This window comes from Manis javanica, chromosome 13 (assembly GCF_040802235.1).
Source record: "Manis javanica isolate MJ-LG chromosome 13, MJ_LKY, whole genome shotgun sequence".
Lineage (NCBI taxonomy): Eukaryota > Metazoa > Chordata > Mammalia > Pholidota > Manidae > Manis > Manis javanica.
The window spans coordinates 91,258,111-91,317,265 of record NC_133168.1 but is presented as its reverse complement, the minus strand read 5'-3'; the positions used below and the strand labels follow the sequence as shown (position 1 = coordinate 91,317,265).

Sequence of the window (59,155 nt, the reverse complement as noted above, 5' to 3'; positions counted from 1 at the left end):
GGGCCCTCCTGGAGACCCCTTCCCAGCGCTCTCCTGCGGTGCAGTGCTGGGCTGGCAGGTCCCTGATGCCCCTGGCCCAATCTTGGCTGGTAGGTCTTTCCCCACCCCAGGGAGCTTGCTGGGTCCTCCCCTCAACTCCATCCCAGCCCAAGGGGGTTGTCTAGGATTCCATGGGTGCTGGGGAGCCTAGACGGTAGCATCCTGTCCCCACGTGCTTGGCCCGGCCCTGTGGCTAAGGAAGAGGAGGGGTTTCTGGCAACGACAGGACCAGGCTGCCCCCACGGGCACTGGGACTTTAATACACAGTATGACACTCGCAACAACAGGAAGGGAGGCAGGAATGCAGGCTGGAACATTCCATAGTCCAGGGACGGCTGATTGTTTGGAAGCACGTTGTTGTGTTTCTCCAGAATACTCAGTAGTAAGGCCGTCGGGGGTTGTTCTGAGGTGAAAAAACAAAAAAGGGGCAGGGCTGATGCTAAAGGTCTCCAGTGCCTTCCGCCCAGAGCCCAGAACCTTCCAGAGCCGGGCTAGCTGAGCTCACGTCCTCACGCGCGGAGGGCAGGAAGGCTCAAGTGCAGAGGGTGAGGCTGGGGGCTGCTGCGGAGACCCCGTCTAACTGGAGTGGGGAAGGGGGCACAGGTGTCACCAGGGTGTCTACCACCCCCTATAGCGAGTGAACTGGGTACCTTGGTGGGACACAGATGGACCCTCCCCCACACACAGTCACAGCTCAGTTAGGGACACACGCACCAGTGGGTTGGGCCGGAATCGGTAGGCCAGCATCATCCTCTTGCGGAAGGCCTCATACTCGTCGTCCTCCTTGGAGAGCTCGGCCGGCCGGTCAATGCCAAAGCCGGCACCGTCCACTGTGGTGGTGCCTCTGCAAGAGTGATGCGGGTGTGAGCAGGAAGGCCGGGCTGGTGCCAGGGGGAGGGGGTGCAGGGCCTGCGCTTGGGACAGGGAGGCCTTGCCCCCTCCAGCTGGGCTCAGCAGCATGCCAATGCAGCTCCGGGGTGGGGGCTGTGCTGGGTACATCTGTATGGACACGTCTGCACTGTGGGCAGAGGGAAGGGCCCAGGATGGCCCCAACACCAGAGTTCACATCCCTGACTCCCAGCTCAGCAACAGGACCAGACCCAGGGCGGGCCCTCCATCTCCATTTGCGTCCACAGCACCCCCCATTCCAGGTACCGAGGACCACACTCACTTGTTGACCGGGTTCTTGATGCCCTGGCCCTCTGAGCCCAGCCCATCACCCTCCTTCCAGCCCATCTTCATCAACATCTGGTAGCCAATGTTCTCCACCGTCAGCTTGAACTCCTTGTACTCTGAGTAGTCAGGCTCGCGGCCCTCCTGCAGGGCGAGGCAGCGGCTGTCATTCATGAGGGCCACATCTATCTCTGTTCTCAGCTGTGCCCAGAAATCCTTCTTCTCACCTAAGGCCTTACTGGCCGCTGGGACCACCTGTCCACCTGCCTCCCCTGACCAGGTCCAACTCCTTGCAAACAAACCAAGCTGCTCCTTCTCAGGGTCCCCAGGGCCACACAGCACTGAGCACCCTGGTGGCCAAGTCCAAGAGGTCACATGGGCCTCATCCACCATAGGAAAGACTAATGGTTGATCACCAAAGAAAAGCCCTACTCTGTTACACAGAGTGCTAAACAGAGGCTGTGGTCAATGGAATGAGCACCTTGCTGCCGTTATGTAATACTAAACAGTTTCACACACACAAAAATGGCGTGGAGCATGCCGTGTCAGCTGCCTTGCTGTGCCAGTGCGCTGGCAGCACGGGGGGAATGTTAGGTTCTTGTTCCAGAGAGCCCATCCCATGGGGGCTTCTGCCCAAGAAACATTTTGCCTATAAACTACATTTACTGGGCCCTGATGAAAGCAGAATTTCCCTCAAGCTCCAGAAATGTGTCTGAAGCCGCAGCTAAGCTGCTATTTGCTAATTCCCCACACAGACGGCGTCTGTCATAGACAGATGCCTCCTGTGAGTAAGGGGGGCGTGCGGCTGCCACAGGCACCCGCCGTGAGGGGGGCAGCAGGAAGAGGATGCCAAGCAGGCCTCCTGCTGGATGGGCCTGCAGCAGGGGCTGTGCTGAGACCCTGCAGGCTCACCTTCAGGGCCTTGAAGGTCTCCATGAACTTCTCCAGCTCATCCGGCGGCAGGAAGTCCCCAATGAAGTGCTTGCCCCTGCCCATCTGTGTCAGCTGCTCGGCCCACTCTGCCCAGAGAGCAGGAAAGGTGAGGACAGGAAGGAGGAGGGCGGGGAGCGGGCCGGGAGGCCCCACAGCACAGGCAGGAGTCTTGTAGGGAGTCTGGGGCCGTGGGGGAGTAAGGCAGCTGGTTGAAACCCAGAAACAAGCCTTTGCTCCCCCAGGCAGCCCTGCTCAGCAGCATGTTCAAAAGCCAGTGAACACTCAGGAAACTGAGGCCCAGAGAGGCTGAGTTTCTTGCTCAAGACCATACAGGCCAGGAAGGGGCTGAAGACCCTGGTGTGTGAACGGGGCCTCCTGAGCTTCCCGCAGGCACCCCCCTTCCCTGCGACTTGTGCCCTGGCCCACCCCGAGTCTTGTCCATCTCCATGCGCCGTAGCTGGTGCTCCCAGGTGCCCAGCTCGCTGTCCACTTCCTCGTCACTGTCATAGCCATGCTGATGCTGCTGGAGCGCCTTCTCCCACAGCAGCTGCATGTCCTGCATCGCGCGCTTATGCTGCATGATCATGTCATACATCTGCTGCATCTGTGGGCAGCATACGCCAGTGAGCAAGGCTGGGCAGCACGTGTGCAGGCTGACCCCCTTGCCTCCCCCGTGCAGGTCAGGGCCTCACTTCCTGCCTTGCGCCCTCTCTGTGGCAGGCACGTGAGCAGGGCTTGGAGAAGGTGCTGAAGAGGCACCGAGTCCTTCATTAGGATGTACTCTGAGTTTCCTGAATCCCTGTGTTGATCAGGAAGGACCCCTCTCTGCCTTGCCCAGAGCCTGGGACCTGGCCTGGAACCCAGCACATCTGGGCACTATCAGTGTGGGCAGAATGAGGGTGATGTGGGCTCCTGACCCCTGGGCAGGGTTAAGGGTGGTGCGACAGGGCTGCCGGCCTGGCGGCATCTGCACTGAGCTGAACCTGAGGACTCACAGGCAGGCACCCTGAGTTTCACAGGGCAGCAGCAGAGAGGCCAAGGCCCGGGCCACAGAACTCCCTGCTGAGCTGGGCCCACCCCAACACCACTCCCACCAACTGAGCGGCCCTCACACGGGTCAGCGCACCCAGTCTAGCTAGGTCTGTCCTGAACTGGGTGCCAGAGGGAACCGGGAGGGAAACTGGGGTGGAGACTCTTCAGTCAGGAGTGGCCTTGGAGGCACAGGAGGGGAGGAGCTGCAGAGGAGAAGACCTGGACTCGGGGCCCAGGAGCCCTCAGTGGGTGGCACGCTGTTGATAGGGGACCTGCCTCCCCAGGAGCTTTTCCCCTGACTGTGGGGTGCGCCCAGCACAGGGAGGCTCAGAAAGAATATACCATGACCATGGCTGGGGTGGGACAACACCCCACCAGCACCTTTAGAGCCCCTGTGGCCTCACCTCCTGCTGCTCTTTCAGCTGCTTCTTCTGGGCGTCTGACAGCTCTGTGACACCTACCAGACCGACGGGCTTCCCCTTCTCGTAGCCCAGTCCCTTGAGGTCCTGAACTGGAAATAAGATACAGGCTGGTTAGCAGTGGCCCTCGGGCCAGCCCTGCCCTGGCACACCATACAGACTCCCTGTGTTGATACTCCCGAGGCATCCAGCGCACGTGGTAGGGCCGTCCACCACAGCGGCTCATACCCCATGTCACCCGTGTCACTGTGCTCTATCACGTGTGCCCAGTTTCATTTCCGCATATGTAGGAATGAAACCCCCAGGCAGGGAGGCTGCAACCCCCTTGAAGCAGATGTCAACATCACAACTCAGAGGCCCAGGGCCTCACTCAGGGTCACACAGCTGATGGGTAACACGGCAGGGACTTTTGCAAAGCCAGAGAGCTGAGAGCTGAGATGAATGTGCGCATGTGTGTGTTCAGGCATACAGGCTCTTGAAAGGAAGCCCTGCAGCAAACAGATGCCCAGTGTAGACATACAGGGTTCAGACTTTGGCATGAGACTCAGCTGTGTGGCTTAGTTAGCTCCTTCCAGGGAGGCAGCCAACTATCTTCAAAGCTACTGACATTTTATTTACTGTCAGTTTCGGCCCTTGGCTGCAGATGCAACACTAATCCATGTGAAGATGCCGGGACAGCCCCATCTGGGTGGTGGCACCGAGCACCCCTCAGGCAGTGGCTTTTGGGGGAGAATCCAGGAGTGGAGTGCAGAGGCCCCTCTCGGGGGTGGGAGAGTCAGGCCTTCCCACTCACCGAAGCTTGGTCTTTGCCTGCAAGAACCACCCACAGGTGCCCCCAGACCATACCACTGCACCCCAATCCCTCCTTGAAGGTTGGTGGGGGCTCTTAAGGATGTGGGGAAGCCTGTGAAGAGGGCAAGGGAGCCTGCTGTATGCCTGGAGTGTCCCCACAGTCCCTCTCCAATTTGGGCCACTTCACCAGCGAGCAGGCAGTGGGGGCTGCCCACACCCTACGTCAGGACTATGGGGGCCAGTAGGGCTTGAACCTAGAGCCTGTGCTTGTTCACTAGAGCCCAGGAATTGGGGCTTCTTCACCAGCTGGGAGCTGGGGCCAGACCTCAGGGACATGGATCAGAGCAGCAGGCACATCTGAGCACTATTAGCTGGGAACAGGCCCTCGAGGGCAATCCCACCCTGGATGCAGATGCTATTTAGTACCCTGTGAGCACTAGAATCATCCATCAATAGTTTTCCTCCTTGGGCCAGGGGACACTGCATAAGAGACCACCCTCAGAGCTGGATGGGCAAGGCCACCAGGCCTACCAGGTGACCCGGGTGAAGTGCCTTCCCTCTCGGCCTGTCTTTGGAAGGCAAATGTGGGTGTTGTTGGTGCCAGGGCACACATGGACACCTTAATGTGCCTGTGCATCCAGCTCCAGTCCAGCTGGGAGTGAGGGAGGTTGAGAAGGTTTTGTCCTCGAGGCAGGCTGCCATGGGAGGCAGTCACACAGACAGCATGATAACTGAGTCACCAGTTACCATCTATACAATGTGATGATACTCATGTGGGTTTGTGGTAGAAAATGAGAAAAAGAGGCCACACGCTGGCAGTGTGTCAGCGAGGAGACTGTGTCAAGGGGGGAGAAGTCAGAGCTAAATGTGCAAAATTGACTATGGCTATTATTTTGGTTATCATCATGCATTTACAGACCTTTCTGTAACAAGAGCGAATGCAATACTTTCAAGCTTAAGGGAGATAACAGGATCCATTTATATGCTGTCTGCCAGACTCATTTTAGATGCAAAGACACCAATAGGTTGGAAGTGAAAGGACAGAAAAAGATAGTTTGTGCAAATAGTAACAGAGAGCTGGGAGGGCCATAAGTGTATCAGACAAATCTGACATTAATGGAAAAAAGTTACAAGAGACAAGTTAAGGCAAAAAAGGTTACAAAAGGAAGGATATTATATATTAATAAATGTTTGATACAGAAAGATATAACATGTATGTGCACACCTAACGGAGCTGCATAGTGTAGCAAAAATGGACAGAACTGAAGGAAGAAATACAGTTCTACAATAATAGTTGGGGACATCAATACATTTTTAATTAAGGATAAAACATCTAGACAGAAGATCAATAAGGATATGGAGGATTGAACAATACTATAACCAACCAGGCTTAATAGACATCTATAGAACATACAACCCAGCAATTGCAGAATATAGTTTTCTCAAGTGTACGTGTCACATTCTCCAGGATAGATCATTATGTTGGGCTGCAAAACAAGTTTTAGTATATTTTAGAAGACTGAAATCATACCAAGTCTCTTTTCTGATCATAATGGAATGAAACCAGAAACCAGTAACAGAAGGAAAATTGGAAAACTCACAAATATGTGAAAATTAAACAGCACACTCTTAAACAAGCAATTGGTCAAAGAGTAAATCACATGAGATATTAGAAAATACTTAGAGATAAATGAACACAAAAGCACAACATGCCAAAACCTACAGGATGCAGCAAAAGCAGTGCCAAGGGGGAAATTTATAGCTGTAAATGCTTACATTCAAAAAGAAGAAAGGTCTCCAATCAATAACCTAATAATATGCCTTAAAGAAGAAAAAAACTAATAGTAGAAGGAAAGAAACAGGGATTAGAATGGAGATAAATGAAAATAGAAATACAATGGAGAAAAACCCATGATACTGAAAGTTGTTTTTTTTTTTTTACAGATCAACAAAACTGACAAACCTGTAGATAGAGTGCCTGAGAATAAAGGAGAGTAGACTCACTAAAATCAAAAATGAAAAAGGGGCTATTACTAATGACTTTACAGAAATACAAAGGATAAGACAATACTATGGAAACTGTACACACCAACAAATTGGGTAACCAGATAAAGTAGACAAATTCCAAGGAACACAAATACCAAAACTAACTCAAGAAGAAACAGAAAATCTCAACAGACTTACAAAGATATGGAGATTGAATGAATCAGTACTATCTTGATACCAAAGATAAACAAAGACACCACAAGAAAACTACAGACCAACGTTCCTTATAAATGCAGAAGCAGCAATCAGCAACAAAATACTAGCAAACTGAATATAGCCACATATTAAAAGGATTATTCATCATAACCAAGAGGGTTTTACCGCAGGAATGCAAGATGGTTTAAATAGGGTTCTGATACCAATTCTAACTGGTGTGGAGAAGTGAAAGGTGGGGGAGGCCCACCAGCAGGCAACTCTCAGATGCCATCTGGGTATCTTACAAATCAATTCAACTGTAACACTAGTATGAGACAGTGCCAGATTCCATGGGTTAAGGGGTGGGTCACTCTTACAAGACTGCTCCCCCTTTCCCCAACTTCAGATGCCAATTGCCAAGCCCAGGTCATCACCTGTGCCTCTGACTGACTGGCTATGGTTTGAAGGTTCCAAAGACTCCCTCCTTGGATTTAATTATTTGCCTAGAACAGCTCACAGAACGCTGAGAAACATTTTACGTACTAGAGCTCTGGTTTATTATAAACGGATAAGCAGGAACAGCCAGATAGAAGAGGTACACAAAGTAGGGTGTGAGGAAAGGGCCGGAAGCCTCCATGCTCTGCGTGCACCCCTCTCCCTGTATCGCCATGTGTTCACCAACCCGGAGCTCTCCAAACCCCATACTTTTGGGTTTTTATGGAGGCTTCACTGCATACACATAATTGATGGAATCACTGGCCACTGGTGACTCAAACTCCCAGCCTCTTTCACTTCCCTGGAAATCAGGGGGTGGGACTGAAGGCACCAATGCTCTATTCCTGGTTGGTTCCCCTGGCAAACTAGCCCCTGTCTTCAGGTGTTCCAAAATCACCTCATTGACAGAAGCCTGGTTATGGTGGAAAGGGGCCTGTTATAAATAAGACAACCGTTTCACCTTTGCAACTCTGAAGCGATTTCAGGAACTGAGGACAAGAGTACAAATAATACAGCAAAAGGTGTTCCCTGCAATAGGATGATTTATAAGAGCAACATATTTGGTCATTCAGATAACTAAAATTCATTCCTCAGATGTGTTTGGTCTTCACCCACAGTCCCTGAACACTTCACAGCCATAAAGATAAAACGGTGTCTTGTTATTAATGAAGGTGACTTTCGGACCCCACTCAAGGGAGGGAGGTGGGGGCCGGTCACCAGGAGGACCAGCCATGTGATTAAAGGGATGAACTTCCAGTCCCGCCCCACACCTCCGGGGAGGGGAGTGCGGCTGGAGGCTCAGTTGGCCCATGGCCAATGAGTAAGTCAATCATGACTATGCAATGAAGCCTCCATAAAAACCCAAGAGGACAGCTTTTTGGTCCTTTTCTTCCAAGAGCTCCCAGGTTGGTAAATGGGTGGAGACTGGGGAGAGTGGCACACTCTGAGAGAGAGCACAGAAGCTCCATGTCCTTCCCACACACCTTGCCCTACGTATCTCTTCATCTGGCTGTTGATTCTTCTCTTTTATCATGTCCTTTAATACACTGATGGACGTATATGTTTCCCTGAGTTCTGTGAGCCATTCTAACAAATTAACTGAACACTGAGGAGGAGGTTGCTGGAACCTCCAATCTGTGGCAGGTTGGTTGGAAGCCCTGGTGACACAGCCTGGGATCTGCAACGGTCCTCTGAAGCTGTCTCCAGATGTACAGTGTCAGAACTGAGCTGAATTCTAGGGCCCCTGCTGGTGTCTGAGAACTGCTTGTTGTTGTACCCCCACCATATACCTTGGAATTGGGTCTAAGGAACCCTTATCACTCAGGAAATTCTGTGAGTTTTGGGAGCTGTGAGCCAGGAACTGTGGCTGATGACTAAATACACATGAGAAATATGTTTCGGTCATCTAGTGACTAAATATATTTTTCTTATAGATCACAATATCACATGGTTCAGTGTAAGAAAGTCAAGCAGTGTACACACACCATAGTAACAGAATAAAGGAAAAAAACATGATCGTCTCAGTTGATACAGAAAAGGCAATTGACAAAATCTAACACCCTTTTCATAATAACACTCAATCAACTAGGAACAAAAGGGGATGTCCTCAACATAAAAACGCATGGCTGACATCAAACTCAATGAGAAAGACCAAAAGCTTTCCCCCTCTAAGATCAGAAACAAGGCAAGGATACCAGCTTTTACCACTTCTACTCAACATAGTACAGGAAGTCCCAGCCAGAGCAATTAGGCAAGAAAAATAAACAAGAGGCATCCCAACTGGAAAGGAAGAAGTAAAACTATCTCGATTTGCAGGTGACATGATCATAATCATATGCAGAAAAACCTAAAGAAGCTACAAAAAGACTGCCAGAACTAATAAACGAATTCAACAAGGTTGAAGGAGACAACATCAACATACAAAAGTCAGTTGTATTTCTATCCATCAGCAACAAACGATCTGAAAAGGAAATTTAAAAAGTGATTCCACTTACAACAGAATCAAAAGGAACAAATTACTCAGGAATAAATCCATCCAAGGAGGTGTAAGACATGTACAATGAAAACTACAAACCATGTTCAAAGAAATTAAAGACCTAAATAATGGAAAGACATCCCATGTTCACAGACTGGAAGACTTAAAATATCATTAAATATTGTTAACATGTCAATACTACCCAAAGAGATCTACAGACACAATATAATCCCTATAAAAATCCCAACAGTATTTTTTGCAGAAATGGAAAAGCCCATCTGAAACTCCATATGAAAATTCAAGGGACTTGGAATAGCTTGAAAAAGAACAAAGTTTGAAGACTCACAATCCTGATTCCAAAACCTAACTACAAAGCAATCAAAACAGTATGGTCTGGTCTAAGGATACACATACAAACCAGCATAGAAGAGAGAGCCCAGAAATAGTCCTTTACATTTATGGTCAACTGATTTTTGACAAGGGTGCCAAAACCATTCAATGGGGAAAGAACAATCTTTTAAATAAATGGTGCTGAGACAACTGGATATCTACATGCAAAAGAATGAAGTTGGATCCTTACCTTATGCATTATAGAAAAAATTAACTCAAAATAGATCAATGTCCCAAAACTATAAAACTCTTGGAACATGGGGACAAATCTTCATGAACTTGGATTTAGCTATGGTTTCTTAAACATGACACCAAAAACATAGGCAACAAAAGAAAAAATAAACTGAACTTCACTGAAATTTAAAACTCTTATGCATCTAAGGATACTACCAAGGGAATGAAAAGACAACCCATGAAATGAGAGAAACTATTTGCAGATCATATATCTGAATGGGGGTTAAAATCCAGACTATATAAAGATCTCCTACAACTCAACAAACAAAAGACAACCCAATTTAAAAATGGGCAAAGAACTAAAATAGACTTTTCTCCAAACAAGCTGTACAGAGGACCAACATGCATATGAAAAGATGCTCAACATCTTTAGATATTAGGGAAATGTAAATCAAAACTACAATGTGGCTTCACTTTACACCTACTAGAACAGCTATTATAAAGAGGTAAGATATAGAGAAATTGGAGCCTGTGTGCCCTGCATGAGGGAAAGTAAAGTGGTACAACTGCTGTGGAAAACTTTTTGGCAGTTCTTCAAAAAGATAAACAGTTACCATATGACTCAGAGATTCTACTCCTAGTTATCTACTCAAGACTATCAAAATCAGGGATTCAAATAGTATTTATAGGACGCCCATGTTCACAGCAACATTAGCAGTAGCCAGAAGGTGGAAACAACCCAAGTGTATGTACATCAACTGATTAATGGACAATAGTGTGGTCCATCTATACCATGAAGTACTTGGCCATAAAAAGGAATGAAATTCTGACACATGCTACAACACAGATGAACCTTGAAAACATGTTCAGTGAAAGAAGTCAGCCCTACCTGATAGAGGTGAGGGAGAGGCGTCCACATCCTTTTGCACCAGCTCAGCAGGTGGGAGCTCCACCTTGTCCTCTTCAGGCCCCCACCGGCTCTTTCGCTTCCTCTTTACAGTGGCTGTGGCAGCAGGCTTTCCAGTGGCAGGTGGGGCTGGAGGGACCGCAGGTGAGAGGGCAGATGAGGTAGGGCAGACAGCAGTGGAGGGCACAGACCCCAACAGAGTTTCAGAAGGGGATCTGCGCTTCAGGCCAAGGTCGGGTGCCATGGGAATGCCTGGGGGGCCGGCCTTGGCTTTTCGGAACTCCTCCAGCTTTTGGCGGTAGTACTTATACCCTTGGCTGTTGGGTTCATACAGAAAGCTGCAAAGAAGAGTGGGGCGCACATCATTAGCTGGGCCCAAGCCCCCTCCCTGCCCCTGATTCTGAGCAGAAACAGCTTGGGCCTTGTGCACACATGACCAGATCAGCCAGGGTGTTGTCAGGGTCAAGGTCTCCACCATGACCTCTTGCCCTGCCAGCCCTCGGTGGCTGCTGGCGCTGGTGGGCCAAGCTTGAGGAACAGCATGGCATGCCTACAGCAGGTCACAATGCCATTCCTGTGAGCCTTGGACCACTCCAAACCCCCACCCCGTCTTTATCAGTGCCCATCACACCATAACTGATCCCAAGCTTCAGAGGAAAGGGGCAGGCTCCCTCAGACCTTCCCCGGACTTTGCAGGCCTTCTTCCCCTGCTGTAGATGAGCACACTGATGCCTTCAAACCAAGAAATCCTGAGTTAGGAAAACAGCTGGCATCAGAAATAACAGGATCTGCCCCAACCTGAGAGCCTGGCATATCTGTGCTCCTCTCCAGTGCATCTCAAGAGCCAGCAAGGGGAGAGAGCCAAAACAGGAACACTGAACACTGGGAAGGACAGGGACTTAGACTCTAACCCAAGGACAGAAGCCCCAGCCTTGCTGGAAGTGGCAGGTCCCCTCGGTCCCTTTCCCACTCACCACCCTGCCCCAGTCCCAAATGTGGTGCAGGTGAACCTGGGTTCCGAGGCACAAGAAGCTGTGGTTCTTTCTGCGCCTGTCAACATCTCTCAGATTTTGCACTGGTGTCCACACCAGTGGGAAGAATAACAGCCCAGCACCATGAGGCAAAACCCATGCATGGGTTACATGGCCCTCAACGAGAGGCTAGACTTGTACTCACGAACCTGGAGGGATGGCCACAGCACAATGCCATGCTACAAAAGCAATGTGTAGATGCTATCAAGCCCTTTTGTATAAAAGAAAGACAGCAGAAAGGAGTCCCTCAGATTGTTTTCATGTGTCTGTGTGAGAGCTGGGAGAGGGGTGGAAGGAACCCCAGCCCTACTAACATTAGTACCTAGGAGGGGATAGAGGTACAGGGAGATGGTGGCAATTTCTTTGTACTCCTGGGTCATGGTACAAGCATGTACACCTGTCAGAAAACCCAGTGAGGAACATTTGTAATAATTAAAAAAGAATGATCATAAGATTATTAAGCCTTTAGGACATAAATTACTAATAACAGAAGTGAAAGAGGGAGCCATCACTACAGACCCCACAGACATTAAATAGATAAAGGATTACTATGAACAACTCTATGCCCACAAATCTGATAACCCAGATGAAATGGACCAATTCCTTGAAAGACACAATATGCCAAAATGCACAGAAGAAGAAACAGATGATCTGCACAGGCCTGTTTCTACTAAAGGAAGTGAATCAGTAATTGGTAACTTTCCAAAATAGAAAGCATCATCCTCAGAGGAATTCACTGGTGAACTCTACCAAATATTTAAGGATTATATCAATCCTCTACAAAACCTTTCAGAAGATAGATGGAGAGAGAATACCCCCTAACTTGTTGGATTACCATAATAACAAAACCAGACAAAGACATTATAAGGAAAGAAAACTACAGACCAACATCTCTCATGAATGAAGATGCAAAAAAGCTCAGCAAATTTGACCCAGGAATTCCACTCCTAGGAATTTACCCTAAGAATGCAGCAGCCCAGTCTCAAAATGACAGATGCACCCCTATGTTTATTGCAGCACTATTTACAATAGCCAAGAAATGGAAGCAACCCTAAGTGTCCATCAGTAGATGAATGGCTAAAGAACATGTGGTACATATACACAATGGAATATTATCCAGCCATAAGAAGAAAACAAATCCTAGCATTTGCAACAACATGGATGGAGCTAGAGTGTATTATGTTCAGTGAAATAAGACAGGCAGAGAAACACAAGTATCAAATGATTTCACTCATCTGTGGAGTATAAGAACAGAGAAAACACTGAAGGAACAAAACAGCAGCAGAATCACAGAACCCAAGAATGGACTAACAGTTACCAAGGGGAAAGGGACTGGGGAGGGTGAGTGGGAAGGGAGGGAGAAGGGGAAAAATGGGGCATTATGATTAGCACACATTATGTGGGGGGTGGACACGGGAAAGGCACTATATACAGAGAAGACAAGTAATGACTCTATAGCATCTTACTATGCTGATGAACAGTAACTGTAATGGGGTATGCGGGGGGGACTTGATAATGGGGGGAGTCTAGTAACCATAATGTTCAAGTAATTATACATTAATGATATCAAAATAAAAAAATTAAAGTCACATAAATATATCAATAGCTGCAGAAAAAACATTATCCATTCATGATAAAAACTCTCAGCAAACTAAGAATACAAGGGAACTTCCTTAACTTGATAAAGAACATCTAGAAGAAAACCTACAGCAAACATCACACTTATTGGTGGGAAACTTAAAGCCTGAAACAGGAACAAGGCCAGAATATCCCACCTCACCAGTGCTTTTTAACTTAGTACTAGAAGTCCTAGCTAATGTAGTAAGGGGAAAAAAGGAAATAGAAGGTACTCTGACTGAAAAGAAAGAAAACTCTTTCTTCACAAGTTGCCAAGTATTAAAAATAGATGATTGTCTGAGTAGCAAAAATAGATGAAAGAAAAGACCAAAAAACTCCTGGAACTAATAAACAATTATAGCAAGGTTGCAGGATACATGTTTATACATGAAAGTCAACTGCTTTCCTATATACCGGCAATTAATGAGCGGAAATTGAAATTTGAAAACGCAGTACCACTTACATTAGCAGACACATGAAATACTTAGGTGTAAGTCTATAAAATATGGGCAAGATCTGTATGTGGAAACTGCACAACTCTGATGAATGAATTCAAAGAACTAAAAAATGGAGAGATAGTCCATAATCGTGAATAGGAAGACTCAATATTGTCAAGGTCAGTTCCTCCTGATGTGATTTCTAGAGTCAATGCAATCCCAATCAAAATCCCAGCAAGTTATTTTATGAATATGGACAAACTATTTATAGAGCTTATATAGAGATAAAAAAAACAAAATAAACAACACGATATTGAAGAACAAAGTTGGAGACTGACACTACCTTACTCCAAGGTTTGCTGTAAAGCTACAGCAATCAAGGCAGTGTGGTAATGGTGAAAGGAGAAACAGATCACTAGGCCAGAATGAACGGCCCAGAAATAGGCCCACATAAATACAGTCAACTGATCTTTGAAAAAGAAGCAAAGGCAGTCCAATGAAGCAAAGGCAGTCCAATGAAGCAAAGGCAGTCTTTTCAATAACTGGTACTGGAACTTGACATCCACATGTGAAACAAAACATTAAAAAATAATCTAGATGCAGATCTCATATCCATCACAAAAATAACTAAACATGGATCACAGACCTAAATGTAAATCACAAAACTATAAGACTCCTAGAAGATAACTTGGGAGAAAACTTAGATGACCTTAGGTATGGCAATGACTTTTTAGATACAATGCCAAGAGCATGATCCATGAACTAAACTGGTAAGCTGGAGTTTATTAAAATTAAAACTTATGTTCTGTGAAAGACAGTGTCAAGAGGGTGAGATGATAAGCCACAGAGTGAGAGAAAATATTTGCAAAAGACATATCTAACAAAGGACTGTTATCCAAAATCTACAAAGAACTCTTTAAACTCAACAATAAAACAAAAAGCCAAAATTTAAAATGTGCCAACAACCTTAACATACACCTCACCAAGAAGATATATAGATGGCAAATGAGCATCTGAAAAGATGCTCCATATCACATGTCATCAAGGAGATGCAAATTAAAATGAGATGCATCTACTAGAATGACCAAAATCTACAACACTGGCAACAAATGTTGGAGAGGAACTCCCATTCATCACTGGGGGAAATGCAAATAGTACAGCTACCTTGGAATACATTTTGGCAGTTTCCTACAAAACTAAACATACCATATGATCCAGTGACCACACTTGTTGGTATTTACCCAAGAGTTGAAAATTTACGTCCACACAAAAGTCTGCACGTGGATATTTTTAGCAGCTTTCTTCATAATTGCCAAAATTTGGAAGCAACCAAGATGTCCTGCAGTAGGTGAATGGATAAATTGTGGTGTACCTGCACAATGGCATATCATTCAGTGCTAAAAATAAATGAGCTATCAAGAGACATAAAGACATGAAGAAACCTTAAATGCATATTACTAAGTGTAAGAAGCTAATCTAAAAAGCCTACACACTATATAATTCCAGTTAAATGACATTCTGGAAAAGGCAAAACTACGGTCAGTAAAAGATCAGTGGTTGCCAGGGATTAGGAAGGAAGGGATGAATAGGCAGAACAAGGGACTCCAGGGCAGTGAGAATACTTTGCATGATACCATCATAATGGATACATGCTATATGTTTTTCCAAACCCAAAGAATGTGCAACCCAAAATACAAACCTTATTATTTCAACACAAGCATGGACCCTGAGGTAAACTATGGACTGTAAGTGGTTATGATGTGTCCCTGCAGGTTCAGCGATCGTAATAAATGTTCTACACTCCTGGGGGATGTTGATAACAGGAGAGGCTGTGCATGTGTACGGGCAGGGGGCATATGGGAAATCTTTGTACTTCCCCCTCAATTTTGCAGTGAACCTAAAAACTACTTAAAAAAAAACAATATTTAAAACATAAAGAGAGAGACTGAGGCCTCTCATCCCAACTAATCCTGAAAGAGCGACTGGAAAGAAGATGTGACAGACTGTCTACATCTGGGGAAAAGAGAAGACCTCATGGGAAAAGGGTAAAGTAGCAAAGCTGCGATCCATCAGGACCCAAACTGTCCTCCTACCCCAGCTCACCAGTGGGAGGAAGAGAAACATAGAGGGGAGGGGGTAGAAGCCTGGGGTGGCTGAACACAGCCCTGGAGATCTGCTCTGGGAGCATGAACCTACATTACATGGGGCTCTGGAGGTTAGTGGGGTTAGAAAGCAAAGACAGGCGAATACTCAGAGAGACTGAGATTCCAGCTGCTTGTGGAGGGCTGCTCGGGGACAAAAGAAGAGTGGGTACTTTCAAAGACTTCCCAACAGTGTGAGGGCTGCTAAAGGGGCAAGGATTACACAGAGCTCAGGAAGGTGGACAGGTGGACAAACTCGTCCTGGCACACGGAGCCCAGCAGATTGGGAACTTTCAGGAGCTTCAGGCACTCCATCCCCCTGGATGGCGACGTGTGCTGAGGTGCCCGACCAGGATATGCAGGCTGCTGTGCCTTCCTCCCAGCCAGCACCAGCTCACAAAACCTGCTGCTCCTGCCATTGTGCCAGGCTAGGCAGAAGGCGGCCCTGCCTATGGTAGCTAGAGGGGTGTAATGCAGAGACTCCTTCCTGCATGCTCAGCTCCCTGACAGTGGAGGCAGGCACTGCAGATGGGAAGCAGGAAAGAGCTCTTTCCCCCGGCAAGCACTGGTGGTGCTCGCCTGTGACCCCTGCCATCATTCCAGGTGCTGGCCAGCACCAGAGAGTGGAGCTTCTGGGCACTAGAGGGCATTGCCTACACAAAGTTATTGTTCCATAGGAATCATTACAAATGTGAAACAGCAAAAGAACCTGGTACAAACCAAAATTCCACAAACACCAGAAAGAGGGCTAGGTGAAACTGAAATCACCAATTTTCCTGATAAAGATCTCAAAATAAAAATCATAAACATGCCCATGGAGCTACAGAAAAATATTCAAGACCTCAAGGAGGAATTCAAGAAAGAGACAGATACTTTGAAAAATACAGTATCTGAAATGGAACATGCAATGGAAGGATTTAAAAGCAGATTAGATGAGGTAGAGGAAAAGGTAAATGAAATCGAAATTAGAGAACAGGAATACAAAGAAGCTGAGGCACAGAGAGAAAAAAGGATCTCTAGGAATGAAAGAATAATAACTATGTGACCAATCCAAACAGAACAATATTTGCATTATATGGATACCAGAAGAAGAAAGAGAAAAAGGGATAGAAAGTATCTCTGAGGAAATAATTGCTGAAAACTTCCCCAATCTGGGGAAGGAAATAGTCTCTCAGGCCATGTTAGTGAACAGATCTCCTAACACAAGGGACCCAAAAAAGACAACACCAAGACATATAATAATTAAAATGGCAAAGATCAAGGACAAAGACAGCCAGAGAGAGAATTATTAAAAGCAGTCAGAGAGAGAAAAAAGATCACAAAGAAAACCCATCAGGCTATCATCGGACTTCTCAGCAGAAACCTTACAGGCCATAAGGGAGTGGCATGATATAGTTTATGCAATGAAACAGAAGGGCTTCAAACCAAGAATACCCAGAAAGATTACCATTTAAATTTGCAGCAGGACTTAAAACAATTTCCAGATAGGCAAAAGTTAAGGGAATTTACCTCCCACAAACTGTCTCTACAGTGTATTTTGGAGGGACTGTTCTAGATGGAAATGCTCCTAAGGCTAAATAGCTGTCACCAGAGAAAATAAAACCACAGTAAAGGAGTAGAACAATTAATTACTAAGCAAATGCAAAATTAAATCAACTACTCACAAAGTCAGTCAAGGGATAGACAAAGAGTACCTAATTACAAAGAGTAGAGGAGGAAGAAAAAGAAGGGAGGAAAAAAAAAGAACCTTTAGATTGTATTTGTAGAAGCATAATAAGTGAGTTAAGTTAGACTATTAGATAGTAAAGAAACTGCCCTTGAACCTTTGTTACCACAGATCTAAAGCCTGCGATGGCAGTAATTCAGTAAATCTATGGATAATCACCCTAAATGTAAACGGACTGAATCAAAAGACAGAGTTACTGAATGGATAAAAAAAGAATACTCATCTATATGTTGCCTACAAGAGACTCCTCTTCAAACCCAAAGACATACACAGACTAAAAGTGAAGGGATGGAAAAAGATATTTCATGCAAATAATAGGGAGAAAAAGCAGGGGTTGCAGGACTTGTATCAGACAAACTAGACTTCAAAACAAAGAAAGTCACAAGAGACAAAGATGGACATTACATAATGATAAGGGGGTCAGTCCAACAAGAGGATGTAACCATTATAAATATCTATGCACCCAACATTGGAGGACCTACATATGTGAAACAAGTGCTAACAGAATTAAAAGGGGAAATACAATGCAATGCATTCATTTTAGGAGACTTCAACACACCACTCACTCCAAAGGACAGATCTACCAGACAGAAAATAAATGAGGAGACAGAGACACTGAACAACACATTAGAACAGATGGACCTAACAGACATCTACAGAACACTCCACGCAATAGCAGCAGGATACACATTCTTCTCAAGGGCACATGGAACATTTTCCAGAATAAATCACATACTAGGCCACAAAAGAGCCTCAGTAAATTCAGAAGAATTGAAATTGTAACAACCAGCCTCTCAGGCCACCAAGGTATGAAACTAGAAATAAAGCAAAGAAAACAAAAAATCCCACAAACACATGGAGGCTTAACAACATGCTCCTAAATAATCACTGGATAAGTGAACAAATAAAAAGATCAAACAATATATAGAAACAAATGAAAACAACTCAACACTCCAAAAATCTGTCAGACGCAGTGAAGGCAGTTCTAAGAGGAAAGAATATAGCAACACAGGCCTACCTCAAGAAAGAAGAACAATCCCAAATAAACAGTCTATAAACTCACAATTAATGAACTAGAAAAAGAACAAATAAGGCCCAAAGTCAGTAGAAGAAGGGACATAATAAAGATCAGAGCAGAAATAAATAAAATTGAGAAGAATAAAACAACAGAAAGAATCTGTGAAACCAGGAGCTGGTTCTTAGAGAAAATAAACAAAGTAGATAAACCCCTAGTCAGACTTATGAAAAAAAAGAGTCTCCACAAACAGAATCAGAAATGAGAAAGGAAAAATCACTACGGACAGCACAGAAATACAAAGAATTATTAGAGAATACTATGAAAAATTATATGCTAACAAACTGGATAACTTAGAAGAAATGGACAGCTTTCTAGAAAAATACAACCTTCCAAGACTGACCCAGGAAGAAAGAGAAAATGTGAACAGAACAATTACCAGCAATGAAATTGAACTGGTAATAAAAAAAACTACCTAAGAACAAAACCCCTACACTACATGGCTTCACTGCTGAATTTTATCAAACATTTAGTGAAGACCTAATACCCAACCTCCTTAAAATTTTCCAAAAAGTAGTAGAGGGAATACTTCCAAACTCATTTTATGAGGCAGCATCACTCTAATAATACCAAAACCAGGCACAGACACCACAGAAAAAGAAAATTACAGACCAATATCCCTGATGAACATAGGTGCAAAAATACTCAACAAAATATTAGCAAACCAAATTTAAAAATAGATCAAAAAGATCATACATCATGATCAAGTAGGATTTATTGCGGGGAAGCAAGGATTGGTGCAATATTAGAAAATCCATCATCATACACCACATCAACAAAAAGGACAAAAATCACATGATCATCTCCATAGATGCTGAAAAAGCATTTGACAAAATTTAACATCCATTCATGATAAAAACTCTCAGTAAAATGGGTATAGAGGGCAAGTACCTCAACATAATAAAGGCCATATATGACAAACCTACAGCCAATGTCATACTTAACAGCAGAAAGCTGAAAGCTTTTCCTTTAAGACTGGGAACAAGAGAGGGATGCCCACTCTCAACACTTTCATTCAATGTAGTACTAGAGGTTGCAGCCACAACAATCAGATAAAACAAAGAAATAAAAGGCATCCAGATTGGTAAGGAAGAAGTTAAACTGTCACTATTTGTAGATGACATGATAATGCACATTAAAAAAACTAAAGAATACACCCCAAAACTACTAAAATAACTGAATTCAGCAAAGTTGCAGGATATAAAATTAACACACAGAAATCTGTTGCATTCCTGTATACTAACAATGAATTAGAAAAAGAAATCAGGAAAACAATTCCATTCGCAATTTCATAAAAAAGAATAAAATACCTAGGAATAAACCTAACCAAGGAGGTGAAAGACCTATACTCTGAAAACTATAAGACACTCATGAGAGAAATTAAAGACACCAAAATTGGAAATACATACCATGCTCATGGATAGGAAGAATTAATACGGTCAAAATGGCCATCCTGCCTAAAGCAATATACAGGTTCAATGCAATCCCTATCAAAATACCAAAAACTCTTCAATGAACTAGAAGAAATCATTCTAAAATTCATATGGAGCAATAAAAGACCCCAAATAGCCAAAGCAATCCTGAGAGGGAAGAATAAAGCTGGGGGGTTTACACTCCCTGATTTCAAGCTCTACTACAAAGCCACAGTAATCAACACAACTTGGTACTAGCACAAGAACAGACCCATGGATCAATGGTACAGGCTAGAGAGCCCAGATATAAACCCAAGCATATATGGTTAATTAATATATGATAAAGGAGCCATGGACCTAGAATGGGGAAATGACAGCCTCTTCAACAACTGGTGTTTGCAAAATGGACAGCTACATGTAAGAGAATGAAACTGGATCATTGTTTAACCCCATACACAGAAGTAAATTTGAAATGGATCAAAGACCTGAATGTAAGTCATGAAACCATAAAATTCTTAGAAAAAAACATAGGCAAAAATCTCTTGGACATAAACATGAGTGACTTCTTCATGAACATTATCTCACCGGGCAAGGGAAACAAAAGCAAAAATGAACAAAGGGGTCTATATCAAGCTAAAAAGCTTCTGTTCAGCAAAGGACACCATCAGTAGAACAAAAAGGCATCCTAGAGCATGGGAGAATATATTCATAAATGACAGATCCCACAATGGGATATATAAAGAACTCAAACGCCTCAACACCCAAAAAGCAAATAACCTGATTAAAAAATGTGCAGACGATCTGAAGAGACAATTCTTTAAAAAAGAAATTCAGATGGCCAACAGGCACATGAAAAGATCCTCCACATTCCTAATTATCAGGGAAATGCAAATTAAAACCACAATGAGGTATCACCTCACAAGAGTTAGGATGGCCAACATCCAAAAGACAAGGAACAACACATGCTGGTGAGGATGCAGAGAAAGGTAAACCCTCCTACACTGCTGGTGGGAATGTAAATTAGTTCAGTCATTGTGGAAAGCAATATGGAGCTTCCTCAAAAAACTAAAAATAGAAATACCATTTGACCCAGGAATTCCACTCCTAGGAATTTACCCAAAGAAAACAAGATACCAGATTCAAAAAGGCATATGCACCCCTGTTTATCACAGCACTATTTACAATAGCCAAGATATGGAAGCAACCTAAGTGTCCATCAGTAGATGAATGGCTAAAGAAGATGTTACATATACACAATGGAATATTATTCAGCCTTAAGAAGAAAACAAATCCTACCATTTAAAACAACATGGATGGAGCTAGAGGGTATTATGCTCAGTGAGATAAGCCAGGCGGAGAAAAACAACTACCAAATGATTTCCCTCATTAATGGAGGATAACAACAAAGCACAACTGAAGGAACAAAACAGCAGCAGACTCACAGACTCCAAGAAGGGACTAGTGGTTACCAAAGGGGAGGGTAGGTGGGGAGGGAAGGAGAAGGGGATGAAGGGGCATTATAATTGGGACACATGGTGTGTGCAGGGTGATGGGGAAGACAGTGTAGCACACTGAAGACAAGTAGTGAGTCTGTGGCATCTTAGCATGCTGATGGACAGTGACTGCGGTGGGGTGTGTGGAGGGTCTCGATAATATAGGTGAATGTAGTAACCACAATGTTGCGCATGTGAAATGTTTTAAGATTGTATATCAATGATACCTTAATTAATAAATAAGGTTTAGCAAAATCCTTAACTTATGCTTCAACAGACATTGAAAGAATACCTGTACCTTCTACATCTTTTGCCACTTAAACGGTGTGAAATAATCTGAAAAAAAATTTTCTTCTCATTAAAAAAACAAACAAACATTAAGAGACAAAAGAGAGGAACTGTTCAAAGAGGGAAGGGAGAAGTTAGCTGAATTTGATAAAAGGTGTTTGGCAATCAAGGCCAGACATAGATTTAAAGCTATTTGCTTCCTCCAAGAAAATCCAACCTGGGGGGTTTGCCCACTGGGCTGGTGGACAGCTCCTGATGGGCAGGGTTCCCCTGGGCTCGCAGGTCCCTTCCTGACCTCAGTTGCTGGTTCACACTGAGTTTCCTTCCAGGGAAACCATCAGAGAGCTCCCCATGGGTCTGTCCATCCCCATGAGGGGATGAGAGCTGGCACCCCACCAGGGGTCCCAGGCACAGGTACAGAGGATTAATACAATAGAGTCCTGCTCTGGCAGGAGTGATCCAGCCCCAGGGGTGAACCAAAGTGAACACTCTGGTGTCCTTCCAACCACTCTTTTCGTCAGTACATAATTATTTCAACAGATGCGATTCCACTTTCTATAACCTGGTTTTTAAAAATCTCTTAACCCAACAACATAGAGCTTTCCTGTTAGATGCAGCAGAGTGTGGTGGAGCGCAGTGGTGGTGGTGAAGGCACCTCCCCCTATAAGAGGCCTGCAAAGAGTTGCTGTAAAGAACAATATAGCTCACCTGGGCGATGTGTGAATGTTCCAGGTGGCTCATGGTGGCTGCTGTGCTGGCTGCCACCACCTTCACCCATGTACCTTCCAATGGCTGAGATCCCACCAAGGAGGTGTGGTTATGAAGAGTTTAGCCCATGGAGGCTGCACATTCCATTTGTTACTAACTTTTCATGATTAGGGACAGTACTGTATTTAAGATTTCTGGGGATGGCATCTCAGAAATGGGATGACCAGTCAAAAGGAATGGGTATTTCCACCTTCTTTACAAATAAGCACAGTTGTTACAGACTTTCCCAAAACACAGAGCTAGCAGGGTGTGCCCAGCCCACAGGGGGTGATAGGACAGGGAAGGGCAGTGAGATGCAGGCACATGAGCCGTTCCTGTCAGATTTGGGGGAGAGAAGCTGCCTCACACCTGACCTTGTGTGGAGATTAAACAGCATGCCTGGTATGAACTTGCAAGCCTTTTCCAGGCCCAGACACCTGACGTTCAGAAGGCCGACCGCAGCCTGGCCCTGATAGTGAGTGTGAGATGCACTCCCCCAGATCACACTGCTTCTCCACCCGGCGCCCCAGGCTCTGCTGTCGCCCTGGCACCCACTTCCCTCTGGCCTCCATCTCAGCAATGTCCAACAAGCTGGGTGTCCACCAGTGGAGACCCACAGAGGACCCATAGCCAACAGTGACCTCGAAGAAAAGCCTGGCCTTGCAGCTTTAACAGAAATCCACACCTTGTCCACTTTGCTGTGATACATTTTCAGTCAGCTCTACTTATTATGAATGACAATAAGTGTCCTGGTTAGATAAACTTAGGTAAACAGGAGGGAAAAAAGGTGACTTTAGACCATTAAGTCAACTCTGGTGTGGGTGGCACAGGGTGGTGGCTAACATCATGGTATCATCAGGAGATTCCAGGTGGGCCTCGAGCCCCAGCAGCCTCTCCCTGTCCTCATCCACTGCGTCAGCTGAGTTTGGGCCCTTCCTCCATGAGTGTCTCCTGATGGTTCCTCTGCGTCTGTCTGCTCTGACCAGACGTGTCTGACCACCCTCCACTACTGCTGCCTGGCCCTGGAAGCACTGTCAAACTCACCACTCCCTATGCAGACCCTCCAAAGGCTCTCAAGGAAGCCCCGAGCAATCTGGGACCCGGCCCTGCCAGCTCCAAGGCCTATGTGCACCACCAGCACCAGGCACCAATGCTCACCCTGCACTCCTGCCACGCCAGCACAGCGCCTACCTTCTCTGCTGCTTCTGTCCTGCGGCGCGGTCCCTTCAGTTGCCCTCTGCTTTTAGCTCATGCTGGCTCCCAGGCCTTGGACACGATTGGCTGCCCACCCAGAGTCCACTCCTGCTACCTTTTCCTGAGGCACTGACAGCATCTAGAGCCACACAGTCTACCAGCCCAGATGGGGGCTCCTGGACTTTTTCTTACATGTGCCATCAAATCTCACTGACTAGTCACGATTTGTGTTGCTTGTAGCTAAAGTGTCCTCATGACAGCCATCAGCCCCACGCTGGGTTCAGTATCTACTTCACAAGCCTCTGCTGGTTCCTGCACCCACCCCCACCCCCAAATCCCTGCCCTCACTGGCCTCCCCCACAAAGAGGTACTCAACCCACCCAGCAAATGAACAAATGAGTGAGCCAGATCCAGCCTGAAGGGCTGGGGTGTGACCCCCTCTGTGGAACCTGCACACAGGCTATGAGTTCCCGCTGCTCCAAACCGGAAGTACTATATTTCCGCTTCCCCACTGTTTCTCCCATCGTAAAGGCAGGACCCAAAGAATGCACAAAATGACCAACAGTTCTGGGAATTTCTGTCAGAATCCTGGCCTGCCCCAGCCTAGGGCTGCCATCTCCATTACAAAGGAAGTTAGGAGAAGGATAAAGATAGTCTACAGGAGGGCCTGGAGAACCCAAGGCCCTGAAGGCCCCTGGGCACCCACTTCATGGATGATCCGGGCACCAGCATGCACTTGGGAAGTGCGTGCAGGGTGGCAGAGCTGCACTCCAGGGCTCAGGAATGCCTGCACCCAAGCCCAGGCCTTCCAACTTCTGGCTATGGGACTCTAGCTCGTCTTGGTACCACACTGAGCCTGTTTTGCCAGCAAGCATGTATGTGACCAGGGTGAGGGGTCACCTCCCTCATGGGCCCCTCCTACCTGAATGCCTGGTTCTCGCGGTTGTTCTGGAGAGCGATGGTTTCCACCTCGGGACCCCCATCTGCTATGAACCTGGCCAGCTTTTCTGCAAGGTTCTTGGTCTCTTCGTCCTCTGGGGGTGAAACTTTAAGCAGGCTGTCAGTACTGAGCTCAACTCACCACACCCAACAGCCTAATTTCTGCTAAGAACCCCACAGGCAACAAGAGGGGTTTATTTTAGGAACAATGCAAAGAAAAACAGGCAAATGGGAATCAGATTACTGCACTGGGAACAAACACCAGAGTTATTACAACGTATCTCAGCCACCCCGCAAACCCTGGCCCTTCCCACCCATTAGGTCATGGGGGGTTTTGAACACACTGGGACATGGAGGCAGAATGCAAGGGAAGGTCTGGGTCCAGGTCGGAGGGGAGACGGGCACCCCCACCTCAGACTTTCTGCTGGGAGCTGCTCTCCCAGGTCACTCAGTGGGCGGACCTGGCCCTCCTCTCTTGGGGAGGTGGTCAGGGCAAAGGGCCACAGGTGACAGATACAATGAACCAACCTCTGTGGCCCACATTCGGGTTAAACATCAACTCACAACCGAGGTTGGGTTTTTACTTCATTACAGCTGGAGACCAGTCAGCACCTCCCCCACCCCTGACATGCACCCAGCCAGCACCTCACCAACTGTATTCCCTCTGGTCCCCCTCCCCAAGTGTTAGGCATACATTTGTCTCTAGGCAGCAGACACTTGTTAACATTTGTTAAAATGACCATGAACCAACAGCATGTGCTCCTGCCCTCCGCCCTCTTTACATGCACAGAGGTGAGCTCCTGAACATAACCTTGACCTTGGCCTTCAGACTTCCCCACTCCTAACATGACCCCCCCTGCCTAGGAGGGCACAGACTGGAGCGGCTGACACCACCCCAACACCACAGCAGCCTCTGGGAACAGTATTTCCATGTGGGGCATGGTTTGTCTCACTCCCCTCCAACCACTTACCTTTCTGGGAGACTGCCTGCAACTTCTCTGCTCCCTTTCTGATCTCAGCTATCTTCTTTCTGTAGTAGAGGAATTCCCTGCTATTCTTATCGTGTAAAAACCTGGAGGGGAGTGTCACAAAACAGAGGAAGGTGAGCAACGGGGGGCAGGCTGACCCAGACAGCTTCTGAAGCAAGCAGGACAGCAGAGATGCCTTAACAGGGCTCAAAAGTAAGTGTCTGGGCCACAGTGAAGCCCCTTGCAACCTTGGGAGCGAGTCAGAAGGTGCTCGGAAGCTCAGGACAGCATGTGCGGGTAAGCACCCAGCCCCTGCCGGCCTCAGCCACAACCACATGTTTTACAAGCATGTCTGCACAGATGTAGTACTGTGTAGCAAAAACATTAAGCACCAGTGGCCTTCCCCTCCCAGAAGTACTTACGAAAATGCCGGGTTATCCTTGTGGTTCTCCATAGCTACTTTTTCTAACTCGGGGCCTCCTTCTGCCACAAAGCGGGCCAATTTCTCTATGACTTTTCGAGTCTCGGCTCCCTCTGGGGGTGAAACTTTAAGGAGGCTGTCAGTACTGGGATTCAACTCACACACCCCACAGTCAACAGGCACACTCTCTCTATGGACCACAACAGAGGGGTGGGGGAGAAGAGGGTGAGATGTGGGAGGTTGTCAGACGGCCCAAGTGCATGCACAAAGCCCCAGGACAAGGTGGGGGGTGGCCCGAACAGTCCTGGTGAGGTGCACTGGGTGGGAGAGAAATGTGTGAGCATCCCGAAGGCCAAGCTAATCCTCAGGCTAGGAGGGAGCTGGATGAAAACATGGCCAGCCTGTCCCCTTTGCTGGGATGATGCTTTATTATTTTATTTACTAGTGGTTCAGTGTAATAAATCAGTTCCCTTTCTTTCTTCAGAGATGACTCATTCTTTTTAACAACACTATTAAAAACTGATTTGAACACATTGGGTGGATTCCAATTCATGGCAATTAATATCATCACAGCTTAATCGTCCCCTATGGACGGTGGGGCCTCTTCAGGCTGGCCTGAGGCCTTTGGGCACGAACCCAGAGTCTCTGGCAGCCTCCTCACCATCTATTGGAACAGGCTGCTCCAGGACTATCTCAAATGCGTCCTGCCCAGACCTAGGCCAGCCATTTCGCCACGTCCTGGTTTCCATGCGTGAGAAAGGATGTTTCCAGACCACCATGTTGGTGCTAAGGGCGCTCACTGCAATGGGCTTAACCATTACCTCAAGGCCTTTTCAGGAAGCAGAGCTATAAAAATAGTTTGCATTTGTATCAGCCTCCTCTTTGAGCCATGTGGAACTTGCTTTTGTATTTACCAATGGCCCGTTTTTCAGGCCACCTAGCAGCTCATACACAGCTTGTGCCCCTTTTATGAGAATTCCAGGATGTTCACCTATCACTTGTGGCAGAGGGGCTAAGCTCTGAGCCTGCTGCCAGTCTTACTCCCCTTGTTACTTAGGCTGCTAGGAAGCTCAGGGTGGGGGCAGTCAGAATGTGTGGCCTGAGGAGGACCCTCAAGAGATCCCCGTAACACTGTACTTATCTTTCCCCCCAGCCTCACCCTCCTCCTGCAAGCTGGGCGATCACCCTCATCAGGTCGCTATTTACAGACATAGCTGCCTTTCTGAGGCCATATCAACAGCAGCCGTAACAGGCCTTAAGGGCCTCGAGACACCTGCCACCTCTGGTAAAGCAGCACTTTCCCAGCTGAGTACTGCCAGAGTGCCTGAGGAAATGCCACCCTCCCTGGCTCTGTACTGACGGGTGCTCCAGGGTGCAAGGCTGGCCACTGATCTGTTCACATTGCCAAAAGCTGGCACCCTTATTCACAACGGAGTCTATAGGCTTCCACGCATGCCTATTACGATCACTTCAGTCTGTCCTCAGTGTGGTGCGGCTGTGCCAGTGAGCCTATAGCAGAGGTGGCCAGGCCTCCACATGGCTCAGCGGGCACCAAGGCCTCATTCTGAATGTGGACAAGGCTAGACACACTAGCAGTGCCATCCTCTGACCTCCTATAACACAGGGCCTGGACTGACTTTCCAAGGCCAATGACTGCCCTTCTCCTGAGCAGGAGAGTGCACCCTCCAACTTGTGGGCTTGTACTGGTGGGGACAGGTAACCCCCAATGACCAGCAGTGCTCTGGACCTCAAAAGGCTCAGAGGGTGCGCACCCAGGCTGCGGAGTTGTGGAAGTGCCTCCTACCGTGTCCAATGAAGAGAATGCCCCTGCTCTGGCTGGAGACCAGCCCCGCGTGTGGACAATGGTTCCCACAGCTCCCAGGGTGAGAGCCAGTCTGCAGCCCTTCCACCCCCACCTCCCAACACCCTTTCTCCACTATCCCTCATCCCAGAGGACCTCAGCTCAGCCTGGAGGCTGGCGGCACTCCTGTTGACACTGTCCCCACTGACCACGGATCCTGCCCCCAGTGCTGGAAGGGTAGTGATGGAAGTAGGGGGCAGCCTCCACACCTTACCTTTGATCTCCAACCACTGCTCGTAATCCTCCTCCTCCTCCTCATCAGGAGACTGGAAGACACTCGGGCGGCTGGCCACTGGCAGTTGCTTGGCATGCATGTAGTTCTTCACCTGGCCTGGTGGGCTGCTGATGAGGGGGGGCCTCTTCCCAGCTCTGGGGAGCACACGAGGAGGGGCACTGGGCGTACTGGGAGGGGGATCTGGGGACGAAAGGAAGGAGAGCCCCACTCAGGGTGTGTGCTGCATGCTTCCCTGTCTTCTTCCCACCTGACCCACATGCCGTGAGCCCCTGGGGGCTGGGCCCTCAGCTTCCAGCAAGGGGCCTAGCAGGCAGTTAACACTGCGAGAGGACACCATCCCCATCTGACAGATGACACTGAGGCTCAGAGAAGAGCAACTTACCACAGTCACTCAGCCTAGAGAAGACAGGCCAGGTGCCATGGCAGGAGATGTCCCCAACACCTGCACCGACAGTGCAGGGGTATGCCAGCCCGGCCTGTAAGACCCGAATCTCCACACCTGGCCTACAATCACACCCTCTGGCAGTCAGTGGCAAGCTGAAACCAACCTGCTGGAGGCTTTGCAAACACAGTGATTTGGCTGCGACACTGTACGAAGGTCTTACAGAGCCCTTCCTCCCTCTCTGGGGCTAAATCTGGCCTTAGGTTAACTTTCTTAACTGTTTCCTAGAAAACCTAACAGATCAAAGGCCAGTTGTTTCACCAGCAACTTTGTGAGAGTAAAGATGAGCTCTGACTGGTGAGTGCACAACCACAGATAGAGATGAGAATGCTGTGGTGATTTTGGCACCTGCCCTGTCACATGGGGCTTCTGTGAGCCAGATGGCACCCACCCCAGGACAAGGGTCCTGTTCCTCATACCTGATACTACTGCTCTGGTCCGAGCTGAGGTCATACAGCATGCTTAGTCAGGCCCCCGCACCCCTGGCCTAAATCCAGTCTTACTTGTCTCTGCTCCATTGGGGTAAGCATCTTGAGAGTGGGATCTGCACCCCGCCCTGGGCATTTAGTGTGGGGACATGTGGAACAAGCGTGCTCAGAGAACACAGGATGGGAGGCAGGAGCGCGAGGTCAGACGTGCCACATCTGAGATGCTGAGAGGGAGCCCCGAGGGAGAGCACCAGGCTGGGGGAGCCCCCAAAGGAGGAGACAGGAGATGGAGGACTGTGCTCACCTGTGCTGGTCTGTGCCTTCTGCAACTTCAGAAACTGCTGCAAGAAACTGCCGTCGTTCGCAAACTTGTTGGAAATGGAAGAGTTGTGCACATTCGCAAATCTAACCCCGAGACAGAGAATGAAGAGGGTGAGAGGAGGGGTCTCTCCCATGTCAGCCTCATGCCCTGGCGTTCTTGTCTAGCAGAGCCCAAAAACAACCCCCAAAAATGTCCGGAGACTACTGAGTGCACAGAGCAGCCTTCAAAGTAGTAAGATGGAACAATCCGATTCTAGTCAAAGCAATATCACCTATATTAATGTTACCTCTACCCGCACATTGGCCCAATGGCCTCGCCAGCAAAATGGCTCAGAAGCACCTGCCCCTCCTGCACGGCACCTGTCATACCTGCTTTTAACTAATTATCTGGGCCATTACAGGCTCCCATGACTGTCTTCCCAGACAGACTTCAGAGATCTCCAAGGCAGAGCCTGTGTGCGTCTATACCTGTGTGTGACTGCAGCTCTGGGCCTGGCCAGCTCGCCAGCACTTCTGTGGGCATCACACATGCACAGGAAAACGCCCAATGCAATCCCTTGGTGGGAGAATTACAGGAGAATTTTATATTTTTGTCATATTTACTTTTTTCTCTTGGTGAAAAGTCTGTTTTACTTAAAAAGGGAAAAAAATTTTAAATGTCTATTTTTAACAAATCACCACAAAAGCAAACCCAGGGGCCCAAATTTTTAATTCCAGTTCATTTTTCCCTGTCACAAAAGTAACAGAGGCTCATTATGGAGCAGATGGGGACATAGAAAAGCAGAAACACTGAAAGCAAGGGTAAGAAAAAACAAAAATGGCTCCTCATCTCATAGTAGCCATTCTCAACACTTTGGTACCATTCTTTGACTTGCTCCCAAATTATAAATAGAAGAAATAAGGTTGTGATAGTAAGTGCATATCCTAATCTTTCCATTTTCTACTACAACACACCACCCTGCCCCAACCTCAGAAGTTCCTGGTTCACCCTGCTTCCAAGGCCATGCCACATCCCATCATACAAAGATGTTCAATAATTGGTAAAAGCTCAGTGAGCCCACAGGCCTAGTCTTTTTCCTTCAAAGTTGTTTTATCTTTCTGGAAATCTGTTCCAATGAACTAAGAAAGGAAACAACCTAGCTCGTCAACAAGTGGCACTAGTTAGATTACTTCCTTCCATAAGGCAAGTTGAGTGGCCCTGAAAAGGCACAATTTCAGAGATGAAACAATCAAGTATGACCCTAAACGAAAAACAAAAAGCAGGATGATGTCCATTCATAATAAAAACTCTCAACAAAATGGATATAGAGGGCAAGAACCTCAACATAACAAAGGCCATATATGACAAACCCACAGCCAACATCATACCTAACAGTGAGAGGCAGAAAGCCTTTCCTTTAAATCGGGAACAAGATAAGGCTGCCCACTCTCTCTACTTTTATTCAACATAGTTCTGGAAGTCCTTGTCACAGCAATTAGACAACACAAAGAAATAAAGGGCATCCAGATTGGTAAGGAAGAAGTTAAACTCACTGTTTGCAGCAGATGTCACGGTATTGTACATAAAAAACCCTAAAGAATCCACTCCAAAACCTACTAGATCTAGTATCTGAATTCAGCAAAGTTGCGGGATACAAAATGAATATATAGAAATCTGTAACATTCCTATACACTAATGATGAACTAGCACAGGGAGAAATCAGAAAAACAATTCCATTCACAATGGCATCACAAAGAATAAAACATGTAGGAATAAACCTAACCAAGGAAGTGAAAGACCTATACTTTGAGAACTACAAGACACTCATGAGAGAAATTAAGAAGATATCAATAAATGGAAACACATCCCATGCTCATGGATAGGAAGAATTAATATTGTCAAAATGGCCACCTGCCTAAAGCAATCTACAGATTCAATGCAATCCCTATCAAAATACCAAAAGCATTCTTCAATGAACTAAAGCAAATCATTCTCAAATTCATGTGGAACCACAAAAGACCCCAAATAGCAAAAGCAATCCTGAGAAGGAAGAATAAACCTGGGGGATCACGCTCCCCAACTTCAAGCTCTACTACAAAGCCACAGTAATCAAGACAATTTGATACTGGCACAAGAACAGACTCATAGGTCAATGGAACAGACTACAGAGCCCAGATATAAACCCAAGCACATATGGTCAATTAATATATGATAAAGGAGCCATGGACATACAATGGGGAAATGACAGCCTCTTGAACAGCTGGTGTTGGCAAAACTGGAGAGCTACATGCAAGAGATTGAAACTGGATTATTGTTTAACCCCATATACAAAAGTAAACTTGAAATGGATCAAAGACCTGAATGTAAGTCATCAAACCATAAAACTCTTAGAAGACGACATAGGCAAAAATCTCCTGAATATAAATATGAGCAACTTCTTCCTGAATGCATCTCCTCGAGCAAGGGAAGCAAAAACAAAAATGAACACATGGGATTACATCAAACTAAAAAGCTTCTGTATGGCAAAGGACAACATCAACAGAACAAAACGACATCCTACAGTGTGGGAGAATATATTTATAAGCGACATATCCGACAAGGGGTTAACATCCAAAATATATAAAGAACTCACAGGCCTCAACACCCAAAAAGCAAATAACCTGATTAAAAAATGGATGGAGGATATGAAGAGATCCTTCTCCAAAGAAGAAATTCAGATGGCCAACAGACACATGAAAAGATGCTCCACATCACTAATCATCAGGGAAATGGAAATTAAAACCACAATGAGATATCACCTCACACCAGTGAGGATGGCCAGCATCAAAAAGACTAAGAACAACAAATGCTGGTGAGGATGCGGAGAAAGGGGAACCCCCCTACACTGCTGGTGGAAATGTAATCTAGTTCAACCATTGTGGAAAGCAATATGGAGGTCCCTCAAAAAATTATAAATAGAAATACCATTTGACTCAGAATATCACTCCTTGAAATTTACCCAAAGAATACAAGTTTTCAGATTCAAAAAGACATATGCACCCCTATGTTTATCGCAGCACTATTTACAACAGCCAAGATATGGAAGCAACCTAAGTGTCCATCTGTAGATGAATGGATAAAGAAGTGATACATATACACAATGGAATACTATTTGGTCAGAAGAAAGAAACAAATCCTACCATTTGCATCAACATGGATGGAGCTAGAGGGTATTATGCTCAGTGAAATAAGCCAGGTGGAGAAAGACAAGTGCCAATGATTTCCCTCATTTGTGGAGTATAACAATGAAGCAAAACTGAAGGAACAAAACAGCAGCAGACTCAGAGACTCCAAGAAGAGACTAGTGGTTACCAGAGGGGAGGGGTGTGCAGGGGTGGGTGGGGAGAGAGGGAGAAGGGGATTGAAGGGTATTATGTTTAGTGCACACGGTGTGTGAGGGGGTCAAGAGGAAAACTGTAGCACAGAGAAGGCAAATAGTGAATCTGTGGCATCTTACTGCACTGATGGACAGTGACTGCATTCGGGTATGGGTAGAGACTTGCTAATATGGGTAAATGTAGTAACCACATTGTTTTCTCATGTGAAACCTTGATAACTGTGTGTATCAATGATATATTAATAAAAAATTATAAGAACAAAAAACAAAAAACAAAAAGCAAGATATAAAGTAGCATCAACAGTGTGGCCCTGCTGATGTCAAACTATGTTTGAATTAAAAACTGCTAGAAAAGTTCATCAAAATGCAGCCGGCATGTGTCTCTGGGTGGCAGGGTTATAATGACTGATTTTTCTTTGCTTTTCTGCATCATCTACCAGGTATATGAATTCTCTTAAAAAAAAAGGGCAAAACAAGTTATTTTTTATGATAAGAGGAAGTTCTGTGGATAACTAGCCTTCAGTATTAAACAACAGGTCTTTCTGGTGACCATGGCCCTGTCCTCACACTGTGTATGAGGGACATACATGGGAGAGATGGGAAAGAAAATGCAGACAATGAAAGACAAGAAAACACAGACAGGCTGCAGGAAGTCCAACCAGTGAACCCCACTTGAAAACCACCCATAAAACGGTAGGGGATGTTATACAGCAGTTTAAAATGCTGGCTCTTGATAAGCAGATAAACAAAATATGTTGTCACACAGTAGAACATTATTCAGCCATAAAAAGGAATGAAGTCCTGACATGTGCTACAATGTGGATTAATGTTGAGGACACTGTGCTGAGTGAAAGAAGCCAAATACAAAAGTCTGCATGTCACAGTATATGAAAGATCTAAAATCTGCAAATATACAGAGGCAGATAATATCTTGGTGGTTGCCAAGGGGCTGGAAGCCGGAGAAATGGGGAGTGACTGCTAATGGGAATAGGGTTCTTTTTGGAGGTGATAAAATGTTCTGCATTTAGATAGCAGCCATGGTTACATAGTGCTGTGAATATACTAAAAATTATTAAGTTGCACAGTTTAAAAGATAAATCCTATGGTATGCAAAAATCTAAAAACTATGTTAGTTCTGAAGACTAGTAATGCAGGGAATAAGCTTTTCTTTTAAAAAGCGAAAAGGAAATCAGCACACACAAATGTTCACAACTTACTAAAACAAAGCAAAGATGCGGAAGGAGGACTACATATCCAAGTGGTAGTCTTAAGTTAACTTGAATGTTTCTTATTTCTTCACTGAGAAATCATAAAATCTGGCTTTCTACACGTTTACAGTAGGAAAAACCATCTTATTTCCAAAGCTACCTGTACTATACACCCACGTACCTGATGTTCCCTTTCAGGTGCCTGATCCCTGCACTGGGATCCAGCAGCCTCCAGGAGGCCCTCCTGGAAGAGATCCTACAGGCTTTTCCTGTTTTGGTGCAAGTCCTCCCATAACCCCATGGTGAGAGCCTGCGAGCCCGCCCACTGACAGATCACCCAATACCCATATCCACGTTCATGAGCGTCTTGGAGGTGCCAAGCCCTGGGTTCCACCAGGAATAAGGTCTAACTCCAGTTCAAGGAGAATCCACAGACTCTTAGAAGAGGCAGGAACTGGTACAGAGCTTTGTGGAAGGGTCCCACACACCACGCTCCAGACCCGAGAGGGGAGGGCCTGCCTCTCCGTTTGTTACCCTCCAGCCTGAAATTCTTCAATGTCGTTATTTTGATCACACCATCCCTGCTCAAAACTCTTGAGTAAAACAAACAAACAAACAAACAAACAAAAACTCGTGGGTGCCCTGAGCGTTCCTCAGGACAGGAAGAAACCATGCTTCACCGATCTCCCACCTGGCTCCAGAGGAGCCCCGTCGGTGAAGCTTCTTCAGGAAGGCTCTGCCCTCTAGGCCTTCCCGGAGCTGGCATCTCTTCATCTCAAATGTCTTCTGCTCAAAAAGGCCTTCCTTGATCACCCAGTAGCAGCAGCCTGCAACCCAATTCTCTCACATCTTTATAACTCTGTGCAAACCGTTTTCTCAGGGTGCACCGTCTCATGACTCAGTGGGGGGGAACCGTCAGGAAGGCAGGGCGCTGTGCTGGTTACCAGGGCATCCCTAGCACCTTAGGCTGTCGGACACACAGGACTCTCTCCTCTCCCTGCCCTCTGCCAGGTAGGCCTCTCCCTGCTTGCTCAACAGTCTGGCTCTGCCTGGGCCCTCAGAATGCAGAGCCTCTGCTGGGCCCCTGTGGTAGCTGCTACTGCATCTGGGAACACACTGCCTGATGGTACCCACTGGCAGGTCTGTGGGTAAAATTGGCACCCCTCTGCCAGTAGACTGTGAGCCCCCTAAGGGCAGGGATGGAGTCTACGTTTTTTGCTCCATGGTCCATCCCTGGCTCCTGGCCCACAGCTGGTTGACACTAATTAACTGCTGCGTCTTCAGGCCATCCCGTGGGCTCCCTGGTTTCTCTCCTGCCACACTGAGCCTCCCAAAGGAGAGCACTTGAATTATCAGGCTGTGGCACACCTTCCCTGTCTGCTCTCACAAGCAAAGCTTTCTGCCAGGGATCCTCTAAGACCCTAATCCAGCATCAGTGGGGGGCACTTACTCGCCAGGATGTGGGGGCTGAGAGCCGGCCACCTGATTCTGCTTGGCTTTCTGCTCCATTTTGGCTTCAATTTCCCTTTTCTTCTGAGCAATGAGCTCTTCCTGGTGAAGTATGTTCATGCTCATTCTTCCTGACTTGGGAGGGGCAACCCCAAACCACCGGTTAGCCTTTCCTGGGGAAGGAAAAGAAAATACCAGAAATCATCCTTGCTCTGCAAACCCAGCGGTGCTAGAGGCAGCCCAGTTGCTGTTACCCACTGAAACTCACATTGTGATTGACGTTCATTCACCTATTTGTTCATTTCCACAAACATTTAACTGAGCCATGCCCCTGGCACTGTGTTAAGTGCTAACCAAGAGAAAAGGGGCCCCTGCCCCCATGATCACCTGCGGCTGAGGAGACAATAGCCTTGTAACAAAACATGGCTGCAAAATTGTGGTAAGAGCTCTCTGCTAGAAACCAAAAAAGGTGAGAAAATAACAGAGGAACACCTATACAGATAGGGTACCCAAAAAATAACTGTCAGAAGAGGGTACATTTAAGCTGAAACCAAAATAGATAAAGGGACAGTCTCCTGAAAAGCCACAGGAGAAGAAATCTGGGCAGGATGGAAAAAAAAAACAAGTGCAAAAACCTAAGGCAGGAAGAAGCCTGGTACATCCAAGGACCAGCAGGGGTCAGTCTGGCCAGAGTGGACCATTCTGGAGATGGGCTGGGGGAGGTGTCAAAATGGTGAATCTGGGTTTTACTTTAAGGGGTTCTGGGAAGCTGACAAGCAGTATTTTTAAGATCATTCTGGCTACTGATTGGAGAGAGTGCATAGGCACCAAGGAGACCACCCAGGTGGCTTGCTGGCTCCAAGCTAAAAATGATCGTGCTTTTCAAAGGTGGTAGGCGTGGAGATGGTGATGACACCTCAAGTTTCCTCACGGAACTCAGAATAAAATCCAAACACTGAAAGTTGGTTTTCAAGGCTCTGACACAGACGACACCCCTCCTGACTTCCACTCCATCCTTAACATTTTTCAAATGATAAGAATGTCCCTCCTCTTCAGGAAGGCTCTGCCTTCCAGGCCTTCCCGGAGCTGGTATCTTCTCATCTCAAATGTCTTCGGCTCAAAAAGGCCTTAATTGACCACCCAGTAGCAGCAGCCTGCACCCCTATTCTCTCACATCTTTATAACTGTGCAAACTGTTTTCTCAGGGTGCACCACCTGACAACTCAGTGGGAAGTAACCGTCAGGAAGGCAGGGCCCTGTGCTGGTTACCACTGCATCCCCAGCGCCTAGCACCGTGACCGGCACGCAGTATTTGTTGAATGGGTGACTGCATCCCAGTACAGGCGGGTTTACGCTGGGAGGGAAGGCCAAGGTTTGCGGTGAAGTCGGGGCTAGAAGGACCCGGGAACCTGTGTACAGGGAGACCTACTGCAATTCGGAAAAACAGCCTTTCCAGAAAGCTGGACCCAGGCCCGGCGGCCGGTGCTACAAAAACAAAGACGCAAGGCTGCCCCAAGTTGCCGCTCTTTCGGGGAGGGAGCTCGCGGCAGCCCTGAAGATGGCTATTTCGTTAAGCGGCTGCGGGGCCGACCCGGTGGCAGCCTTCACGGGACGCCGGGCGCAATCAACAAACGAGGCGGGAAGCCAGCAACTGGGTCTGGGGTCTTCAGAGACAGGGGAGGTGCAGAAGGAAGCCGACGCTCCTGGACTCCCAAAGGCTGGGGAGAGGGGCCGGCGGGTCGCAGCAGGCGCGACGGGAAGGCGCAGCGTCGACGCGGAGCCCCAAGAACCCAGGCCAGCTCCTGAGGGGAAGGTCGGGGTTGTTACCTGCAACGTCCCTGTAGTCCATCTTGACTCATCCAATCCCACAATGCTCCCGCGCCACCAGAGGAGGCCTGGTATACTGCGCGCGGCCTCATGGGAGGTGTAGTCCACATCGGCTCACCAGGCCCTGTAACGGCGCGGACGACTGGGGTTTTTCTTCCAGGAAAGTAAAAATCAGCCAATGGCAATTTGTGGTTTCAGTCTCTCCAGCCAGAGGGCGTCGTCCTTCCTTATACCTTCCCGGAGCAGAGGCCACTCCCAATACAAACTATACGTTCCGGGATGCTCTGCGCGTAAACTCCCGCGAGAGACGCGAGAGCACGGCCCCGCCCAGTGCGCCCGCTTCCGCCTCCCTGTGGCCTCGGCTTGTTGTGTATGCCGAAATAGCGGCTCAGGCGGCTGCCGCTGCTTAAGCGGCTGCGGCCCAGGCAGCGCAGGCCGAGGCGGCCGGATCGTGGTACCTGGCGCTCCTGGGCTTCGCCGAGCACTTCCGCACTTCCAGCCCGCCCAAGATCCGCCTGTGCGTGCACTGCCTGCAGGCCGTGTTCCCCTTCAAACCGCCGCAGCGCATCGAGGCCCGCACGCACCTGCAGCTCGGCTCCGTGCTGTACCACCACACCAAGAACAGCGAGCAGGCTCGCAGCCACCTGGAGAAGGCGGTGAGTGCGGATCGAGTCGCTCGGGCGGTGGCGCGGGCTCCTAACGGGCCTGGGCTGATGGCCGCCACCCGAGAAAGCGGGGACCGCGGAGCCGCTCCTCGGGGTCCGGGGCGTGTCTTCCGCGCGAGCAGCAGGGCGTCGCAGCCGCCGACTTCTGAGGGAGCCCGCGGGCGTCTCCCCGCACCTTACTTCACGTCTCTGGTGACGGACCAGGGCCCTAGGACCCGCGCAGAGGACTCCGAGAGTTGTCTCTTCTCTGGAGCAGCAGGGTCCTCAAATTCCTTAGGTTCTCAGGAGGATGTCCCCAGTTGGCGCCTGTAGAGACGCCCGCGGACAGGCCAGTGGGTGGGCGCTGCAGCTTCCACCTCTTCAGGGCTCAGCCGCGGGCGAACCCGCCTGGACGTTCTGCCCCCTCCTGAAGTGGGTCCGAATAGGGGAGGGTGGAGGTGACAGTCCAGGCCTCCCCGGGAATCTGAGGTTTGGTTTCTCTGGAAACCTAGGAAGGCATCCCTCCCTGGACATCTGGTAAGTGCAGGGAGGCATCGCTGGGCGGCAGAGGCCCAGAGCCCAGAGTCTTAAGTCCTGTAAAGTGGTGGAACGGACCTGGGTTCCAGAACCAGTTGCTCACCCAGTAGGGGTGGAGGTGGGCTTGGGCGTGGAATATGGCGGCTCCTGCTTTCTCTGTGTCCACCGGTGACTTCTCTTTCTCCCACCATCCTCTGGTCCCTCTCCTTCAGCAGGCAGGTCCCATTCCCCCTCATCTTGACTTGTGAAGTCTTGGTGATTCAAAGAATGTGGGAAGGTGACTGTCATCCTGTCCTCTCTGGCCACGGATCTGTTTCTTCCCATGGCAGTGCAGCGCGCCTGTCAGATATGCCTCCATTTACCTGGCTTTATTCTGCTTAAAGGATTAACTTGAATCAACTTCGATTTTTTTAAATGTATTGACCTGTGTGCTATAAAGCTGAACCCACCTTCAGCTAGTATGAGCTGCCTTTGGAGGATATCAGATCTTTTTTTTTTGCAGACTGTAAAGAGCTGGAAGGGGACTTTAGTCTTTGCTGAATCAACTTCCTTGTTTCAGGAGTGAGGCAGAATGGGTCCAGAGAGGTGAAGTGATTTGCCCAAAGGCCACACAGCAAGTTTTCAACAAAACTAGATGCAAACCTAGGTCATGATCTCCAGGTTCCGTGCCAAGACAATAAGTCATAACTGTTTCTGTGAAGTTTTTTATTTTATTCATTCAGCCGATACTTACTCAGCTCATACAAGGGGCCTTGCTCTTATCTTAGGTGCTGGGGATCAGCCAGGACTAAACGAGTCCCTGCCCCCGTGAGCTAACGTTTTAGTGAAGGAGACAAACAATGGGTATTTGGTAAATGGTTAGGCAGTGATAGAACAACCATGGAAAATACAGACCAGGGGGAAGAGGAGCTATTTTTGGCAGAGGTAACTAGGGACCCTCTATTTGTGGGAGTGACATTTTAGCAGAGGCCTGCAGGGGGCGGCAGAGTGAGCCTGCAGAATCGCTCAGGGTGGCAGGACCATCCCAAGGAGTGCCCAAGCTGTCAGTGGCATGGCGAGGCTGAGCTCCCATGAAGCTCCAGGCTTCCTTATGTGGCAGGGCCGAGGCTGTGGCAGCCCAGTGCCTGCGTGTCTGCGCTGATTCTGAAGCTCTTCCATCTCTGCGGACAGCAAACCCTGCCACCTCCCTTCCCTTGTCTCACGGATCTTTCAGCTTGTTTCTAACAGTTGTTCCTTGCTGCTGTGTATATTGTCACTCACATTTTGCCCACTCAGTGCTGTCCAGAGAATGCAACCATGCCTCACCTTGCTTCCTGGTAGCCTCTTGGCTTGTGGACCCATAGCTTAAACCCTTATCCTTGTGAAGGGCCTTCCCTTGGTTTTACAGAACCCTGAATCTTGTGGGATCTTCCACAGAGCCACAGGGTCCTCTCCATAACTCACACTGACATTACACCTAGAAACCCTTCCTGCCAGTTGTATCCCCAGCTGGAAATTCATTCAGGTTTCAATTAAAGTGCCATTTTCCATGCTGTTTTCCTTCTGCCGTTGTTTGTGATCTCCTTCTGTGCTTCAACACGAGTGCTTTCTGGAATCTTCATTCATTATTGTGTTTTTCCCAAATCAGGAGTTACCAACTTTTAGTCTTTCCTTTCCCAGAGTCACTCAAGAAAGAATCCTAATGTGTTCTCCTTTTAGAAGTGGTTTGCTTAGTTTCTAGTCTGGAGGAGCAAATGGGCAAAGAGGTTCTGGTTTCTCTTCAGAAAGCCAAGCCAGAGTAACAAAACCCCTTTAAAAGGCGGGGGAGGGGGCGCAAATGATCAGTGTTTTGTGACTATTCCCTCTTTGACCATTCCCCTGCATTCTTTCCGGATCTGATTTTCTCAAACTTAAAAGTGCTATAGGTAAAACTTTTAATTGGCCTCTGAATTTAGTACTGCATTCGATACTCTAATTTACTTTTATTGTTTTTTGCTCTCTCTCTGAGAGACTCTAACCTCTTTGGTATTCACAGTTGGTTTACACACACACACACACACCTAGTTTCATGTTTAATATGTATAGTCGTGTGTACTTATTTACTCTTCTGTTTGCTTAATGCCAATTTGTAACTGTCTCAACTGCATTTGTAAGCTTTCTAGAAGGAATGTATGGTGTCCTTACCCATCTGTTCATCAATTACACCAACTTTGTAAGAATCATCTGTTAAGAGTTCCCTTCAGAGGCATGAAGGGTGTGGGCACAGCCTTTCCTCGGCAGCTTTATTGAGGTCACAGCCACTGGTCTCTAGATGGTTCCTGCCCCTGCAGGCCCTCGGAGCACCTGCTGGCTGCCTCATTCCCTGGGCCTGCTCAGCAGATCCTGTAGCTATTATGGTGCAGTTAACAGACACTTTATCTGACAGCCTTCCTTCTGTGAGTATGGTTTTGGCAGTGTTGTGAATCTGCTGTCAGAATTCTTGGCTCCTCTGGGATTCCTCAAGTAAATAGTTCATTATTATAAGAGATGGGACGTTACTCAGAAATTTGGCTGGGCAATTTGTGAAGCTGTTTCTGCAGATACTGTCAGATTGTGTTCCTTTTCCTTTGCTTTTTGCATTATTTCCTCTTGCTGCACACCTATTCCTGTGTGAATTTTCAGTCTTGTCTCATCTTCACGCTGTCTTTCAAGCAGATGGTTCCATTTCAGTCACTTGCACGTCCATGGGTGGAATCAAGAGAATTTGCACGCCTGTGCTTCTCTATTGCCCCTTAATTTTCTCTCTTTTGATCACATGTCTCTTTATCCCTTGGCCTGGAAAGTCCGTCATCATCCTTGAACGTTCCTGATTTGAAAGCCACACAGGAGTAAATAACTTCTCTGGAAAGAAATGTTTGTGATTTGCTCCAATCAGGGCAGGTGGCTCTGTGTACAGCGGTTTCTTCTGATTATGAAGTTCATGTCGATGCCATGCTTGTTTTCTCTGCGTTTGGAACAGCGCTACTTTTCAATGAAGGTTTTTCCCGCCTGATTTAGAAAGCAGCTCAAGTTGTGCTGTCTAGACGCTTCTTTCTTTGGTTTCCCGGTTAGATGTGAGAGTCTCTGGTTTGCCTTTCCAGCAAGCAATTAAATACTTCCCTTTCTCTTCTTAAGGCCCCAAAGGGCTCAGTTCTAAGCCTTTCATCATCAGGCACCGCTGGGGCAGACTTTTCATCCTCCAGGAAGGCGCGTGCTCCTGCTAAATTCCGTGCCCCACCAGCTGGAGCAGAACCTTGCACAGAAGCTGCGTTTGCAGAGTGACCTGTGCTTCCTTCTGTTTTCCGTTTCCTTCACTCTCACACCGAGTCTCTCCTGACCCCAGGATGGGGAATCTGCTTAGGAACCGTCATTTCACAGTTCCACCTGCCTCGTTGCCGCCCCCGAGTCTTCCTGTTCCTGCCGGGGAGTTGCTGTAGTGCTGTTGGCACCTTTGACATGCCAGGCTCTGCTCGCATGCACGGTCTTGGGGCACCGTCCCATCGGGTCTGCAAAAAACCCATGCGGTAGGAGCCACTTCCTATCTGCCAGTGACGATGCTGACGGGTTCTCAGCGTCACGGTCACACAGCGGAAAGAGGCAAGGCTGGTTTTAAACACTGCTTCCTTCCCAGGGAAGTTGCAGTTGATAACTTTCTACATGTTTTTTAAAAAACCTGTTTTTTTAAAAAACGTTACCTTGGTTTCAAGGTACAAGAGTCCTTGAAATACTCTCAGTCCTGGATGGAATCTTCCAGGCATGAAAGGTTTTCTGATCCGGCCTTCTGTCCCTCATGGCTCATGCTGGCCCTGTGGTGACCCTTATTTTCCCTGGGGGCCCTAGGGTGACCCCAGGGACTTCTGGTTAGGTCATTCGTTCACATCCCTGCCCCATCTACAGGCCACCCAGCAGTGAGGGAAGTCTCACTTTGACTGCTTGCCCATCATAAGTAGGGAAACATAAAAAGTATTTTTTTAATGTTACAGAGTAAAACACGGATAAGGTAGCAACTTTGGGTAAGGTGACACCTTGGGTACGGTTTCCTGCATCCTTTATTTGTGAGACTGATATGTTCTCTGATGTCTGTATATTTTTGGCTTGTGAATTGATGTTGCAAGTGTTACAGAGATACAAAAGAGAAACCTTGATTGACAGTTGTTTGAGCCCTGGGGAAGTGACTGACTGGCCCTGACACAGCTTCATGGCAGGGGACCTCTCAAGGCATCAGTGACGCTGATGTCGGAGCAGGAAGCAGTGATGTTTGGAGACAGGGAAATGTTTGATGATGGTTGGGGTCAGGGCTTGGTGTTTCCAAGGCATAAGCCTCAGTTCTGTGGCATTTGCACATAAGGAAGCCCTCATTTCTCAGTGGTCCCAGGTAAAGTCATTGTTCATGTAGCAGATGTTTCCTGGGCATCACCCCTGTGTCAGCCCTGTGCCAGGCACTGGGGGCACAGCACTAATGGAGGAGGCATGTGGTGGAGCTTTATCTAATGTCCCCCTTTTGCGTGTTTAAGGCAGGGGCCACAGTACACACACAACAGAATGGTGCCGGGTTGTAGCCCTGCGAAGTGGGTATTAGGGACCGCAAGGACCCAGCTCCTCACAGGACTTAAAGCATTGCTAAGTCATATGTAAGTCCATACCTTGAACTCCAGCCCCCAAAGCAGGGCTCCTGATATCCCATCTGTGCTGGCAGACGACCCCTTCCAGGAAGTTTGTCTTAAGTCTTTGGACAAGTTACTTGCTGGCTTGCCTGGTGGTTGCTGAGAGCCTCAGGGAGATGCGAGGCCCCCTCTTCAGCCCTCGTGCAGAACGGAGGGAGCTGGCAGAGATGGCATCTCATCATTAACGGACATATCTGGCCTATGAAGAAGAGATTCAGTGGGGTCCATCTGATCGGTAGATGCTAACCACACAGAGCCCCCAAAGGAGAAGGGTCGGAAAGCCACTGCTGTGAGACAGGCCCATGTGGGCCGAGCCTGAGCCAAACGGCACAGGCGGAGGTGCTGCAGGAAAAGTGGGAGAGGCGGGGTGCTCCCCAGGGCGGCTGGATGTGCCTTTGTGAGCTGTCCCCAGCTCCGGATTCAGAGTGTGACTTGTGCAATGGGGAGGGCGTCCCTGGGCTGGAGATGCTAGGGCCGCTTCTCTGCCTGAGCTGCAGGGCTGTACCTCTTGTCTCATTGCCGTGCTCACCTCTGTTCGGGTGCAGCAGCACAGGAAGGGGCGGCTATATTCCAGGTCCCAAGGCCTGACCAGGCCTGACTCAAGCTCAGCTGTGTGTGGTGGTTTGCCCAGCCTGCTCCACCGTGGCCCCCTGAGCTGGGCCAGTCTGTGCGAGCCACCTGGAGCCCCAAGTGGAAGGGGGATGCCCTCACGGGCACAGTGCCCACTGTGTCCGCCCTGTGCTCTCTAGTGGGCTCCTCTGGAGCAGGGAGGCCTCGCCTGGGTGGGTCTGCATGTGGAACCTTGGGGTCGGGCTGCAGCTTAGCATGTCCCCCGCCCAACCACGTCTCCAGTCACACGGTTGTTGCTACCTGTGCTCCCTCTCTTTTCCCAGCTGGTGGCCTCAGGAGCTTCTCTTGCTGGACTTCCCTACCCCGTGGGGGAGAGTGGCTTTTGTAGAAAGTATACCCCGACATCTGCATTTACCAGCTCCACTGACACGTGTGTGGCCGGAGCTGGGCCTGTCCCCCTAGTCCCCACAGATGGCGTCCTGCGGAACCCTGCCCCTGGGGCCACACTTCCTGGTGGCAAGCCCTGGCCCTCTGGAGACCCTGAGCGCCTGGGGCTCGCTGCAGCGCGCCTTTACCTGGCAGCAGAGGGGGGTGCTGGGGGCGTGGTGCCCACAGGAGTCAGGAGGCCGCGCCGGGAGCTGTCCCAGGCAGGAATCCAGCATGTCCCCGTGAGCCTCTGGGACAGGCCTGTGAGGCCCCACGAGGAGGGAATGATGAAGCGCGCCATCTTTCTGCCCGCTTGCCAGGGTACAGCTCTGCTTCAGCAGCTTGGTAGGCTCACGTGCTCAGGCTCAGCCGGGCGCAGCTGTACAGCCCCGAGTGAGCTGTGTGGCTTCCAGCCTTCAGAGCCTCCCTCTTCCAGGGCCTGTACTGTGTCTCTGTCAACTGCATGGACAACACAGAGGCCCAGTTCACCACAGCCCTGCGGGTAAGGTGCCGGCCCTCCCCCCCGGGGCGGGGGCTGCTGCTCAGTGCCCGGCTAGGTGCGGGGTCGGCGAGGGGGACCATAGCCGCGTGAAATGCAGTCAGCAGGCGGCTCCGCATCATTCAGCCTGACGCCGGCCATGGCAGTGATGTGCCGTTTATCCAGGGCTTTCCGTGGCAGAGGGGACAAGGCCAGTGCTGGCAGCACAGTGTGACGAGGAAGCGCTGTGGGAAAGGGCTCCTGGCCTGCCTGGGCAGGGCTTCCCTGGCTCACTGGAGGGCAGCCACCGGCCCGTTGGTGCGTGGCCTGCTCAGCCACTTGCACTCCCGATTCCTGGCCCTTGTGCTAGCCCACCAAGTTGGCATTGGCTTGTGTCGGACCTGAAGATGCAGTCAGGGTTCGGGGTTTCCCAGAGCCCACCTGTGGCAGGGCTGCATTGTAAAGCCATGACCCCACACTAGCCTGGGCGCTCTGGGGGCAGAGGACAGCCTGGTGCTACCAGTCTAGAGGAAGCTGCTGCGTTGAAGTGTGTGACCCCGGAAGTAACGCCGCTATCCAGGCCACACAGGAGGTGGTGCAGCCAGGAGGCGGACCCCAGCCCTGCCCTGCTAGCCCCTAACACACAGCGAACAGTTGTGGCGTCTGTGCTCACGTCAGAGGACTCTCAGGGCCTCCTTGGAGGTGGAGGGCCTGCAGGTGGAATCTGTGCTTCCCAGAGCCCTCAACCTCTTGCACAGCTACTCTCAGCCCCACTAGAAACCAGGGTCTGGGTGATCAGCCACTCAGATCGGTGCCCCACCTTGGCCAGCCTCATTCCCCAGGAAGACCTGGGAACAACCGTCCCTCTGCCACTGGCCCTTAGCAGCATCCCCGGCTTCTGACAGTCTCAGCCACCGTCCCAGCAGGATCCTCCCCAGAACAGGCGTGTGCCTCTGCTGTGTCAGCGTGCCCTGGGGTGTGGTAATGGCAGGAGGGGCTGTCCAGGTCTCAGTACTGAAGAACAAGCAGAAAACAGCCCACAGTGTGGTGTCTGCTGAGAGGGGCATAGGGGCAGCTGCTGCTGCTTTTCTGTTGCCTGCATTTCCTGTAACATGGACGATGGTTTTACAGTGAGGAGAACTAGCAGCTATGTTCTTAGTTCAGGGACAGGCAGGGGGGATGTGTCTGAAACAAAAAGACCAAGGAGATTCCAAAGTAGCTGCGTGGAGCATTGGTGTGGCTCCGATGCTGCTGCGCAGCCCTGGTGTATGAGGCTGCGCCTGCCCCGGCCCCCTGACGTCCATGTCTCCTGTTCCAGCTCACCAACCAGCAGGAGCTGTGGGCCTTCATCGTGACCAACCTGGCGAGTGTGTATATACGGGAAGGAAATAGACATCAAGAGGTAGTAGGTGACATGCTTCATGTTTGGTGTCCTGCCTTTTGACTGTTACCGGTGGGGGGTCGGGGGGCTGTCCTGGGCACCAGCGAATCTCAGCAGCCCTGAGGAGTTCACCCTCCAGCGAGTGGCCGTGTCCCGCACGGTCAGAGCACAGGTATGGCCACACAGGGCCAAGTCTGGGACAGAAGTTCCTGAGCTGAATGACCCTGCTCCCTATTGAAAATGAGCCAGGCTTTACTGAATCCCACAGAAAAAGAAACCAGTTTCTTCTGCCCTAAGCTGTCTGCTCTGGAATATCAGCAAGGCCTTGTGGCTCACTCCTGAGGAGCAGCAGCTCACACAGTCACCCGTGGGCTCCTAGCTCGCCCAGATGCCCCAGCTTTGGGGTGTGGGGGTGCCCTGACCCAGGCTTCCCTATAACCCCCTCCAGCTCAGATTCCCCCAAGTCCAGGATCAGATCCCCCTCAGCCTTGGGATTTCCCCCTTGCTACCCTACAGTCTCCATCCCCTCAGCCCTGGGGTCCTGCCTCCACAGTGGCTGAGTTTTGGCCACTTCACCCCCACAGCCTTCATTTTAGTTCAGACCACTGTCCTCTCCTGTCCAGGAGAAGCTCAGCTGACCTCCCAGGTGATGGGTTGGTTCAGATGCTTTGGGCTACGGCCTTGGCTGGTCCGGGGTAAGGAAGCTGGGGGCAGGGTCATCCGAGGGCCAGACCTGGGGAGCTTGGCTCCCCTGTGTCCTCACCCCCTAGTGTGCCTCCTGGGGTATCTGGGGGGGCACCAGGAGCCGCTAACACCCGTGGCCCAGCACACCTTCTTCACGGCCAGAGGGGACCTAAACGTCAGTCACATCTTCCGCCCTCAGGGTCTCCCAGGGTCCCTCCACCTCCAAGAGGGCTAAGCTTACCACCTGGCCTCTCCACCCCAGCTCCTCCCCTGGCACAGGGCAGGACAGGCAGAGAAAGGAGGTCCCCACCCAGCCACTCCGTACTGGGGGCCGTGGTTCCTCCAGGGTGTGAGACCACAGAGAGCAGAGCCGTGTCCTGCGGCGCCCCCGCCTACCCGCAGGGACCCCTCTGCGCAGGCTGCTCGGGTGCAGGACGGGTGGGGCTGCCGCGCTGTCAGGCCATGTCGCGAAGTTGCAGCAGCCGGGCGTGTAGGGACACATTGGGCCCTAACTCCCTTGAGTGCAGAGATGCGGACTGGCCCTGACGGGCATTTCCTCCGCAGCTGTACAGCTTGTTGGAGAGGATCAATCCCGACCACAGCTTCCCGGTCAGGTACGGCCGCTGCTCATTCCCACTCGCCTGCTGTCTGCTGCTTCCTCTGCGCGGGTGGCGCCAGCGCCCTGGGCCCCTGCCTCACATCCCCCCACCCCCGTAAATCTGCTCTGTTCACCAAGCCCCCAGTGCTGATGTCCCCACCTCCCTGCAGCTCGCACTGCCTCCGAGCGGCCGCCTTCTACGTGCATGGGCTCTTCTCTTTCTTCCAAGGACGCTACAATGAGGCCAAGTGAGTATGGGGAGAGGCAGTGGGCCCGTGCCAGACGCCCTGGGCTGGGCCTTACGGTGGTTTTCTCCCCCGACAGTGCGTGCCTAGGCCTCTGTCCCCACCGACCGGCAGGCCGTGCTCAGGGCTGCAAGGTCGCTGCTGTCTCCCTCCTCCAGAGGCATGTGGATGGGGCTTCAGCATCTGCTCTCTGCCCATAGGCGATTTCTTCGAGAAACTCTGAAGATGTCCAACGCAGTGGACCTGAACCGGCTCACTGCCTGCTCCCTCGTGCTGCTAGGCCACATCTTCTACGTGTTGGGGAACCACAGGGTGAGTCCCAGGGCCAGGCTGAGGGGCAGGAGACTGTCTCACCTGTCTGAGGCAGCTTCCTGCGAGTGGGCATGAGTGTAGCTAAGCCTCCCCTTCCTCTCCTGTTGTCCATTCAGCCCTCACCACTCCCACTGGGGCAAATTGCTGCCACCTCCCAGGCTCTGAGACCCCTGAATCTCATCAGCTTTGGATCTGGGTCCAGAGCCGACTGCCCCAGTGAGGCAGTACCTGGTGAGCTGAGGTATAGGGGCAGTTTATTTTGTCCGAGGTGGTTGAGAAGTAATTCATAGAGGGCCGAGATGGGCTCTGAAGTAGGAGTAGGAGTTTGCCAGGTAGCAGACAGAGGATACAACCTGAGCTGGCTGTGGCTGTGGAAGGTGGGGTCTGCACTGTCCCTGAGGCCCCCACCCTATCCCACCCCCAACCCACACCTGGCTGTTCTCGGTTGACAGGAGAGTAACAACATGGTGGTGCCCGCCATGCAGCTGGCTAGCAAGATCCCAGACATGTCGGTGCAGTTGTGGTCATCAGCTTTGCTGCGAGGTGAGTATAGCAGTCAGCCCTTCCCAGCTATCAGGGCTGCTGGGCAGAGCCTCAGGCTGGAGCATGCCAGGTGAGCCCTGCTCAGCCTCTGCTCAGACCAGGCCTCTGCAGGCCACAGTCCCAGTTCCACATGTTCTCAGGCTCCCCTGGAGGTCCTAGGGTACTGGGATTGTTCATGGAACCAGCCCAGTGCAGGATCTGGTTCAGTCTCTCTAAGACTTGCAAGGCTGGTTCTTGGTGTCTGGGTGAAAACTTGGACTGTGAGCATTGGCACTTGGCCTGAGTTTCCTTCCCCCTGAATGGGGTCAGCAGTCACCCTTGTCAGGTGGAACTGGCCAGATGCCCTGGGTGCCAGGCCAGGGGTTCAGGAGGCATCAGAGTTAAATGCTGCTCTGCATGTTACAGGTGATGAAACAGGTCCGTGCGCTCGCCCAGGGGCTTTCTGGGCCCATGCAGACCTCCTGTTTCACCCCTGCTGTAGTGAGCCCCTATATTCCCGAAGGCTGTCTGGGAACTTCCAGCATCCATGGGGAGCCCCGAGAGCTTTCCCTGCCTGACCAGCCCTGTGTCTTCCCCGTGGGCCTCACTACTCACCCACCTCCAAGGACACCTGACTCAGACTCAGGAGGGCGCTCTGGGGGGCTGCTGGTAGCTGGGCTTTGCTGTTCCCAAGACAGGGCTCAGGGCTGGTGGCATGCCAGGTGCACAGGAACTCGCTGGCAGAGCAGGGCTCAGTCTTAGGGCCCACCCACACCCAGGGAGTGGGCGTGGGGGCAGTGGCAGGGCACAGTGGGCCCAGCCCGTGTGCGTGTCCCACTTCAGACCTGAACAAAGCCTGCGGGAATGCCATGGACGCCCACGAAGCTGCCCGAAGGGCCAGAACTTCTCGCAACAGCTGCTCCAGGACCACATCGAGGCCTGCAGCCTCCCTGAGCACAACCTCATCACGGTGCGGGCAGGGGGCAGGGGGCAGGGGGAGACAGAATGGGGTGCTGCTTGCCTCCTGGGGGCTGGTTGCATGGCCTTGCAGTCCCGGGGCTCCCTGATAGGACAGTCATGTGTCAGAAAGTGGGAAATAAATCCAACAAAAATTCAGGGGCCTTTCGTCTTAGACAGTTTCTAGAAGTCAATCATGTGGGCATGCCAAGCTCTCCCTTTTAAGGTGATGAATGAGGTGCTGTATCTGGCCCCTCCTCCCACACACACACAAAAAGCACAGTAGCCTGGTGGGCCACTTTGGATTTCGGAGATTAGACCTCATTTCCAGTGTGCTCCTGTGACCCATTTACTGATCGGTCCAAAAAGCACCTAGTCTGAGAGCAGCCTGGAACTGAGGTAGGCTTTGCAACAGGTACAGGTTGCAAGGGTGATAGAGGTTTCCTTAAAAGCCAGAACCAAAACAAACAAAAGGAAGTAAAGGGAACACATCCTCTTGCAGACCGCCCTCTACTGTGTCGCCCCTCTGGCGCTCAGATGGGCTGCTCGCCTCTGTGTTGGCGCCCACCTCCTGCTTATTGAGCCCTGAGAGCAGCCAAGGGAAAAGCTCAGGGTAGCCTAGGCTTTTCTGAGCATGTGCCCTGCCCTGCGCACATGGTGCCTTTTAAATACCCCCGTGACGTGCTCCTCAGTACTTTCTGGAGCTTCTCAATACCCTCTTTCTCCCAGAGAATCTCTTTCCTCAGTGTTTCCCCCAGACTCCCTCACATTTACTGTTTTCCTCCACTGGAATGATTTGTCCCAGGCAGCAGACAGTTTTTTTATTTTCATTTTTCTTTCCATGTTTTCAAGGAGTACAAAAACTGATGACAAATTGAAAGGATGCTCAGGGAAATGCAAATTAAAACCACAGTGAGATATCACCTCACACCAGTAAGGATGGCCAGCATCGAAAAGACAAACAACAAATGCTGGTGAGGATGCGGAGAAAGGGGACCCCTCCTACACTGCTGGTGGGAATGTAAGCTAGTTCAACCATTGTGGAAAGCAGTATGGAGGTTCCTCAAAAAACTAAAAATAGAAATGCCATTTGACTCTGGAATCCCGCTCCTTGGAATTTACCCAAAGAGTACAACTTCTCAGATTCAAAAAGACATATGCACCCCTATGTTTATTGCAGCACTTTTTACAATAGCCTAGATGTGGAAGCAACCTAAGTGTCCATCAGTAGATGAATGGATAAAGAAGATGTGCTACATATACACAATGGAATACTATTCAGCCATAAGAAAGAAACAAATCCTACCATTTGCAAAAACATGGATGGAGCTGGAGGACATTATGTTCAGTGAAATAAGTCAGGCGGAGAAAGACAAGTGCCAAATGATTTCCCTCATTTGTGGAATATAATGATGAGGCAAAACTGAAGGAGCAAAATGGCAGCAGACTCAGAGACTCCAAGAAGGATCTAGTGGTTACCAAAGGGGAGGGGTGTGGGAGGGCAGGTGGGGAGGGAGGGAGAAGGTAACTGAGGGGTATTATGTTTAGTACACATGGTGTGGGGGATCACGGGGAGAATGAGTATCACAGAGAAGGGACATAGTGGATCTCTGGCAACTTGCTGCACTGATGGACTGTGACTGCGTTGGGGTCTGGGTGGGGACTTGATAATATGGGTAACTGTAGTAACCACATTGTTTTTTCATGTGAAACCTTCATAAGAGTGTATATCAATCATACCTTAATAAAAAAAAAAATTGAAAGGATGCTGTAGCTCTGAGTGCCCTATGAAGCCAGTGGAACTAAAATAAGTCAAGGGAAAATGACAGGTCGGGAGAAAAGCTTTTATTACTTACAGTTGCTCAGGTTTGCTAATGGGGCCCAGCCCTTCCTTCCCTGCGGTCATAACCATGCCCCCCTCTCCCACTCCCCTGCGGCCGTGGCAGCGTGCTCTCTTCCCCTATCAGCCCCTTCCAGGAGAAACTTCAGTGGTGGGTCCTTGGTGGCTGGCAAATGATATGGCACATGAAACCTCCGATTTATTCCTAATTGCTCCACCCATTCTTGTAACGCATGTCCAAAGTGGGTGCCTTGATCACTCTCAGTCACCTGCAGCCATCTGTCAGCTGCAAAGAGACACTGTAGGCCCCTCTTGGTGGTTTGCTGATCTGCATGACATGCAGGAAAAAGCAACCAAATATCCAGTAGCTGTGTCCACACAAGTCATGGCATACTGATACCCTGATCTGAGCAGAGGCCCATTATTGTCTGCCACCTGACAAGGGTCTATCGGCCCCCTTACTATTGTCCCATGTTGCTGTGGGACTCGGTGTAAGTCCCTCTTAGAGCACACAAGGCACTCTTTCTGGGCTCTGCTGACTTCTTCAAAGGTCAACGGCACGCCCCACCAATGAGCTACAGCCCACATTGTCTTCTGCCCTGTGTGCAACAAATGCTGGTGTAACCATTGGGCCACACCAGAGGCAGGCTTTCCTTCTAGCCAGCGCACCTTGGCCAGTGTGTCTGCTTCATCGTTTCCTGGGGAGGCCAAAGGCAAATGGCCAGTCACGTGATACACAGTAACTGCTTTAGTCTGACCGGGGCCCCATAGGTCTTGCCACAACTCTTGCCCCCAAAGGAGCCAGTGAGCAACCATCCAGTTAGCATGGTAGAATGTCAGTAGCCACAGGGTCAAGCCCTGATAGAAGGCCCACCTGGGAGGGCTCCTGGGTAATCACGAGCCATCCTACCCGCAACTCAGCCCATTGACTTCTCTTCCCCTCCCCATCCTCCAAACCATATTGTCTCAGTCTCAGGATGGAAAGCTTGGGCTGCCCACAACTGGAGCTGTCTGTGTACCAAGCCTCCGCAGGTATAGGGGCTCTTTTCCTCCCAATAAGGACTCTCTGTTACTAAAGGCTCCAAAGCAAGTTCTTCCTACTTTCTACTGGTGTATATCGCTGGCCCCATTAAGTTCTTCATGTAAGGGGCTAGTGAAGAGGGTGCTATGCTGCTGTAAATATGGGCCCCATCTGGCCAGTGCCGGCGTCTGTGCCACGCCACTGTGGCTTTGGGCCCAGTCTCGCACTGACTCTGTGATTGTACCTTGGCAGGAGCTGGTCCAATAATGGTCAAGGCATGATACACAGCAACCAGTTGCTTCTCTGTCAAGGTGTACCGAACCTCTGCTCCTTTCCATAGTTGTGACCAGAATGCAGTAGGTTGGCGGGTCTGCTCAAGCCGCCGCCAAATGCCCCACCGTCTTCACTTATGTGAAGATCTAGCTCACAGGGTTGTGATGGGTCCATTACACTCAAGGCCTGGACAGCCTTTCCTGCTAACTTAGTAGCACAGGTAGATGCACATGATTCATTCTAGTCCCACCTGATGCCCTTTCATACCAATCAGTATAAGGGCCTCAGAATTTGTGCCAAGTGTGGGATAAACACTATCCCGTAGCCAAAAAGAACAAAATCTCTTGTAATTACTACCACAGTGGTAGGGGTAGGGAAAGCCTGGACCTTGTGTATAACTGCCTCCGGGATAACTTCAGTCTTAACCTGACCAGACAATCCCCAAGAACTTTACTGACAAACCAAGTCCCTGAACCTTGGTGCTGTGCACAGCCCATGCTTTCTCCTGCAGATGTTGCAGCAGTCTAGGTGCTGCACCTTTTAAATCAGGAAGAGAATCAGACGTGAGCATAATGTCATCAATGTAATGATCCAGGTGCACCGTTGGCAGTTTCTCCCATGCTGCCAAGTCCTGGGCTACAAGTCCGTGACAGATGGTGGGACTGTGGAGGTGTCCCTGTAGACGGACAGTGAATGTCCTTTGCCGGCCTTCCCATGGGAAGGCAAACTGTTCCTGACTTTCCTGTGTTACGTCAATAGAGAAGAAAGCATTCACAAGGCCCTCAATGTAATGATGTGCCACTCTGGGAAATTAAAAGGAGCATGATTGCACTTTATGATGCCCACCTTCTCCAGCTCCTGTGGAGTCTCCAATTTTGTTTTGCCCCCCTGGCAGTATATACTGCTTAGTATTTGTCACCTGCCAAGGTACAGGCAGAGCTATAGGCAGGTGCTTAGCATGTCCCCTCTGAGTTGCCTTTACCACACATATCCTGTCTGAACTCACCTGCCGTGTTGCTCTGTAACCACAGGCCCTGTACCAATCCCAGTGGGATTTGGGTTTTCTTTACTCTAACTGCCTTACCCCCATAGGCATCCCTTCACAGTGGGGGTTCCAGGAAACCATTCAGGGTTACCATAAATCAGAGAACATTCAGCTCCTGAGTTCACCAGTGCCAGAACACATACATTGACTGGGGACCAATAACTTGCAGATTGTATGCATGACCTCCAGTGTCCACCACGTCCCCAAGGTGTGGGCCTTGACTGTCCCCCTCAGTCCTGCAATGCCTACTTGCCCTCCTGTGGGGGCAGGGTCTGGGTACTGTCCCCCAGGAAGTCCCCCAGGCAAATGGGCCAGAGGAGGGGCTTGTTTCTGGCTGCCGTGTCTTGTACCCCAGCAGCTTGAACTGCTGCTTTGGCTTTAATTGGTACCACAGTTCTAGGAAGATTCTACTGGGCTCTCCATAGAGTATTTCTTTCACTGCCTCCGCCTTTATCAAATCAACCCATAATCTGGGTCCTTGAGACCTTCTCTGGGCCCTTTAAACCTCTTCTTTCAGTCACTTACCATATTTCCTTCTGTGCTCTTATTATTTCAGCCTCCCCCAGGTCTGCTGCAGTAGGAGTGACCTGACATAGGTTTTCCTACATGGAGGAGCAAGAACAGTCACTGGGGAACCAGAGAAGGATGGAAGGGCCATATGGAGCACCAGATTTCTCATCCCCATGGTGAACAACAACTCATAGGGGCCCTGTCGGTCCGTATCATAAATGATACTTTTCATGCCCAGCTTCCGTAGAACCTGCTGGAGCACGGCGTATGTTTTCCAACTAGCAGGGAAATATGGTAAAGCACCCTGATTAGGTCAAACCGCCCTTAGGGCTGCAGTCAGCCAGTCCAGAAGTACATCATTCCCTGGCGCTGCTGGGCATTTTGTATCTTCTGCTGGAGAGATGGGCGAGTCGTCAGGGAAGCCACTTCACTCGTTTCTGACCCAGACAGAACAATGCCCTCTACTCCTAAATCCCAAAGATGCACAAGCCGTGTAGGTAGAAGGTCCAAGGGTTTCTGCTGAAACTGGCTGCTCAAATCTACCAGCTCGGCCTGGGTATAGGAGCAGAGTGTGGAGTGCTCCACAGCCTGGGGTGAGGGCTGCTCCTCTCTGTGAGGAGCCCGCAGTCCTTCCATCTTTATTTTCATAACTAAAACTAGGCAGGCTTCCAATAGGGGAGGGGCTGGTGCCCCAGGCGGCAGCCTCAGCAACAGCTCTGTCGGCCCCACCTCCTCACTGTCCCTGGCTCCTCCTACCCTGACGTCTCTTCTACCCTCTCCAGGGCTGAAGGCATCACCCCTTCCTTCACCACCTGCACGGCCTCTTGCATCTCCCATTTTTCTGCTGCCCCCTCCCGTGCCACTAGCTTATCTCTTAGCAGTGTGACCTCAGTTTTCAATAGCTTTTATTCCCTTCTCAGACCATCCCACAGCTCATCTTCCTGGACACTTGCCACTGGAGGTCATTTCTCTCATTAGAAACCCTTTTTAATGCTGTGAGAAACAACCAGCCTACTTTTCCTACCACCTCATGGCCACACAGTTCCCGAGGCCCTGATGTTACAGACGGCCAACTCCACTGCCTCCAGTGTCCCCAATTTTCCCAGATTCTGGGGAGGGGCCCACTCCTCTAGGAGGAACTTTGCCCCAGACACCATCCCCACTGTGGGAGTCTCCAGATGAATCCTTGCCATCCACAGGGGAATTCCCAGGTGAGTACCCAGCACCCCCACAGGGGCCCTCAAATGTATCCCCACCACCTCTAGGGGACTAAGAGTATCTCCCCACCATCTATAGGAGCAGCCTGCCCAAACATGGCACCCATGAGGACCAATTTTGGGTTCACCGGATCCTGCCAACTATGCCAGATGCAGCCCCAGGGGGATGTTCCCAGGCCAGGGTGAGTTCCCTTGTGAGACTGAAAAACCGCAGTCAGTCAGGGGAAAGGGTACGGAGGGAGATAGGCTTTTATTTCTTAAAGTTGCTAGCCAGGCTCAGCACCATCCGTCTCCTCCAGCCGCGGCTGGTGCTCTGCTTCCCCTCCCACCCCATTTTTCAGGAACTCCGTGGGCAGGTTCTTGGTGCCTGGCAGGTGCCAGACCAGTTACATACATACCAGGAATGAAGGGGAGGAGAGAATGGCAATTTTCTCTCCACCCCTTGTCCTGGAGGCTGCAAGGTTGTGCATTGATTACAACCATTGATCTGTAAATGAAGTAAGGCTGGGTGGGAGGTTCTGCCACTAGCCACTTAGCTCTGTGCCCTCCAGAGCTTACAGACAGGTCAGAGGAATGTATGCAACAGATTCATACTAACTACACAAAGCACCTGTGATGCGCCAGTATTCCAAGCTTTCTTCCCAGGGTAACTCCTTCCGTACTCTCTGTGACCTCATGTAATCGAGATCCTATGATAATGGCCAATGGACAGATGGGAAAGTGAGGTACTTAGAAGATGCATAACTCACCTATGGTCAAATGCCTACTAACTGGTTAAAGCTGGACATTGAATACCAGCTGGTGAAACTCCCTGTTCTATGATCTTAACCATGAATTTGTCTCTCTAAACACGTCACACCATGAACACAATGGATGAATGTATCCAATGTCTCAGTGTATCCAAACTCCACTCCTTTAGGTCTGAAAAATGGACTATGTGCATAGAAGCCATGACACACACACACTGACATGGGCTCCTGGTTTCACTGCCCTGGGTGTCGTCAGAATCCTTTTGGATGGAGAGCATGAAAATTGGGGAAGTGACCGACTGGTAGTCATGAAATGTGGCTGTGCTGTTCAAACCACACAGTGGTTGCAGGGGATGTGCTTTCTAAGATGGGGAATTACTTGGTACACCATACATGAGATATGCCAACAGGAGGCACTAGGTTATGGTCCTCAGAGAATGAAGGCCTTTGGAAGATGGAAGCCAGTAGATGGCAACACCTGGATCTCTTCTCATTGCCCCTTCCAGGTGCACACATGAAAATGACCTAGCAGGGGAGTGAGTTGCCCAAGATCACAAGGTCCGGACCTTGGCCTGACTTGAGTGGTTGCAAATCATTTGATTGGGGCTAGAGGAAGAAAAGCAGCATCTGGGTAAAGTTAAAGAAAATAAGCTGGGCACTTTAGCAGGCTAAAGTAAATTTTAGAATAGTCCCATTTAATTGACACAATGAAGACATGGGCTATGCTGAGGTATTTTCTTATCTAGGGGATATTCAAACATTTCAGGACAAGTTACTCCTGGGTTTTTAGTTTTCATCAATCTCACAGAAGAATGCTTGTATTACTTTACAGAATTAATGTGATTCTGACTTTGCTTAATTGTTTAATACAGAGTTTCGGTAGGATTCTGTTTCCAGAGGCCCCCCTATTCTGTCTGCACCCACGGTCCCTGCCTCACCAGCACCGAGGCTCCGCGGCTTCCCTTCCCAGCTGCCATTCCCTCCTAGTTCCTCCTCCAGGCTTCCCTTCCACACTCCCCAAGCTCTCTGCTCCCATGCTCGCACCCCTCTCCCCCCGCCCTCCCAGCCTTCTCCTTCCCCCACCCCTCCCCTGGGCTGGGACTCCTGTTAGGAGGGCGTTGTGCATTCTCCTCCGTTCTTGTCCCCGCAGCAGCAAAGAACTGAGGGGCAGAGAACTGAGGGGCAGAGACACGGCAGTCAAGTAGAGTAAAGGTTTTATTTACAGAGAGAAAGTGCACACTCAGAGAGAGGGGAGTGTGGGCTACCTCAGAGAGGGAGGCGCACTGAAAGGGTGGGGGTTCCCCCTTTTAAGGATTTTTAAGGAATGTGACAAAGGGCTAGGGGTGTGGACCTGTGAAGTGGTCTCAAGATGTTTTTCTTTGATGAGACATGAAGTTTCTTATCAGTCCTCTGGGTAATTCTGCAAACTTAGCTTAACACAAGAAATGCACTGCTCGGATGGATTCCCTCCAGGACAGCAGCTTCCTGGTTGGGGAGCATATCAGTTAAGACTGCCCTCCCTGCCTCCAAGGTGGGCTGAGTTACTGTATGTTCGCTAAAGAGTATGTTATGTGTGGATAAAGTGGAAGTTCCTGTGTCCAGGATTCTCACCTGGGCCTAGTCGGCTAGCTCACCATTCATGTGGGCACTATGTTGCTATTGACTCTCTATAAAGGGCCCTGCCCAGTGCTCTGGACCACACGGTGACACGACTGCAAGGCTGCAGGAGAGCAGAACAGAAGCTGGAGTGGTGACGGCTGTGCAGGCAGGGAGGCCCAGAGGTGGAGACCGGCTTGCTGTGTGCAGACTTGCTCTGAGTGAATGGGATGTTAGTGATTGACCTGCCACTGTGGAAATAAAGTTGGGTATAACCCTTTCACCCCAAGAATGTTTTACTGTCATTTCTTTGGTCACATTGAATCCATAGTGAACTCGCCCAGGGCTGAAGCCCATTGGCAAGATATTAAGAATCTTACTTCTTAACTTCTTGGGTTTGAAAATGCAATTTTAGCTTTAAGATGGAATTTTTCCTGTCTTTATTATGCTGTTTATAGCTGGGCCTTTTAGCACAGGCTAAAGTAAATCTTACAGTGGCGTGATTAATTGACACACAAAGAAGGCAAGGGCTGTACTCAGATACTTTTCTTTGTCTCGGGAACATTCAAACCTTCCAGGCCCAGTTGCTCCTGCACTTTTGAGCTTCAACTGATTAGCTCATTAACTCTGAGTCTTTTCTGGGTTTCTAGTTTTAACTGATGAATATTTTGAGTCCCTTTTAGTGAACTTTAGTGGCCTTAATTCTCTCTCATCCTCATATCTATTTTTCTGCCTAACACTCCCAAGACTGACCAGCCTCTCGGTAAACATCCCATAGACTTGCAAACAGGCCCTTCTGGTTTACAATGGGTGACACCCAGGCAAGGATCCTGGCTGTAATTTCCATTTTCTCCACACCATCCTTGAAGGGTCCCCACCAGTAAGATGGCAAACTTCCGGCTTCTCTTCGGGGTCCTCAGTTCCCGCCGGCGCCACCTGAAGCCCCATCACCTCTCGCCCCCGTCCCAATCCCAGCACCTAGCCAACAGCCAACAGCCCCGTAGAAGTGACACCTTGATCAATTCATGCCCCCTCCTATATAACCCAGCACCTTTCCCTAATAAAGCGGAACTCTCCGGTGAATTGCTGCTATGTGTCGCTCCTTTCCTTTCATTGGTGCCGAAACCCGGGAGACGGGACACCCCAACTGGGCCCCGTCTTCCCCCGACACCAGCAGCAGCTTGCCCTCGTCCTCTTTTTCCGGCGCTGGCTCATCACACTCACCACTCCTCTCTGGCCTTTAGGTAAGTTTTCCCCCCGGAGTGGGTCGCTCTTCCCTGAGCTATCGCAGTGCCATTGACCGTGATCGTCCGGCAAGGCCCTGACGCTCGGGGATGAGGAGGGAACGCTCCCCGCCTCAGGCCTTCACGGCTGCGGCGGACCCTCAGGCCCCTCTTCCAAAAGCCATAAATCCCCGCCTCAAGCCTTTATGGCTGCGGGGAACGCTCAGGCCCCTCCTCCGACAGTCATAAACGCATTCACCATCCCTTCCATCAGTGCTGAAAGTTTTTAAGCAAAATTTCCCCGGGGTGGGCCACTCTTCCCCGAGCTATCGCAGTGCCATTGACCGTGATCGTCCGGCAAGGCCCTGACGCTCGGGGATGAGGAGGGAACTCTCCCCGCCTCAGGCCTTCACGGCTGCGGCCAACTCTCAGGCACCCCCCTCCAACAGCCATAAACGAGGTGACTCCTTTGTGGATGAGAACGCTCCCTTCCCCCCCTCCTCCTTCTGCTCCGTCCGCCGAAAACGCCTAGCGCTAGGT

The 59,155-nt window shown here is 49.4% G+C and overlaps 2 protein-coding genes across 3 annotated transcripts; one reads left to right on the top strand and one right to left on the bottom strand.

Annotated features, from left to right (window-relative positions):
• Window positions 1–279: 279 nt before the first annotated feature.
• Window positions 280–37,371, bottom strand: SUGP1 (SURP and G-patch domain containing 1). Of its 2 annotated transcripts, XM_073220258.1 has the most exons (14): window positions 37,127–37,319; window positions 35,301–35,472; window positions 29,270–29,370; window positions 28,075–28,275; window positions 26,001–26,124; window positions 25,582–25,682; window positions 24,594–24,717; window positions 10,493–10,848; window positions 3,582–3,688; window positions 2,572–2,749; window positions 2,125–2,231; window positions 1,211–1,356; window positions 754–883; window positions 280–442 (listed from the first exon to the last, which is right to left on the bottom strand). In XM_073220258.1, the coding sequence occupies exons 1-14, from the start codon at window positions 37,146–37,148 to the stop codon at window positions 416–418; spliced, it is 1,896 nt and encodes a 631-aa protein (XP_073076359.1). In that variant the 5' UTR covers window positions 37,149–37,319; the 3' UTR covers window positions 280–415. The 2 variants fall into 2 exon arrangements, with proteins under 2 accessions (XP_073076359.1, XP_073076360.1); XM_073220259.1 differs by lacking the exons at window positions 280–442; window positions 754–883 and having other exon boundaries at window positions 2,125–2,325; window positions 37,127–37,371.
• Window positions 37,372–37,536: 165 nt separating this feature from the next.
• On the top strand, window positions 37,537–50,907 carry LOC140845633 (MAU2 chromatid cohesion factor homolog; the record flags this gene model as incomplete). Its single annotated transcript, XM_073220262.1, has 8 exons — window positions 37,537–37,782; window positions 45,761–45,844; window positions 47,072–47,121; window positions 47,276–47,353; window positions 47,551–47,662; window positions 48,115–48,275; window positions 49,028–49,154; window positions 49,994–50,907. Coding segments are annotated over 8 exons (873 nt in total), but the record flags the coding sequence as incomplete, so codon positions are not given.
• Window positions 50,908–59,155: the final 8,248 nt, after the last annotated feature.

Bases quoted from the DNA above. Each gene is read 5' to 3' on its own strand.
- SUGP1 (XM_073220258.1), bottom strand. From the start codon at position 37,148: ATGGACTACAGGGACGTTGCAG. The intron at 35,473-37,126 runs GTAACAACCCCG...TTCCTTCCCCAG, and splicing joins GGACTACAGGGACGTTGCAG to GAAAGGCTAACCGGTGGTTT. The intron at 2,750-3,581 runs GTGAGGCCACAG...TGCTGCCCACAG, and splicing joins AGCTGAAAGAGCAGCAGGAG to ATGCAGCAGATGTATGACAT.